The 70,284-nt window shown below is 38.9% G+C and overlaps 2 protein-coding genes and 1 long non-coding RNA gene across 11 annotated transcripts; 1 reads left to right on the forward strand and 2 right to left on the reverse strand.

Annotated features, from left to right (window-relative positions):
* Window positions 1–2,754: 2,754 nt before the first annotated feature.
* rcan3 (regulator of calcineurin 3) lies at window positions 2,755–50,553 on the reverse strand. Of its 6 annotated transcripts, none has more exons than XM_035994535.1 (5): window positions 50,369–50,553; window positions 48,780–49,186; window positions 10,305–10,478; window positions 8,810–8,981; window positions 2,755–5,995 (listed from the first exon to the last, which is right to left on the reverse strand). In XM_035994535.1, exons 2-5 carry the CDS (start codon window positions 48,987–48,989, stop codon window positions 5,841–5,843), a joined length of 711 nt encoding a protein of 236 aa, XP_035850428.1. In that variant the 5' UTR covers window positions 48,990–49,186; window positions 50,369–50,553; the 3' UTR covers window positions 2,755–5,840. The 6 variants fall into 6 exon arrangements, with proteins under 6 accessions (XP_035850428.1, XP_035850430.1, XP_031137516.1 ...); XM_035994537.1 differs by having other exon boundaries at window positions 48,780–48,997; window positions 50,369–50,524; XM_031281656.2 differs by having other exon boundaries at window positions 48,780–49,039; window positions 50,369–50,518.
* Window positions 50,554–51,310: 757 nt separating this feature from the next.
* Window positions 51,311–59,255, reverse strand: nipal3 (NIPA like domain containing 3). Of its 4 annotated transcripts, XR_004895680.1 has the most exons (14): window positions 59,162–59,255; window positions 58,101–58,215; window positions 57,377–57,421; window positions 56,951–57,019; window positions 56,348–56,519; window positions 56,152–56,211; window positions 55,738–55,883; window positions 54,595–54,691; window positions 54,279–54,414; window positions 53,980–54,068; window positions 53,746–53,809; window positions 53,262–53,356; window positions 51,853–52,964; window positions 51,311–51,817 (listed from the first exon to the last, which is right to left on the reverse strand). XR_004895680.1 is itself a non-coding variant. In XM_031281642.1 (12 exons), exons 1-12 carry the CDS (start codon window positions 57,577–57,579, stop codon window positions 52,777–52,779), a joined length of 1,200 nt encoding a protein of 399 aa, XP_031137502.1. In that variant the 5' UTR covers window positions 57,580–57,594; the 3' UTR covers window positions 51,311–52,776. The 4 variants fall into 4 exon arrangements, 1 of the variants encoding a protein (XP_031137502.1); XR_004101922.1 differs by lacking the exons at window positions 58,101–58,215; window positions 59,162–59,255 and adding an exon at window positions 57,541–57,594; XR_004895681.1 differs by lacking the exons at window positions 58,101–58,215; window positions 59,162–59,255 and having other exon boundaries at window positions 57,377–57,622.
* Window positions 58,184–58,737, forward strand: LOC116037705. The gene is made up of 2 exons (XR_004101935.1): window positions 58,184–58,232; window positions 58,530–58,737. It is a non-coding gene; the product is annotated as an uncharacterized LOC116037705 (long non-coding RNA).
* Window positions 59,256–70,284: the final 11,029 nt, after the last annotated feature.

The following is a 70,284-nucleotide window of genomic DNA, read 5'->3' on the forward strand; positions in this document are numbered from 1 at the left end:
AATGGAACAACGACATTTTGAAAATACAATGAGGCATGAGTTTTGCGGGCTTACGTGCAGTTTAGAGTGTCCCAAATGATGAGGGTCTATTTGAGACAGGTTAAGGTTAGGGGTAGGGTTAGAGTTAGCTAGGGGAGCACAGGTGGTTTAGCTAGCAGGTTCATAATTAATTAAGGACATTGTATGGGGAATTTGGGACACTAAACTGCACGTATACTGGTTTGCGTCTGTCTACCAAAAGATACTCAATTATTGTATACATCTTATGGACTGATGAATTAAATTATATTTCCTACCTGTTGAGTCTAGCTACGCTTCAAGATGATTGTTTTCAACAAGACAAGCTAACGTTAGCTGCTCTGTGAAACATTAAATTGCCATTGTAATCCTTTGACAACTTTTCTTAATTACAAACTGATTTTATTTTTAAAACAGATAAGAAAAGGGTAGCCTACTTTTCCTGACAATATAAAACAGCAGGTAAGGCTGCCAGTCTTTAGCCTACTGACTCTTCCTCAGGGAGGTAAAAGTGTTAACACTCACTGTACTTATCACTTCTTTGCATTAGAGGACTTTGATTTAAAAGCTGAGGTAAACTGAGTCAGAATAAAGCCATTACACTGTTGACTCCATTATGTGCACTTTTAAGGAACCACTTCACTAAAAACTCATTGTCATCTCATGACTAATGCATCACTTAAGATTCCTGAGCAACTGAGACTTTCATGCTGTGTAATCCTGGAGAGTACCTTTAAAGGAATCTGGAGGCACTGGCCCCAGCAACATCCACGGGGGCCACCTGATCTGTTCCCCTTAGGTGCACACGCATTTTCACGTTCAACAGAAAGGTTCATTGTGAAGAGGAATTTCCCACTCCCCAGCACCCTGAAGAGAGGGCTTTTGTGTCGTGGAGAGGAAAACACAGGGCGGCACAGAATGCCTTATCTCACAGCTGTTGCTCAGTCCTCTCTACCTGTAAAATACTGACAGCAGGTAGCTGTTTTTAGACCATTAAATATGTCAGCAGTGACATAGGTATCCTTTACAATCTTAGATCCCCTGCATAACTGCTTCTTAATGTTAAATATTAAGGGTTCTGTACAGGTCAGGAAGCACAAATTTCCTTGCTAAAATCATACAGTCATTGGTCTCTATATAACCAACTATGTCCTGACGTAGAAAGATATCTTTTTGTCCAACCTGTAGTTGCAAAACATCTTTTTTGGTAAAATCATTGCTGACACTGTGCCACCGTTTTGGCTTTGTTGTTTTTCTCCCCGTACGTAATAATAAAGTGCAGTTTGTCAGATGGAATGGATGAGAGAAATCTATTGTTACTGGATTCATGAGCAGCCTCTGTCTTCATGGCTGACATGAGAAAACTGCAGCCGGGAAATTCAATAGGCTGCTGAACTGTAGGTCACGGCTGTATGTTGCCACACCTTACCTTTCATGTTATAAATTTCATGTGTTGCTCACTGAAAGAATCATTAACTCAACCTTGCTGTCAGTGTCTTTACAATTGAAAAAAAGGCTCTGACCAAACAGAATAACTGTTGTTAGGTCCTTGGGGAAAATATGAGGTGAAAAGTGCAATAAGTGACAGTCACTGTTGTACCATTCTAACATTAGGATTTAAATACATGTCACAGCAGTGTGTATAGCCTTGTGTTGAAAACACGTCAACACCAAACCAATAGGAATCAGACATTTGGATTCACTGTCATGAATTGTGCAATCTTTTGAAAAGAAACGCAAATAATGATTGGAACAATATAGCATGTGCCTGTGTGTGAATGGAGTTATAAGGGTATCCTTTGATATTTACATGATTGGGCTGATGCATCGGCCCACGCTGTGTCTCTAACATATTATTTATCATCACATTAAAGTCATAGAGCAAAGCATCTGTTTTTTCTGAAAGATCTTTCAACAATGCTAGTCTATACAGCTAAGCTAGCAGCTAGGTAAAGCTGTACTTAGTGCTAACATCAGCATGCTAACATGCTCACAGTGACCATGATAACATAAGGCCTATCCCAATTCCCGGTTTACATCCCCAATTATTCTCTAGCGTGCATTAGCATTTCGTAATTAGCGCTAAACACAAGCTAAACACATGTCGCTAGCATGGTTAAAAACCAAGACGGTTATTAGTTACTTACAGTTTGGGTGATATTTCCATATATAAAGACTATTCTGCTTATCTGGATAAAAAAAATATTAAATTAAAAAATGTCAGTTACTTAAAAAAAGCGAGAAATGACATCTTTTTGCTAATTTTGGTATAAAGGTTTTAGTTTGTATAGTAAGAACATATTTAATAGTGGAAAGTAACATTAATTTACTAGATAGTTAAGAGGTCACTTTTAGCTACCATTTTGAATTGGTAAATATAGGCACAGCTTGCTAAAAAAATATTTAAATAATGTAGCAGACAAAATATTTGATAAGTATTGTTAAACAACCTTCTGAATTTCTTTTCAAGATTTTCATGAATCTACCTCCCAAAAAACGGATGCTTAGCTCTGTGACTTAAATGTAATGACAATATATGAAAGACACAAACTAGGGTTGTGCAAAAAGTGAGTTATTTTCAGATTAATATATCTCATGAAATCTGAACATCATGTGTAAAAAATTTAACAAGTGCTACATTTTATAGCCTACACTGGAAAGTTTCTGTACCTGTATTTGCATCCCAAGTGTGTAGCCCCTAAAGCAAAGAAACCCCTAAAATAAACAACACTAAACTTGGATTTTAAGAATAAGTCTTTATGTATTTCTCTATGTGAAACAAATGGCTATTATACGTATTATACACAAATAGAAGCGGATACTGTAAGAGACAGAGACCATCTCTGAGAAATAAGTACAGAACATGAAAATACACATACCGGTATTATAGAACTGTAAATTATTGCTTGATTTGCTACTTTGTTTTCTGGATTCCTAAAATACAAGACACAATATTCATATTTCAACGGAAACAGTACAACAGTGACAAACGGTATTATTGACCTTTTTTGTAGACGTTCCCCAGAAATAAAAGAAACATTCAAACAGAGTCCATTTTGATAACAACACAATGACAGTTGGTTTTTGAACGAGCATTTTCAGGACTTATTGTTACACATTTTTGTATATTTATTTTCCATTACAACATTGCCAAGAGAAGCCGTAACAAACTGCACACTGGGACTGGCCTCAGCAACAAAAAAAACGTACTTGGCATATGTACATAAATATACATTTTCATTTCAACTGTGACCAAAATGCACCCAGTTTTAAACACCATTACCACAAAGAGTAAAAAAATCTTCACGAGTGTCTTCCTCTTGCTCAGCTGCTTCCTCTTTATCATAATGCACCTCAGTAGTTCCACCAATCTGCTGTCTGCTTAGATAACTGTGACAGCTTTACTGTAGTGCCAATACAACTGCACTCTACCAACATTTCAAAGAACTGTTTAACTTTCTCAGCACATAAGATGAATGTTTCTTGCAGACAAACACAAAAACAAAGACATTGATTTTGCTTTGCAGTGTCATCCTCCTGCCTCATTTAAAACCTACAACTGTACTGCATGTCCACACCTTTACTGTTGTACACTCCCATAGATCTAAAAAGGCCTAAAATTCTCCAAGGTTCACACTAGCAAAAAGGAAGTGGAGTGTTTCACTCACTGCAAAATGCTGGTGAAAAGGCTAACCAGGTGTTCAGCTTGAGATAAAAGAAATAAAAAAACACAAGAAAGAAACAAGAGAAGAAATGCAATGTGCTTCCTACTTTGTCTCAAGGACTATTTTATGTGAAGGAAACAAACAAAACGCTGACAATAAAGTGCTCACATGCAGACAGACTTGTCTTTTGCTTAATTAATATTGTTATATAGCAAAAAAAGTATTTTTAGATTTCATGCTGCCAATTGACAAATAAGGTTTAGACTCACCGCTGACACCCAAAAGCCCTGTTAGGAACATTTGTTCATGTTGCTTCTAAAGCACTGAAATATTTCATTAAAAGAGGCGAAACACTGATATGATATGGGACCGTGGGGAGAATTAACCAAAAAAGAACAAAATTATAAAGTTTACGATTTTTAGTGGAGATTTGTTCGACTTTCCACTGAACTAAATACTGCAAAAAAGTAATGTAGTAGTAGTAGTCAGTAATGTGCCAATATAAAATAAAATAATGCAATAAAACGTGTTGGGAAAATATGATTTCTTTCTGCTCACTTTGACAATATACATCAGTGTCTCTGAGTAAGAAAAATCGTTTTATCTTGTCATGACAATATGAGGTGAGTGAATGCTTTGGTTGATTATCTCATGAGGCTACCTAATTTTCCCTTTTGTCAGCAAAATGCTTTTAGGTAATCTACAAAATCTAAAAGGACTATTTCCACAAATCTACTGCTCAGCTATTTACAGCGAGAAGCAGCGCAGTATTCTGGTGCGCAGCAGGAGACGGTCCAGAGCCTCGCAACCGCTTGGAGATATCAAGAGATACTCAGTGCAAACAAGCAGTAGTAGGTTTCAGAAGAAAAACCTGAAAGTGGGTTTGATCAAACAACATAACCAAGACATTAAAGATGTGAATTACAACAAACAGAATCAGAAGAAAAAAAAATGCACATCCCAAACCCCTTGAAGAAAATGAGGGGGATGAACTGTCTCTGATCCATCAAGTCCGAACAAAAGCGACAAATGCAAATTTGCCATCAAGTTGAAGACTGAACTGTCAATCTTACAAATAAACCCTTCCGCTTTTTTCCCCCCTAAGACGTCACTTTCAACTCTGCGCGGGGATATTCACTTGCGTCAAAAGCATCACACTGTTTCCCTGTCATCACAAACAACAATTAAAAAAACACCACAGCTCCTCATCTACAGAAGTAACTTAGCATGCAAAAAGTGTCGGGATATCAAATACATAGTGAGAATACACATCTAGTAGTTTAGCAAAAAACAACACCTCTCCAAATAAAATAAAAAAGACAAAAAGCAAAAACCAGCAGGGGGGAAAAAGAAAGTCAAACAGCCACCACAACTTTGTTAGTCACATATGGCGCTTCGTGCAGTGTGTGATGTTAAATAGGTTCCTTTTTCTTGATATATCTTGTTAGGATTTGTGTTTCTGTACGTATTTTTTGTAATACAGTATATACATGCAGACAAGAGCGGGTACATCACACACTCATCTTGATGCAAGCTGAAGCGACAAACCAGCAGATATGAAAATGGATGAAAAGGAAGAAAAAAAAATTATATATATACATATATATATATATATATATATATATATATATATATATATATATAATCTGAAAACACTATTGTAAAAAAAAAATGAAGAAATAATGTCTGTTTAACAAAAAAAATATTGTACACACAACTGTGAGACAAAGGGAGAGGTACAAGCCAATAAGCTAACTAACTAGCAAGCCACTGAGAAGGACTAGCAATGAGAGCTGAGTGTGTGTGATAAGTGACAGGTGCCTGCGTTGGGACAGGTATTTCCACCCCTCTTGCTGAAAACAAGGGGGATTGGTGGGGTGGAGACAAGCGTGCCTGCCGCTCCCCACGCTGTCCGCAGAATGTGATGAGTGTGTGTGTGATTCTCATCCATCCCCTTCAAGCCGCCTCATTCCATCGCCACGCTCCCCACAAACACCGTCTTCGAGCAATGTTTGTTGGTTTGTTTTTGCTTGTAGTTGAACTGAAATGAGGGGCATCGACGCTCTCTGTGAGTGCAGAGACGAGAGAGAGAGGGCAGGTGTGTTGTGGGTTTAAGGGGCGGTCAGAGGCCGCACCGGTGTCAGGGGGGAGGCCTCTCTAGTTGAAGACTTTGGGGGGTTCCTCGGGACGTCTGGTCTGGACGATCTGCTGCTTTGGCCGCGCTGCCTCATCCTCCTCCGCCTCGCTCTCGCACACGTGGACGACCACGCTGGGGGTGGACTCTGTTCCTGCGTGGAGCTCGTACTTTTCACCTGAAAGAGAGGGAGGGAGGGAGGGGAAGGTTGGGAGGAGTTACTAAAAAAAAAAGTCGTGGAGGTAGTGGTGCAAAGTAAGTCAGTACATTTATTTAAGTACTGTACTAAAAGGATAAGACTTCTCTTATCGTCAACAAATCCCATGAAAAGACAAAAACCAGCAATGAAGTGATCCTACTAACAAGTAGTATCTGTGTAGACAGATATAACTTATTTCTCTGTGCCATAGATCTCCACTGTTGCACTAAAACAAATGCATTGCAGTTTATTTCGAGCCATTTTATTTTGGTGTACGTACTCACTAGACTAGAGAACCAAATATGTATTATTCCCTGCTGAAAATAGTCCCTATTGTATAATTTACTCCTTGTTTGAATATTGTTTGCTAAAAACTACAGTATCCAGCTGTTTCAGAAAATCATTTAGCCATTTAAAAAAAATAAAACTATACATTTGTTGTCCCTTTTTTTTTTTTTTTTTTTTTTTTTAAGATTTAAAGCTTCAGTAGCAACTGGGCTATAGACAGGGTAGGGAAGTCAAAAAGTATTTAGAAACGGGTTAGAAACATTCTAAATAACAACAGCCTTATCCTGTAAGTTAATTTTGACGCACATTATTATTTCTATTTGATGCTACTCCAATCCACTATATTTCAGAGGGAATTATTGTACTTTTTGATTATCAGTACAGTATACACAGTTAAAACAATTAAATTCAAGACATTGGTAATAATCCTTTAATATAATTCAAATAATCATCTTAGATTCTGCATAATATGTGCATTTACTTTTGATACACACCCCCATGCTGCTGATTATACTATTCAGAATGATTAGTTACTTATTTCACTTGTATGCAGGACTCTGATAGGGAGACCAAAAACACTGTCTGAAAAGGCAGTGAAACAAGCTTAAGCAGCTAGGGTTGAAATAGTATGCTTGTGTAGTTTATTATTTATTTATTGTTACTATTTATTACACATTGAGGATATTTAATTTACAGCACAAGCTAATCTACTGTTTGTCTGTCCATTGTGTTGAAGATCAGCTCAGCACACGGCCTCAAGAGAAAACAAAGAGACTTTCCTTGGAATAGTTCTGCCTTTTGTCCAGATGCCAAACTCAGCGGACTCAGATTGAAAACACAAATGCTTGCTAGATTGTATCACAGTTGCCATGGAGATGAGATCAGACAGCTGGCAGACAGGAGGAAATTGGTCTAGTAGCTTTTTCACTGTGGTGCCAAGCAGAAAGACGGACAGTGAATAGAATCCTGCTGTTACCGCGGGGAGTTGACAGAGGGAGTCAGAGCGCTGTGCTGCAGCCCGGCGCTTATCTGATTTTAGATGCCAGGATGTGAGGCACAGAACAAAAGCCATTTCCTGATTCCTCATGTTGCTATGGTAACAGCAGCATGTGTCAAACATGATCCTCTGGGATAAACAGTGTGTTGTGTGTGTTTGTTAGTATTTGGTAAGTTTAATCATGGTTTTGTCGATGACAAAAAGATAATTGTGTTTAACTGAATACAAACTTCAAAGTAATATCTTCCAGCTAAACGTGCAGTTTTGCTGAGATGGAAGGAAGCTGCCCCACCCACACATTCTTCATGGCTTGAGATCATAATGTCTTGCCTGAAGCCTAAGACATGCAATATTTGGAGGCCCTTTCTAACATACTTTCATGGCTCCCATGTGACATGAGTATGTGGTGTTGTCACTGACCTCTTACGCTCTACTCCAAGACTCCGAAACATTTTATATATCTGTTATTATTGTTATTATTTATTTTGTTTTATTGTATTTGTTCATTTGATATTATTCTTATTTATTCTCTTCTCTTCCTCATATATCAATTGTTATTGCCATATTTGTTCTTATACTCACTGTAACTACATTTGTAAACACTTCTATTCATTCATTCAGTCAGTCTGTTCCAAACTTACTGATTTGCTAAATGACCTGTTAGGTTTAGAGGGAGTGGAAGTTGGTTTGTTCTTGATAATTCTTTTTGGTTGAAAATTAAGAAAAAGAAGAAGGAAAAAAAAAAGTTATGTTTTCCACTTCATCAGCATGAGCACATACACAAACATGGACAGACATTGTGGACGTGACACACCTTTCCATGTGTGTTAGGTGACATTTTATAAAGGTTGCTGCAATCTAAAATCTTGTCGACAAGGCAGACAGAGGCGCCATTATTATTGAGCGGAGAAGGTGACTGGTGAACGAGGCTGCTGGGAAAGATCCAAATGTAAATGTGCTGCCTACACTGCGTACACTTGCTGAAATTGCAATAGGATGGGAACTGCAAAAAGATCTTTTTGTTGTAAAGTGAAGCTGATCTACATTATAATCACAACATCAGTTTGTTGTGTAGTGGTTGTTCATGATTCCCATTATTGAATTTCAAATTACTTTACAGCCTTATTGATTGGAATTGAAAATACACCCTTAACAATTAATTTCAAACAAAGTTAAAAAGCAGGCTTCTCATGTCTAGCCACTAGTAGGGCGGCCTCTGATTGGCCTGACCATTTCCTAACCTCACACGTCACTGGGTGCATGCGCTGTAGTTTGTTTACATACTTTGACCTCAGCAAGATGGCCGCATGGTCGCTTTCCAGAATGCGGGTAGCGATGCCGATCTATAGCTGTTTTTGAATGGCATATAGCAGTGATCCAGAGTGCTTGTTCCCCTTGTAGCATTACACACCATTTCCTTTGTGTTATATCTGTGCTGTATATGTATTGTGTAAGTATGAGCATATTGGACAAGCTTGTTGAACATTAAACATTGACTGAGTACTGACCAGGTCCTAGCTTGGCTACTGCACACAGCAGGTCGTAGTTGATGCCAGGCGTAGCGTCTTCGCTCTGGCTCCAGCCCACAGGTGGCGAGGCAGGCGGTGAGATCAGAAACTGTTTGACGGGTTGGGGAGGGGCAAGGTACGACTTGTCAATGTTCTCGTCGCCATTCTGGACCTATTGGGGAGGAGATGACAATTGATAAAGGCTGTTAGCGCTCTAAAGAGGACATCAAAGTGATACAGAGTGGGTAAAGCTCTCTGGGAAAACATATTTCTTTCTTATGTGTACACCTGTCTCATGGTACACTGGCTAGTGGACATAGCTGCAACCTAACTTCATGCCATACTCCCTGTGGAAAGAGACAGTAGACAAACTGAGGCAAAGTCATAGTTTTTCAACGATGAAAAACTCCACAAAGAAAGGTCAAATTGGAATAACTTGTGAAGTTCCTGCACTCTTTCCGTATATGTAATCCTGATACTTAAAAGCAAGAAAAGCACGTTAGTGTTGCTTGCTTTTAGTCTCAAATTGCAGGCTTCTTCCCATGAGGGGATTTTGGCGTTTTGATAGCAGCCAATTGCCATAATTACAATACCTACATGTGGCATCTGTCTGAGCGGTAAAATCCTTTATCCTCTTACATCAAAGTACTGAGAGGTGCAGCAGGGGTCATGACTGGTAGTGTTTTTAAGATAAAACAGGCATCAATTACAAGTTGACTCATGGTTTCCTAGGAAGCAGGAATTTGATGATTTGCAAGCCAAATGACGTCTAGGCATCTGGGCAAGTTTGTGTTTTAAAATGAGTTTAACGAGACATATAACAGTTGCTTTAACATAGCTTTGGTGACTACTGTACATTTTAATGGGTTGTCTGGACTTGCTACACATTGCAATATATGCATTGAAATGGTTGTATGTAACCAGCTAGATGTCTAAACTTTTGCTTTTCAACCACATTTAGTCCACTTTTAACCAAAACAAGCAGACATCATTTCACCTACAGATTATGAAAAACATGCCACTTATCTTTGTGTAGCTAAGTGTTGTGAAGCTTACTTGTGTAGCTAAGAGCTCAGGTATAAATATTTTATCACAGTACTGAAGATATATTCTCATCTTATTTTCCGTTTGTACTAGAAACACACTTTTCTTTCCCTCTCTTCCCCAAAGGCAACAGACAGACAAACGCACGTCTACGATGAAAGAGAAATCAGCAAATGATGTGTTTGTATATAATGGTGTGACTGGGTTGGTGGGTTGATGAAGCAGTCAGGTGTGGCCCAGAGAAGGGAATAGAAAACAGAGGAAGTGAAAGGATTTTAGAGGAGAGCCAGTGTCACCCTCCTTTTCGGAGTTTTTGTCCCTGTTGCGTGTGCATGTTGCAGTGAATGATGCACTATAGCATGATTTCCAATGTAAATAAGCACTGCTCTTCCTTACATGGTCCATGTCCAATGCCCCATGTCCCTTCCCAGACCCCTTAACTGACACTCACTTGGGCGAAGTAGAGTTTGAGCTTCTTGCCGTTGAACTCGGACTCGTGCAGCTCGATGCGAGCGCGGGCAGCGACCTCTGGGGTGCTAAAGTTGATCCGGACTCTCCGGAAGCTTTTGAACATCTGGAAATTTGTCTGTTCATCGTAGATCCTAAACAATGCCTCGAACCTCTCCTGCAGAGGACAAACAGAAAAAAAGTGATAAAAGATGGATTTAAAGATAATTATGTTGATATTCTGAAGATACTGTAGGAGAAAGAAATCAGGTAAATCTGGTAAAATATCCTTTGGAGCAGCTCAGTCAATATGTTTTTTTTATTAAATAACCCTTCAAACTCCATAATTAAATGTCAAATATTGTTAATACATGTATTTTGTGTAAGTATCCAACAAAAACTGTGTCAGCTCTGCAGTGTTTCCATATTTTTGGTGAAAAGATGAGACAAATTTAGGGTGAGCTAAAATTTGGGCGTTTAAAGTTATTCACTGACACCTCCGTCTGAACGTTAGACGTGACTCTAACTGCTCTGCACCCATTTCATTTGCTTTTGAGTTAATGGGGAAATTAGATTTTCAACTTCCCGTCTGTCTCCTCTTTCCTCACCTTCCCTGTCTCTTTATGTAATTCTCTCCTTTCTCTGATCACTCCCCTCTTCCTCCTTATGCACCACACTCTGTCTTTGACTATACCCATATGATATATTCCCACATCTCCTATGTTTTATTACTCCATCATCTCCATGGACACCCAATTGGCTTCCTCAGCTGTGAACTCAATCAAGCAGCTCAGTAGGAGGGCGGAAGGAAAGAGGCCGCTGGGAGAGCTGATTCCTGAGAAATCAGTAGCGTTGTTCTTTGTCTCCTAGCCGACCATCTCCCACTGACTATGGAACCAAGCCTTCTTTCCACTGAAAAGTTTCATCACTATCACTTTGCACTAAAGGTTTGTGCAAAGACAAATGTACACATACCGATCAAATGATAATACTGTTGCCTTTTCCTATTCCATTTAATTTATTAATGTGCCCATTCGTGCAGTCAGTGGCATCAACATCAATTGGTAAGTTTGGCCTCTATCAAATCAGTCCATGATTGTGTTATTTAGTGCCAGCGCTTGTCTCAATATATTTTTCTATGCTCTTTCAGGCGGTGGGAAACACAAGACTGAAATACTCCCACAACACTTCCCTTGTTCGGCTGACACAGCACCTCTCACCAGGATGGAAAGGGTGTGTGTTAGCTGGAGGGATATAGAGGCTGTGAGATCTGCCTCTGCACATTAATGACAGCATAGTGATGGTGGCAGACACCAAATATCTGTAAACTCAGCATACTGAAATGAGTGTCATAAAATAAATTAAGATATACTTCATTGTCCTGTTATGCTGTTATTCCTGTGTCCTTTGGATGAATCCATAATAAAATCTTGCACATATACATCTGGTGTTATCTTGTTGAAATTATGTGATTCCAAAAAGGTCTTATTCTATTTGATAATGTTAAAAAAAAATTTCATATTCATTACAAAGCTGCTGGAGGGAAGCTGTGGGGCTGCAACTAACAATTATTTTCATGATTAAGTAATCTGTCACTTTTCTTGTTTAATCAATTCATTGTTTTACATCTGAAAACAATGACAATGTCCATCAAAATCCATCCACGTCATCTTTGAGTTGCTGTTTTCTTTTTTATATTTGCTGTAATGTGAGACAAGAACTTTTTTTTGAAAAGCTGTAACCAAATATTTCCTTTGACTTTATAATGAATTGATTTATCGACTAATCGTTTAACACTACAATTATTAATTAAGGTACGGCTATTTTGCAGTCCTTGATTATTGTTTATTTCACTACAGTCAAGTACGTTTAGCAATTGTTAGTGTAAGAATATGCTCCTAAATACAGGGTGTATTCTCTGCAGAGAAACCACATCATCACCCTGTCTGACACACGCAGAGTTGTTAATGACTGTGCAAGCTGTGAACCACAGTTACGCCGCAGTGTGGTGTACACTGTGGTAAAACAATTTGCATTTCAAGAATAAGCATATTAACGCTTTTACTCATAATCCTCCCTCCTTCCCTTCTTGTTTTATTCCCAGTTCTTCCCTTGCTAAACGCCTCGGGGTGGCTGGCTAAACATCCGAGCTGACTTCACCTCTGGGCTCCGTGATGCCATTTTTAGAAAGGTTTCTTGTTCACCATACAAGGTGCATGCTAGGAAAAGAGGTCAAGTCAGGAATGTGTGACTATCTTCTTGACTCCTTTTATGCGTTTTGAGGAGAATTACTGACTAACTTAGCAATTAGAATGCTGCAATCCAAAAAAGCCAGAGAGGGAAGAGTGTGACTCACCACGATACAAGGACAGCCAAGTGTTGAGTGTGCTCATTAAAAATTGATTCTCTTACCCCCACAGACAACACAATCAACTGCAAAATAGTAGTTAACCAAATAGCTTTTTCACTTTATTGTGAATAAAACAGCTGAAGAAACAACATGTCAAAATGTTGTTTTAAAAAGGTTAAAGGGTCCCCCTCTGCAAACCAGATTTCTGTTTTAAGCAGTAGCGTAAAGTAGCGTGCTACAAAACCAAAACAATTAACTAAAAAATGCTATGACGCTCCATAGATTTGAGTGGTTTGTGACACCTTCCACATTACACAAGGTATTTTTTTCTATTGCTAATATCAAAATATTGATTAGCGCAGCTTTAGAAAAGTCTGGCTCCCTGCATGGGAGCATGACAATTTCGTAGTACAATCTTGGCCAAAATTTGTTATGTTTTTTTTTTTTTTTCTAAAATATATTTAAAAAAAAACATTTTTCAAAAAATCAAAAGCTCATATAACAGCACTACAATCAAATGCCGACTTCAATTTCAGAGCATTTAACCAGCGATTGTTTATTTGCAAACTCCTCTGATTTGGGTGTAATTGTAATTAGCTTGAGAATAACAAAGCACAACGTGATATCATGACTTTGCGTAAACATACACGCCACTGTCCTAAAGCCAAGTGGCGTGCTATCTGTACGCATTTTGAGCTATCCGCGTGTATATCTACGCTGTATACAGCAGACGGCAGTCTGCTGTTTCACAGCGTAAACATACACACCACCCGCCACTTTCTAAAGTCACGTGGCGTGTTATCGCGAGGCTACGGTTGGTTTTAACGTCACACGCAGGGGAAAAGAAAAACCGATTGGGATTAGGAAAAGAACAACTAGGTTGGGTTGAGGAAAAGAAAAACGTGGTAAACATCACACGCGGGATGCGAGCCCCACTCTCCTGGGTGAAAGTCCTGCCTGGGTGAAAGTCCTGTGTTCGTGGCTGGGTTGGCTGAGTGGGTAGAACAGGCGCACATGTACTGAGAGGCTTATGCCTCGACGCAGAGGTCCAGGGTTCGAGTCCGACCTGCGACGATTTCCTGCATGTCTTCCCCCTCTCTCACCTAGCTGTCCTACCAATTAAAGGTGGAAAAGCATACCAATTGGCGTGTCATACATATGCCACTTCATGAGATCAGTCTGCAAAGCACTTGTTTGGCCTATCTGCAGAGACCACTTAAGCCCTGATTCCAAGCCGTGAATTTTCCATAAGCCTTAGCCAGCTACTATGACTCATATGTCATCAAACTCCACGTGTGATAGGTAGTTGTTTCCACACACACACACAAACACAGAGCGCTGAGTGGGTACTTCCTTAACCTAAATTGATATTTTGGCATGAGGAGAGATGTGGCAAAGCTCTGAGATCATCATAGCATGTAGTGTTTGTTTTTAAGCCTGCTGAATTAAATGACGCTGACACACCCACGGCTGATTGCGGTGTAACAAGTGAGCGTGCTCATCACCAATTAATGTGGTCGCTATGATCGGACATCCTGAGGGAATAAGAGGTGGAATTGGAGAGTGAATGAGGAAGAGGAGTGGGGTGTTGAGTGACACAGGGCTGAAAAGTGGCCTGCTCATCTGCCTTAGCAATGTTCCCAGCGGTGACCCTCTCCCTTTGTTCTCTTCATGCATGTGTGTGAGAGAGACTTAGGAATAAGCATCTGTGAAGTGAACAATGTGTTCAGGATTCTTCACTGTGTTTCCACAATTAGTTAGCTGGTATTTCTGTAGGTATCCACACACACAGAAGGCATTTCTGCATGGTAAAGTAATGCGACACACACACACACACACACACACACACACACACACACACACACACACACACACACACACACACACACAAACACACACACACACAGCTTGATCCAGCACCTGCTATTACTGTATTTGCAGGGACTGAGAGCTGTAGGACAACAGGTGGGAGAGGAAACAAGAACAGCATGTCCTTGTTCTTTTCATTCTCAACAAGGCAGATAACCACAACTATTGAAGAAGCTTTACGAAAATATGTTTTATCTCACATACAATAACATGGTAACAGAAAACCGGATATACTTTGAGAACAACACAATTAAGAAAACTAACATCACCCTCATGGTTCCTTCTTACATTAAAGTCTATACTCATAGGCTTTGTTTATCTAACAAGAGAAATCTGATGTGCTTAGTGTGGAGATAGTCGAGGGGAGGAGGCGTGAAGTCAAAGCTCTCAAATAGCCGACAACTTGACTTGGCTTGATTCAGACAGCAAGTGCTGTCATTATTGCTGACCGCATGTTTCTCCATGTCACCTTTACATAACACCGAGGGTGTACCTCAACAGGCTAAATTCCCTTCCTTTCCTGTCCTGGATTGTCTCTTTATCTCGGCCCCGGTGTTGCACAACTGAGCAAACCTGGGGGCTAATTTCACCAAATTTACAACACGCAAGCTGCAATTTGCAACATGACATCTTTCACTCTGTAAAAATAATTCCAAACCTATTTATCCTATTTACTTAGAATATTTTGTTATTTATGTAGAACATTTTACCCACCGCACAAAATAAAACACCTCCCTCTCCCCTCCTAAACCCATCCCTCCAACCTATTAAATCAAATAATTATTAATTTCTTACACTGCATTGTAACTTTTATTCTTGTATCCTATTCTATTTTTGCTCATTTTTTTTATTTTCTATCTCTTTTAATTGCTCTTTAATGTTTTATGTAAAGCATTCTGAATTGCCTTGTTGCTGAAATGTGCTATAGAAATAAAGTTGCCTTGCCTTGCACTACAACCTCCAGCCTGTCAGTCTTTGACCAGGGCATAGAGAACACTGCTGTGCCTGTCTGTCTCCGAGGAAGTGCAACGTTAACTGCACCACGACCACATTCGGCTAGCCATTATATCATACTGCAGCGAACGGTGTCTGCGTGAAGTTTTGAAAAGTGTAACCACACACTGTGACTTAAACAAACGTCATTTCGCACTGACCGCACCTCTGCGTGTGTGTTTCAGAGCTAAGCCCCGCTCTCTGTGAAACATGCAGAGAGGACAGATAAGCTTGAGCTTACGCACTCTCGGGTACCGAAATTTGGAACCGTTTGATTTACCGTGAATCGGTCCTCGGTAGTACCGATGTAATTCGGACGGTAACCAAAAAGGTACAGAGTTCAGTACCCAACCCTAGTAAGCAGTGACGCAAATCACTTTTGTTAAAGAAGCCCCTGGAAGTTTTTAAGAAAATGACAAAAGGAAATATTTTGTCTTGTTGCATCAGGAGGGAAATATACTTTTGGCTCTGTGTTTCTACAGAGCTTCATCTAAAAGTACAATTAAGATTTTTTAAAAAGGTGCAAATTTTTTCTCCCATATTATAAAAAAGCGGGAATGTTTCCTGCTGCAAGTTTACAGCAATCACCAAAGTTTATAGTAAACAAAGTCCTCATGATAGCTCACAAAATGCTTCTGGTAGTAGAAATTTTAAGTAAAATGTTTAACCAATTCTGCATTATGTAGCATGAGCCATGACTATACTGTTTGTATATGAAGAGAAGTTAAATCAATCATCTTTTGAGTGCCAACATTCCCTCAGGTGACTGTTGATGAGGAAAAAAATAGATATCAAGAAAGAATACAATGCACAAAAAGGCCAAACAAAGAGACAAAAAGCAACCCAGCACAATCAAAAATCTAATGTGGAGAGATGTAAAGCTTGCAAGTGAACTAAAACCACTCTGTCAGTGGCTGCAGGGCCATCCTTCAGCTGATTGCCTCTTGGGTAATGAGGCAGTTATGTCCCTGATGGTAATGGAAAGGCTGTCATCATGGTGGCAACAGGACATGACTGTAGGCGTCAGTCACATTCAACGGCACGGGGAGGCAGCAAACACAGAACCAGCTAGTGGTCCTGATACAAAATCATCTGAATAAAAGATCAGTCGGCTGAACAATAAACAGCAGTGATTGCCAGAACAGTACAGAAGCAAAAGGGTAGAGGAGGATATACAAAGTATTTACAGTATTTCTACTTCACCCCTCTTCCAGGTAACAAATTGTTCAAGTGGCGGAATTGTGTGTAACCATGTGACAGATGACTGTGACTTAAGTGTTTTCCCATCTTATGTAAAGGAAGGATTACGTTTCTCCAATGTGTAGGGATCACTTACAATTAGCAGAGCTTCAGGTCCATCCTATTCTGTTTGCACCGTAAAGACAATGAAGGATAAACACGCACTAAATCTAACCTCAGTTGCACCAAACACTTACACAAATACCAGATTCTGAATGTATGCTTAGCAAATTGTGCTCAAACTGTGACGTTTCGCAAAAGCTCCAGCATGCTGTCGACTTTCATTGTTATCGTTGTCTCAGTATCGTTGTGCAGTTTAGGGAGTTAAATAAGGCTCACATATTCAGCTGTTTGTTCTCTGTCACTGATGAGATTGAACAAGTCACATCAGCTGAAACACGCCGACATGTCCCATCATTCCTTTGATCAGCCATGCGCCTGAAAAAACAGTACACTAAACACACACATAAAGGCAAGAAAACAAATCACCCCAATTTGGATTTCAAAATAAAAGCTTTGCATTGTTGGAATGGCGTTCAACAACTAAATGGGCAGAGTGGGAAAACAGCATGTAGAGATCTAATACAGACTGTTGTATAATAGTTTTATAAGAAATCTAAAAAGCATTTGATATGTATCAAATACACATACATACACGTACACATAAAGTTGATCTTTTTAAGCAAATTGCCCCAAATTTGACAGGTTTTGGCTTTTTAAATGTAAATATTTGAAAAAATTGTTTTATTTGTCTTTTATGATAGTAAAACTACTTTTGGGTTTTGGACTGTTTGGACAAAACAAGCAGTTTAAAGACATTAGCGTGGGCTCTGGGACTGTTTTCCAACATTCCATAGACCAAATGATTAAGAGATTAATCAAGAAAATAATAAGCAGATTAATCAGCAATATAAATAGTCACAATGCTTAATTTTGATCTTGTGTTTCATTTAAACTAGTACAGTATTTAAATCACCTTGGCACTCGGATACCAAAATCCATGACTAATCTACAACCTAGTCCAATTCTATGTTGAATTACACCATTTGGCATTTTGGATAAAAATGAAAAGATTAACTGAGCCTAATTAGGGCGTAAAGAAGACTTATTCTGTGTGTTTTTTTCTCTCTTTGGCGAATCAATCATCTTTCTCTACGACATGTGCGTGGCTTTAGCACAGTCTAATCCAGACCCTCGTGCTTGAATGGGATTTGGGTGAAAACCTACTAACTAGGCCACGGAGCCTCGTGGTGAGTCAGGGACAGTGTTACACTAAAAATAGATCATATTGGAATAATTAAGAAAAGTGTGTGGACTGTCCTTTTTTGTAATTACTGTCCTCCCTACAGGGCCAAACTGGAACCAGTCTAATGAGGTTGAACAAGAGAGGCAGATTCTGGAGATAACAGACGCAGCTGGATAATTAATCTCTTACCTGCATGCATGTCTGTTCCAGCACATTTTTGCTTATCACATTCCTTATTTTTTCCATTACTGCTCCATAAAACAAAGCCAACTTTCCATTGCACTTATGTCTGTGTGCAGTTGCAACTATCACTTGTGACATAAAAATGTATTATGTTTAAAACACAGCAGACCTTTTGGCTGCCAAACATTACTATGAACATTGTCGAAAGTAAAGTAAAACAAATACTCCATATATAAAGATGTTTCCATTACGTTTTTTCAGGGTTTAAGTCTTGTTCTACAACGCAGAACCACATAACTCAATAAACCTGTTAACCACTGTGACCAAGCAAATTATGACATCTATTATCTACTCCCCAAATATTCTTTCTGGAGCATTATCTGTAGGTACCTTTTATCATAGCTGGTTGTCATTTGTTAATTTAGTTTTCCTGCAATCAGTTTACTGCTAACTCAGCTAGCCATTAAGCTAGCTGTCTTAGACTAATATGCGGCTAACGCAACATTCTATAATCAATTGGTTGAGGTTAGGCATTGACCTCAAGTGGTTAAGGTTAGGATAGCCAATTGGTCAGGGGATAGGACTTGGAGCTTAGTGTAAGTTCATTCAGGAATACTTCTATGCTTCACATTTACATTATTTCTCTCTCTCTCTCTTGTGCTCTCTCCCAACCTAAACAGCTGACTCAGCGCCCAGAGGTTCTTCCATCATCAGAGGCCCCGGTCCAAACCACATCCATCCTGATCTTCAGGCTCCTCCTTCATCACTTCATCACCACCACCAGTGTCTTGACTCCATCGGGGGGGATATTCCTGTATATCCATGGCCTCTATACCCCTATAAATTTAACATTGCAATGGAGTGTAATCACCAACCTATCAACCTATTAAGCACCATGTTAATTAAACTTATTTCACTCTGAAATTAAGTCTCTCCTGATTGAATTGCTTCCTGTAAAAACATTAAAGGGCTGTTCCTTCAACCTTTATTGTAAGTGTTAGGATTGCTGCATAGCTGTGGACTGTTGTCTTAAAAGTCAATTTAACACCAGAAATAGCCAAGTGGCTACTATAAACCTATTTGCTTCTGCATATAAAGTGCCTGACATTTCATTGCTCCAGATGATCTCCAGAGTTATTAAAAGAGTTTGGAACAACCTGAGATGAAACAACCTTCTTAATTAATCTGTAATATAAATATGCTTTTGGTATGTATACATAGTCTGCTCAGCGATATCACACCAATGTTGGCTCTACACATGGGAGTTTGTGGACAGTGGTTTAGCACAAGACTGTAACCTACAGTTAGCTTGCTGACTTACTTACTTATTTAGAATGAGGTAGACCCCCATTTCCACCTGGTATTAAAATCTGATCTGAGTGATCCGATCACAAGTGGACCATGAGTGCAGCCAGGACGCATTGAGGATGCACTGAGATTTTAGCAGTGTATGTGTTTGTGTCCTGGGACACATTAAGGACCCCCTACCCCTGAACTATGAACCTATGTACTCATTCAAAGTATTTCTCATGTCACAGAAGCCACTGAGAGTACATTGTGTGTTTTGGATGGTATTATACTGTCAGGGATGTGTCTGTGTTTTTGTTCCGGTGCCGCCTGCTCTAATACTGTATCCCTGGCTCTGTGCCCCGCTGTTGCCTGGAAAAGGCAGCTGCTGGTACACAACAACCTTATTTTTAGTTTCATAAACCGTCTCAAATTCACAAATATGTAGACTATTACTACAGACATTCCTGCTCTTAAGTCTCAACTTCTCCTTTTGCTATTTAGAAGCCTGCGAGCCTGAGTGGTCAAAGCTGCGGCTGTATAACGGTTTAATTTCCTATAAATTCTAATAATAAAAGTCCCCCTTTATTTTTTTTTATTTTGGTCTTTATCAGCAGTAACTTAACAGAACTCCTATAAGCGAACATGAAACTTAAAATAGATTTCTCTCCTGTCTGACAGACTGTAGGCAGCGCTTTTTCATTAGCCATCGCACCTTTCGTATGTATGATTTATGTGAGAGTAGCAGCTGAAATGTATACACATACACACAACCAGCCTACCGAAATGTGCAAGCGGAAATGATGTACATGTTTATTTGCATATGGAGTGGGGAAATGAGATCCGATCACAAGTGGTTACTCAAGACGCAGATGGAGACACATTCAGAGATGTATAGTAACGAAGTAGAACTACTTCACTACTGTACTTAAGTACTAAAAGGCTGTATCTGTACTCTACTGTAGTATTCTCTTTTTCTCCTACTTCTACTTTTACTTCAGTACATATTTTCGATGAGTTTAATACTTTTACTCTGATACATTTTTTATGTGCTGCATCGTTACTCGTTACTGTTGTGAATTCCTCACGCTACGCAGACTGTGTAGGTTACAGTGTGTGTAGTTATGGCTACATTAGTTACGTAAGAAATCCCCGAGATCGTGTCGTGTTTCTTTTCATTACGGCGGTTGCCTGTTCAGAAGTGAGAGATGATGTAAGTTTGTACTCTTTCTATTTAGTTATTGTTGCAGCAGATTAAGCTATTCCTGAGTTGATTCAGTCTGCAATGAGTACTCAATGTTAACCTTTTTACCCTGTTAAGCTGCTATTATCTGTATTTTGCTAGCTTGCTAACTTTCCACTGTTCATCACACATGTTACTAGCTAGTGTGTGATACGTTTTTGGGGGGCTTTAATCCTTACTGTGCTGGAGAGGATGTTCATTTTACTTGCACAGTGTGATAATTGAACATTTTATTTTAGTATTTGTTAATAAGTGATTAATAACCCATTGTTATATCAGATAATAGTAGTTATAACAGCTGTGACATTAATGTACCTTTTTTGGGTTTATTTCAGAAACTTCCTTCATATATCCAGCAATGTACAGCTTGTGACTGCCTGTAATGCACTTACTACCAAGTAAAAAGTTGAACTCCACCTGGTGACACGTGCTCTCTGATAGGAGCCCTGGAGCAGCTAATACATATTATCCAGCATTCACAGGGTTAAAATCCCAACAGTTACAATTATAAAATTGTTACGAATCATTCCTTGTACTGCTGCTACAGCCAAAGGAATTGTGCGTGTCCTTTAGGCTAAACATTTGAAATAATATAAACAATATGATATTCAAACTTTTGACTGCTTTCTACATAACACAATATTTGTACTTTTACTTTCAGTACTTGAGTAGTACATTTTAAAATAAACTACTTGCAATACTTAAGTACAAAAAATGTTGAATACTTCCGCTTAAGTGTGGTGCTTAAAGAGCACTTCAACTTCTACTCAAGTCACTTTTTTGATAGAGCACTTCTATTTTTACTCAAGTATGGGTCTCTAGTACTTTATACATCTCTGGACACATTCTTCTGCCAGGTGTAAACACACATACTTAGAGCTGTCCACCTGTGATCGGATCACTCAGATCGGATTTTAATACCAGGTGAAAATGCGGCCGTAATGTATATCAGTGGATAAACTCTGAGATTGTGTGTGTGGGGACCCAACACTCATGACACACAGGCAAATGCAGCTTCTGTCAAAGCAGCCATTAATATTAGCATAGCAGCAAATCATAAATATTACAAAACAACAACAAAAACAACTCATGATTAATATCTTAAGATGTATTATGAGGGCTGCATAAGTGTTGTTACAGTGGGATCAATAGCTCGAGCAGGGAGCGGTATCGCAGGGGCCGACGCTGCTGCGCTACACTGCTGCTTCCTCTGGGACAGTGTGTCCACAGCAGAGAGATTGAAATCAGTTTACAGCATGAGGACACATTAATCCTATTACCACCAATCTGGTCGTTATGGTTTTTATTGAGGCAGGAGCTTTTCCTAGTCAGCAGCACGTATGCCTCGGTTACACACACACACACACACACACACACACACACACACACACACACACACACACACACACACACACAATTAACATGTGTGTCCACATAGTCTGCCACGCAGATTCACACAGTTTTAGAGGCGACGGTAATCCAAAGTGTTACACAACATTACATAAGGTTTCTAAGAGATGTTGCAGCTTCTACCTTAGGCCACCACAGCATACGGACAGATGAGCTCTTTCTCTCTACTCACCACCTTCTCGTCCTACTGCTCTGTTGCATTTTGCCCTCTTTCCTATCTGTCTGTTGCCAATCGGTGCATCACAGCACCCAGCTGATGATCAACCATTACTGAAGCAAAGCTTCAGTAAGCATGGCTGCACAGCTGGCAAAGTGCAATGCAGGTCAGATTTCAGTATCGAACGTGATGGAAAGTGAAGGACAATTTTGAGGTTCTTGTACTTTACTGGAGTATTTCCATTTTCTGTTATTTTAATACTTCTCCTCCACTGCATTTCAGAAGGAAATATTGTTCATTTTATGATAGGGCTGGGCAATATATCAAGATCGTGATATGAGACTAGACTTTGGATATCATAATAATATGAAATAAGTGTTGTCTTTTCCTGGTTTTACAGGCTGCATTACAGTAAAATGATGTAATTAATTCAACTTACCAGACCGTTCTAGCTGTTCTATTATTTGCCTTTACCCACTTAGTCATTATATCCACATTATTGCTAATTATTTATTAAATATCTCATCGTGTCAATATTTTGTGTAAGCACCAATAGTCGACCCTACAATATTGTCACAATATCGATATTGAGGTATTTGGTAAAACATATTGTCATATTTGGTTTTCTCCACATCACCCAGACCTATTTTGCGGCACTATATTTATTTTCAAAGCTTTAGTTTCTAGCCACATTATCTATTTAATAAATCGGGAAGCCTCTGTGTGTGTGTGTGTGTGTGTGTGTGTGGTCTGTCTTTGAAATAACTCATGAATTGTTCATCCAATCTACTTCACACTTGGTTTCCTGGGTACCTAATGAACTTGGGGTTTGGATTTTGGAGCATTTGGATCAGTTTGGACAATATTGGAAATTAAAAAACTGTGAATAAAACTAAACGGCCGAACAATAAAAGGTTGAGGAAAAAATGTACGTCCAAAAAAAAAAGGGGTAGGGGGGGGAGGTTTACCGGCTTTGACTGCGGTACACTTTTTGCTGCTTCCAACTTTACATGATTGCTGGATATACCAAGAAAACTTTTCTTCACTTTCCTGGAGCATGACTGGATAGCTGACAGGAACATCGCAACTGTTGTGTTGAAAAAAGGTTGGGGAAAAAAAGGCGCTACCATAACGCTGGCTCTTAATTCACTTAAGAGCATTTCGCTAAGAGGAAACTCAATAAAAAGCCATTTTGCAGACACTTAATATCAAACAAAAGCCAGGCACTATATCATATTAAGTTGCTGTGAGCTGTAAATTCACCACTTCTAAACAGAGGCAGAACATAATCGGAGTTTCCTCCGCAGCGCTGTGCAGATGGGTCTGGCTATGCGAGACTATCTCGGAGCTGATAGACTGATCAGACTCATCCTGGGTCCGTTAATTTAGTGTGCTGCTAACTAATAACATTACTGTTGGAAAAATACCCCCGCAATAAATCCATACTTCAAAGTTAACCGTCAAGCCACTAAGCCTGTTTGGAAACATTTAACAAACATCTCTGTTAAATTCGTTAATGATAATAATGACGAGACTAGATAACACCGCTGTCAAAATGCTGACTGTATCAGCATGCAATATCATTGATGAAAAAAGACAACTGTAAAATGTAGTTGAACAAGTACAATTTTGAATGCTGGACTGTATTGCTGTGGCATTGCTACTTTTAGAAAGTAAAAGATCTGAATACTCGGGTTAAATCTAGGTAGAAACAAACTACTTCAGAAACAAAAAATTTTTTTTTTATTACTGTTGTTCTGTCTAAGCAGTAACACAAAACGTAATGATATTCAATTTACAATTATATAAAACTGAGAAAATATCTGAAAATGATCATGTTTTTTAGAAGTTGAAACCAGTCATATCTGCTTGATAAATTACTAAAATAAATAAATAATCATCAAAATTGTAGTCGATTAATTTTCTGTGAATTGACTTAATGCTTCAGCGCTTTTATGCTCCTAAAAAAGAAAAACTTTCCTTGAAACAACATTAATAAAGTTTGCCTTTAGCCTGCAGTATGCTGTAGACACAATGGTCTGAAGCCCAACTGTATTCTTCTAAGGCACTACTATTTTAAGCACTAAAACTACCTTGTCTTTCCAGAGCTGTATGTGTTGGACTGGAAATTGTATTGGAAATTCTGACAGGAAAATTATGTTCTACTCGTAATTTCAATAACAAAGGCCAATCATTGTATGACGCTGTTTCCCCATCTTCTATCTTGGGGAGTAAATTGTGGGCCTCTACAATCCATTGTGAGGGCTTTTTCTTTGCTTCTAAGCTCATCAATTCATAGCCGTGTCGTCTTGGACACATTGTAACCGGACACCCCACCCAGGAGACTGTCCTTTGTTCTACGTCACACTAACGGACGCAGAGCTAACCTTTAGCTGACACCTGAGCCCCGGCACTTCTCTAAGGTTTCAGGTCAATGTGAGCTGCCCATCTCCACCTGCCGAGTGCCCAGACTGGGGGAGCAGGCACACCTGAGCCCACCGCTCTGGCCCAGGATCGATCAACCTTGCCAAGACGCAGATCTGGTTTCCTAACAGCATAGAACATGATATATTCACCGTCAACATCCATCCTGTCTGTCCTGCCTCTGCTCCTCTGCCTCTTGCCTTCACCTCAACAACTGGTCAAAATTGCATCACTGCAGTGTTTTGAAATGCTGGGCCTGGATCATCTTAAAATTCAGAACTGATTCATGTTTAATTAGTAAGGAGTGAGAGGTCTTTCGGTGTCCTTTCTCTAAATAATAAAACACTGCAGAAAAAATTGGTTACTAACCAAATAGTCTCGCATTGCCAGACCTTCCTCCACAGCGCAGCGGAGGAGGGTCTGGCTAGTCCAACATTCCAGACGGACAGACGGAGCAGGAAGGAACTTGTTTGGATGGAACATGTGTACGTTCAAAGGTTGTTTTAGTCGTGCAACAGAAAACTCTGATTGGACAGATAGTCTAGCTAGCTGTCTGGATAGAACCATAGTCCTCATAAATCCACCGGAGTTTAAAATTCCAACACAAAGGAAGCGGAAGGTACCGGACATCTGGCGGAATTTCTGGCGGCAACAGAGCAATCCTGGAAGTGGAACGTCGTGGATATAGACTTCTAACCAAATGGCCAACGATTATTAATTGCAGATCAAGTCAGTCAATTGAGACAGGTAAAACATCTGTCAAGGCCTTGCCTAGGATGATACTTCAACTTGATTCTAATGTAGATAATATGAGCAAAGTCTGCTCTGGAGTTGAAACGATTTGACGATTATTGGATTAGTCCTTCTTCAGAAAAGAAATTGGCAAATTTTGTTAACTGATTAATCTAAAGCAAAAACGCCAAATATAATCTTTGTGATAATTTTCTGCTTTTCTTTGTCTTATGTGATTATAAACTGAATATCCTTTGGTTTTAGATGTTTGGTCGGATAAACAATTTGAAGACTTCACCACGGCCTTTAGGAAAATTGTGAAGGGCATTTTCCACAGTATTTGAAAACCAAATGATTAATCGAGAAAATAATCTGCAGATCAATAAAAAATGATATCCATTCATTTAACCTTTACCCTCAACAAAGCCATTAATTCAGTCTACACAGAAATAGTGTGAAATATTCCACATTTAATAAATTAAATTATATTATATATATTATAAAATTACACAATGATACATTGTTCTGTCACTTCATTTGTTGTTAAGTAGTCTGGCTTACTGGATATACATTGCTGGGATAAAGCCTGACTCCCTCCCCTTCTGCTATCTTCGCTATCTATTTTGCAAGGGCACCGTCGCTGGCAATGGAAGACTAGTTGCTTAGAGGCTCAAAATAACCGTCACAAATTAAAGGGAGTGACAGCACATTATGTAAGGGTGTGTATCAAAAAAGACATTGGGAAAAAATGAAAATATCACAGACGTGAGCTAAATCACTACAACTACAAATAGCAGATTAGTTATCAAATCTCTCCTCCTTCCTCATAACAAGCATAACTTTTGGTACGATAAAGCCTGAGAACGGAAATATAACAAAGGGACAGATAATAGACAGACAGGCAGACAGACAGACAGACAGACAGACAGGAGGACAAATGGAAAGTGACCCAGGTGGATGGAAACTTCTCCAGGCGTCCTCGGCGAGGAGTTGTGCGTGTTTGCTGACAGAGGTGTTTATAGGTCTGCGCGTCCGCTGACTCACTGTTGTGGTTGGAGTATGTGACTGTGTCAGTGTTACTACAGTCGTCTGTGTGTGGGAGAGCAGGCTTAAGTTGAAAACAGCTGTCCTTTGTGGCTTGCAATGCAGTCTCTGTAGTGTTTGATATAACATGTTTCTCTATAATAGTGTGTGAATGGGTCCTAATGTCAAAATCCTGTGTTCTCCCAATGCTTTCTAACTAAAACCCATTTAATTCAGTGACAGACTGCAGCCAGAGAGGCACTTATCAAGAGAAAGAGCAGGTTGACGGGCTGAGTAATTATTCATACATGTATAAAAAGAGCAAATAAATGGGCGAAGTGAATAAATAAATAAATTACATGTAAACGCCAGCATCAAATCAAGCATGCAAGGTAAGTGTAAAGGCTTGCGTCACGCTCTGTGTTCTGTACACTCACTGCCCGCCAACGTGCTATGACCTTCACTATGTGTCCTGTGCTATCATCTGCTGTTGCTGCTACATTTTCCAGGTAATGATAGTGTTGTGACGAACATACACATACTACAGTGTCTGCCCACAGCTCTGGCCTTGGTGCACCTCACTGCAACAATAGTCCTTTTGTTTTCTCCAAAATGGATACAAAGCACTTTGGTATGAAAGCCTACTGTACCACCAGCTCTGCCTTTATTGCAACAACAACCTGCTTTGTCCACAGCCTCTGTGTTTGGCTCATTAATGATGTAACCAGCTGGGATGGAGCCAAGGCAAGACATATCAACCGTGTCAAAACAATGGCTCCAAAACACCACAGCCAGTCACACAGCATCTCCTCTAATTAAAAACCCACCATTCACTTATTTTCTTCACGTCGCCCATTCAAGCGCCACTGCCATTGCCTAATCGTTCCGTGAAGTGTCTATAAATAGCAGCAATCCACATACAGTATTAGTTCACCTCAAGTGCTTTGCAAAAAAACAGGAGCCTTGAGATTATTGTTTTTCATTTTCAGATTTGGAGATATTAATAAAAACAGGGGCCTCAGACAGGCTCAGATCTTGTTGGATGATAATAAAAACAAGAGCAGGCTGACAGGGAGGTGAGCTCAATCAGAGGCTGTTTCCCACGTGCCCTGCTTTATTAATCTGCCCTCTTCCCCCGGTGCTCTCCATCACTCTCTGTGTGCCAGAAACCAGGATTACTGGTGTTCTTTGTGCCATTGGAAAGTCAGCCCTATGTCTGCTCATTTATTTGTACACAGAGCCCCTTTTCTTTGGGTGAGTCTGGGAGAGGTGGGCTGAAGAGCTGCTTGACAGGAAGCTTTATGGGTTCTGATCAGACTGTCCTGCCCGTGGCTGTGTCAAGCCTCTCTGGGGAGGTTGGCTGATCTCAGAGCGCTGTACAGTAAATTAGAAAGTAAATCACAAAGAAATAAATGATGTGTGATCCGAGTCTCCCCTTGCAACACGATAGCACAAGTCCTGTGTTGCAAGGGAAGAGACATTCAAAATATGTCATGATGATCAGGAGTATCATCAGTTGTATACAGAAGAAATCCTGCACAAGCAACACCTCATACACAGGTTTCACACACAGCTGTTTTTTTTCACCCAGAGTCCCTGGGAAATCTTAAAGATTATGACTGCTATCCCATAATTACAGGACAACTGCAGGGTGACACATTTGTGTCTCTCGCCGTGGCTGGTCTGCAGTAGTTAGAAAGTGTAATGAGAGTTGGAACCAAACACAGCAGCTGCCTGGCCTCGCTGGGGCAAGGCAGACCACAGGGGTGGGTCACAGGCTGAAACGCATTTTTACTATGTTTTTTGTTATGTGCATATATGCAGAATATTTGCCAGTAACGTCAAATTACAATTATATGCCATTTCTTTGTGCAATTAATGACAGACACAAGACATATTTCACAAATACACACACATCCCCCTGGGCAGCTATAAGGTTTGCAATGCACATGGAGTTGCAAAAAGTGATAAAATATGGCTGACCAAGGTGCTATGGGGATGAGGGTGGGGTGACTGGGTGCTTAAAACCTGCAACTGCTGCTATTGGATGCAAGAAATAGCTGAATTCAGCTTTCGCCACACCAGAGCACTAAAGGAGCACCTATATACTGGCTGCCTGTGATGAACTATATCTGTGTCTCTCTGAATACATGTCCGAGCTGCACTGTAGCTTGCTTTTGTTCTTGCTCCCTTCCTGCATCTCTTTTTCTGTCTCTTTGGTGATACGTCAAATCACACGAGCAGCCAGCAGGTGAGGCAATATATTCTGACATGGAATTTCCAAAGGGTTTAGTGGGTGAGCCATGCTTTGGCAGACCATCTGTGTGGCCTTTTAAGACCCAAACCTGGCATGTTGCAGTACCAAAGGTGGGGTCCCTAGGCTTACTTTGAACACATTTAAGTGCAACTGCTTTCCTTCTCATTGACTGACAGGCTACCTGAACCTGCCCTTAAGACAAGTCAATAAAATATGATTGTAGGGAGTGTTCAGGTTATTCAATACTGAGTTTAAAGTGACCTAAATGGACTTTGAGTTAATTCCATTTATAGGAAAAAAGTTGCATTATGTACACTGCATATTAACCAATCACAACCCTCAGGCTATCGTGGTTGGATTATTTATAATATTTTAGGATTAATGTGTTATATATTGTGTATAATATTTCTTTCAATGTTCTTATTGGATTGTTATGTTTTCGGTATCCCAGCTAACCTGTGTACCTGCAATGCTAATGGCATGAGGAGGAGCAGAAATAAGGGGGGGGGGGGGTCTGTCCGCCACTGCGTCTAACTGCCTCATTTCTTTTCCTGCATGTGCCTTGCATGGACAATTCAATCTATCCCACCCTCCCATTCAACTTGCGCATCATGCCTCACGCTCCAAAACTTGCACAACGATACAACAATTGGTGCAACGCGGATTTTTTTATTTGCGTAAAAGATCCGTGTCCCTTGTCTACCCATTTCTGCAATTCATCAAGCGTCAATCAACTGTGCCGCGCGCGCGGCGCGAGTCTTGGCGAGCTGCGGCTCCCATTGATAAAAATCCTCGTCTGAGAGACAGGGCTGCATTTAACGTCACCAAGATATGCATGCGCTTCAATAGGGTAGTATGCAGTCGGTCTTGAGCAAACTGCTGCACAAACACACCACAAAGGCACAACCGTGATGATTAGTTGCAACGGGCGTTTTTTTTTTTTATGAAAACCGTACCTGCATTTTGTCTGATGTAAACACCTCGGTGTCTACTTCGCAGGCGATGATGGTCACCATCTCCAGTTTCATATTTATCGATGGCATTCCCTTTTGTGGTTGGGGAAAAAAACCGAGACGGAGTAAAAGTCTTTCTCCTTCCTCTCTAGCAGCAGGTCGAAATAATCTTTTCGGGTTCTTCCTCCAGAAACTTGAGGTTAAGTCCAGAGGACTGTGGTGGTCGGTTTTATCAGCTGAAAGAGTTGCTGCTGGACTCCTCACTGCACTGACGCGCTGCCGAGTGATGCTGCAGCAGCCGCACAAACACTCTCTCTCTCTCTCTCTCTCTCTCTCTCTCCTGCCCTCCCCTCTGGCTCCACATTGACGTCATTACCATCTCACGTTCGTCGTGTTTTACGCCACTACAACGCTTGACGAACCGTGCAGGGGGCACTGCAGAATTCACAGTCCGGTTTATTCCGCCTTTTCTTGTATTTTCGTCTATTTTTTATGTTCAACGAGCTGCTGGAGAAAAATATGTGTCATAACCGTTTTGAAAAATTCACCTGACTAGCCCTCTGCATTTCAACAGAGAGCCTGTTATATTCCTCGAATGATGCTGTGGATATAATACAAGGAACATCCAGGCTATACAATACAGTCGTTCAAGTCTTATATAAAAGCAAATATGTGTCAAGAGAAGTGTGGAGGCAATTTTGTGGACCTTGTTTGTAGTGATACGTGGACCAAATAATACACACAATAATGCAAAGGTATACAACATGTAGGCTGACAGTTTCAAGAATCATCATCACGGTATATCCAACAGTCATATCAAAAACTGAACATTACAAGGTCATGTCTATGTAAGGCTGCAGCCAAAGATTATTCAAGTCATCTGTCAATTATTTTTTCAACTACTCAGTTCATTTTTCAGACTATTAAATATCAGAAAACTGAAAAATCCAAATCACAAAGAGTCCAAGGTGACTTAAATACACGTAATGTCGTACTTACAGTCCAAAATGACAAAAATATTTAGTTTACAAAGATATAAAACAACGGAAGCAAATCTTCAAGTTTGAGAAACTGAAAATGTTTCATGTTTGTACTGAATAAATAACAAACAATTGATTGATTAACAAAGTAGTTGGTGATTCATTTTCTGTTGATTGAATAATTGACTAATTGTAATAGCATGTTTATTGTTCAAGCTTTTCTCTAATCTTTGCTTTTTTTGTGAAACACTGATGTTTTAGTTACAGACACACTAGGCAGATGTTAAAAAAAAAAGAACTAGTAGCAACAAAGGCTGACTGTGGCGTGACCTTACATCCCCTCACCTCGCCTGTGTCTTGGTCAAAAAGTTTGAACACAACGCAAAGACTGGAGTCAATGGCAACTATCACATACGATGTTCGCCTGCGTGAGAGGAAATAACTCTACACGCCAGCAGGCGGCGGTAGTCTATTTGTCATTCAAAAAGGGAAACTGAATTAGGGATGCCGATGCCAGTATCGGGTATTGGTCCGATGCCGTGCACATGTACTCGTACTTGTAGTCATAAAATTACTCTGAGCAATGCCAGCCGTTTAGAGATTTTTGGCTGTAAAAAAATATCTAGGCTCTTGCCCAATGCATGACTGCACTTGACGACAAGCCATTGTCAGCCGTTAATAATACTGCGTTTCGACGTCTTCTCAGTGTACTGGTGCCGAGAGATTCCCAGCCGTCACCACATCAAAGAAACCGTGTTTCCAAAGCTGCTTGGTGAAAAAGCACATCAGCAGCCTGTTGCCCGTAAACTTCACCACTGATATTTGGAGTAGCGGTGTTAGCCCAATGTCTCGCATCAGCTTAACGGGCATAAACATGAAGAAAGCGATATTTTAAATCTGCTATGCTGTCTGCATGTGGTTTCTACACAGCGCTGTTTTGTAAAGAGCGATTGTTTTCACAAACAGGTAAAATGAAAGATCTCGGTGTGTAGTCTAACTGTTTTAACTGTTATAGTTTGCCACAAGTCTTTAAATTTGGACAACATCTTGTAAACTTAGCTGCTGGCGTAAACAAACCATCCTCTCCGCTGGATCAGTAAACCCACATGGGTACTTAATATGCACGTGATATCATCTGACTTTGAGTTCTTCATTCTTTCTAAACTTCACTCAGTATTTTGATATTAGTAATTATATGATTTATTTTATGTCCAGGCCCAGTCACTGAGCTTTGAATAGAAAAAGGCATGGTATTCTGAAAATACTGCTTTGTTCTAATGGACAACAATATCAGAGAAGGCCAAAATCATCTGTGTGTCTGAAAACACCCTCGGACCCCAGAGGGATTATTAAGTACTCGTATCAGTACTCGGTATCGGCAAGTACCCAAATGTAAGTACTTGTACTTGACCCAAAAAAAAGTGGTAGTGTGCCCAACTACCAACGGCCAACTGTCTCGGTGGTGTGTCACCACCTTTAAGCACATGCGCCTTGTGATGGGGGATTGCAAGTAGACGTTGCTTTGTATTAGGGGTCACAAGCAAAAAAAGGTTGGAAACCACTGTACACCCTGTACAGGTCTTCTTGTAATTGTGTCCATCACTCATGTACCAGCAACATTACAAGCAGCACGCAAGATTCACAGCTATAGTTTACTGATACTATCCTTGTAATCAAAGTATAATAATACAAAAGCTGTTTTACTACATATACCATAAAATACAGTTTTGAATAAATCATGGGCTCAAATTACTGGCTCACTGACAGACATCCACAGCACTGTGCATCAAAAAATACAACGCTTAGTGAAGGCATCTGTGGTTTTTTACTCTTCCTGTCAAGGCCTAACCATTCCCGTCAACTGTATGCTCTGGAGTTAGTGCTGCCTTCAGTTGACATGGTATGTGGCTTCATGGGCCTAAGAATACCAGACAAACAACATGGTTATATGGCAGTCATGCTGTGTTCAGTGCCAAAGCTGTTGTCTCCCTACATGCTGTTAAGAACATTTATAGACATCTATTTTGGACATTAGTGTCTTCAGGGAAGATGCCTTGTAGATCCTGGAAAGAGTCAGATATGAAAACTTTGTGAGCTGTAATGTACTTTTAGTGCTGACCTGTTGATTGGAGATTAACTGTACCATGGCTCTTTTGTAATTTCCCCACTTGGGATCGATAAAAAGTATAAAATTAAAGAAATGTAATTAAAATGTATCAGTTACAATAAAGCAGCCGATGAAGACAGCTATACCACTGCTGCCAGAGCTCCTTTTTCTCTTAATTATGATGATACAGTGCAAGTTTCCACTTCAGCTGAAGACCAATCATTAAGTAAATCCCACAGACATTATGCCATTGCATAATAAACCATGCCTTTTTTTCCATCACTCAGACCATCTTTCTCCCTTCCTCCGTTTCATAATAATAATTTCCCGGCCGGCCGAGACAGCTAAGTCCCCTATAAGCCATTAATATTAAGGCTGTAGGCGGTGAGGGCTATTTATGTCTGTGTGTGTCAGGCATTGTCTACTCTGTGCAGACAGAGAACATGAGTGAGATATATGTGAGGATGACTGTGACATTCCTACAGGCAGGCAGCATCAGTCAGTCACCCAGTCTGGAACAATCCGCCTCTAAATGCCAAAAAACGCCACATATCAGACACTGTAACGTGTTAGCCTGGGCCTGAACTGCATCGTCAGCTGCTTGGAGTGAATCTGTTTTATTCTTTACAGTCACGGTAATAAGATTCCTTGATTCCATGTAACCAGGGGGACTGCAGTTGTCATGGGATATGTGGAAAGATTGGGGCGATGCTTAGCGAATACAAAATATGTGTATAAAAAAAACAGGATTTAGTTACCGAAAAATATGTCCATAGATTTTGGTAACAAATTAATGTATTGCTGGTAAATTTACTGTCAGTTATAACACCTGAACACCACCTGCTGTGAGTGACAGTGCATGAAAAACTAGTAGTAATGGAGAAATGGCTGAAATAGTTACAGTAGCTAAAACCTATGGATAAATTATTATAACATGCAGCTTCTGCCATTCCATGTGCTTGTAGTACAAATGCAAATGAACAATATAAATTGTGATGATGAATGATTGTCCTTGAACTCATCTAATAGGGCTGTGGAGGTATGTCTGAATAAAAAAAAACTTGCTGTATAGTACTTGCCACTGACATACAGTACAGGGCACTAGATGTATATTTAAATGTATTCAGTCATCAAAGCACTTCTCTGATCGCTCTTGTCACTGCTGATAAGCAGGATGGATCGCTGTGAATGATGGAGCACTTTTCTCCCTGTCTGGCCTCATTCTGCGGCTCTCCTCCTCCTCCTCATTCTGAATTCTCATTCTCTTCCCCTCATTCACAATTCGCTCTGCTAGATCTCACAGTCAGCACGCCCCTAACAAGACTCAAGACATGTCGGAAAATACAACACATTTTCTATCCATTTCAAATAAGAAAAGCAACTGCTCATTTCTTACAAAACGTAGATGAACATCACCTTTCAAATGCTGCCACCTTGTAAGACCGGTTACTAACAGTATCAGTAGGTGTTTTACTTTAATATCAACAATTATTGGCATACTATTCCTTCAAGGATAATCCAGATGTTTCAGCTATACACTAGCAAAATTTGTAGGGATGGAGTGCAAGCCACGATCAAGTTGCCTATTCCTATTGATTTAAAGTTTGTTACATCATGCACATAAAACTACAAAGGAGATGGTTAGGTTAAAGAAATGGAAATCTTCGCTCTTTAACCTTGTTTCTTCATGTGTATGTGAAAAAATAAATGAATAGACTGTACATGCAGCATACACAGTTAGTTGAATAGTAAAACTCCATGTACTGCAGTCTCTAATGTGCATGATGCACTTTATAAGAGATGAGAAGAGGAGGAGGCAGCAGCAGAGATGCTCAAAGGGTGAGAAGCTGTGTCTCAGACTCACTGACGAAAAGAATTTGTATTCTGAAGTGGAGCTCTGCAGACGAGCAGCAGAGAGGAAATCAGGACAGTTGATCATGGTGGGCTTAAATACGCATGCTCATAATACACACAAGTATGTTAATGGACGAACCAAACAATGCAACACAAACACAAGGACAGATAAGAAATTACATCATCTGTCAATTCAAACTGAACACGCGTGCACGCGTACACACACACACACACACACACACACACACATAAAATAAATGCACAAAAATATGACAACAGTTCTCACAGACAGATCAGTGAAATGAGATATTTGTGTGTGTGTGTGTGTGTGTGTGTGTGTGTGTGATTGTGTGTGTATGTGTGTGTGTATGTGTGTGTGTGTGTGTGTGTGTGTGTGTGTGTGTGTGCGTGTGATGTGACAGCAGAAGAATGGACGGAACAACAGTATAAAAACAAACTCTGGAGCTTGGCCACTGCAGGCATGCAGATAGGGTGCGGGTGCACTATCCCTATAATCTTCAACCTCTTGTTACACCGGGCAACCTCTCTTGGCCCAGTCAAACCAACCCCTGGTGCCAGCGCCAATGCAGCTGTTGTAATCTAGGCCAAGCTATTTTTAAAGCAAGCAGCCAAGTACAGGCACAGGGAGCCAGGGGGAGACAGAGGGATATGAGGATAAAAGAGTGTCTACAGGGCAGAGAGACAGATCTACAGAGTGTAGGTAAGAAAGAGCAGGAGAGAACAGAGAAGCCCAGGGAGGTAGGATGGCATAGAGGGAATAAAAGTAGTGAGAGGGTAAGTGAAAATAGAAAGAGATACATAAAGAGAGAGGTTCTGTCAGATGCAAAGGACAGCATTAATAACTGAGGAGCAGACACCAGCCATCAAATGCAAATGATAAATAGTAGCCTCGATCAACACTCCTTCAAAGCACGAAATGTGTTTTATCTGGTGGTTTGAATTCTGCAGACGAGCTGACAGGATGAAATGTGAGGGAGGGAGTGTGGCTGCTGCAGCGTTAAGTGATTTGGAAGATTTTTTTTTGACAGACAAGTTTTACACGACTTCTGGCAATCAAACTTTAAGTAATAGTGCTTGACGACTCCCAGAGGCCAACTCTGACTGTAACTCTTTTCTCCTAATTAGCAAAAATGAGCCTGTCATCATGGGAAATGTGTATATGCAACCATACAAGTAGGATGTTGAATATTCCTGAATGACTTGCAGACTGTGATTGTGACTACGTGATCAAGGTTTTTGCCAAAGTTAGAACAATTTTCATATTTCAGTTGAGAAATTGTGTCCGTCTGTGCTCTTTTCACTGGTTTAAAGTGGTTAGAGCTCAGGTGGAAAAAGGTTATGTCATGTACTTTTGAGCACCAAACAGGATTTATCAACATTTTGAAAGAAAATCTGATGACAGCTGTTGGTTGTTAGCTTATGTTGCCAGTCCACCGTCTGACCAAATCTGACCAAACTACACCCCCACAGTCCTAATAAAGGAGATTAGCGGTTTAGCTTTTTAGTGTTTAACTCTTAATAAATAATACCTAATCTTTTTTCTCCAAACTTTGAATATGAATAAATACTTATTATTTTATTCAAGATGGTAAGATTATAGAGAGATACTTTAAGGTTTGAAAGTTTTCAGGGACTTTAACTATGGGTTTACATACTGAAATCCTGACGACTGCGGTAATTAGTTGCCATGTGAATTAGAGCATGTTGAACTTTCGTACTCTAACGGGAACAAGGAGGTGCTCTGTATGGGCATCGTAGAAATTCTGATATAAGTATTCAAAGTAATTTCAACTTTTTTTTTTAATGAAAATAATCTCATACAAATATAAATATATTTGTTTTGGAATAGGGATGCACCGATCAATAACAAAACTCAATGTATTGGCAGATATAAGGGGATAATGCAACATAGTAGAGGTGTTTATACACCAACATTCCTATCAGTTTGATACTGATCCACTGTTATGGCTAAAACAATTAGTCAATGAATCGATTAGTTGATAGACAATCAATTAAAGGAAAAATACCAAACATTTTCGTGTTCCAGCTTCTCAAATGTGAAGATTAGTTACACCTTATCTCTATTTTAATGACATTATAAATTAAATATCTGTTGGTCAGGCAAAACGACATCTATTTGAAGCCGTGAGCTCAGCTCAGCTGAACTAAATCATCCGACTCCAAGTTTAAAAAAGGTTCACTTTAAACAAAAATAATTAACCCTGGAGCTATTTCCAAAAAGACCTACAGTACTGATATATGAGTAGGTATGATGGCCATTCCATAATTATTTGTTGAATAGTGTTTAAATATAATGTATTTTAGGGTATGATGGGAAATGTGCTGTATAACATGAATATCAATTCAATAACACGAATATGTAAATGAGTAAATAAATAAAATAACAACAGCCGCTTTATGTGCAGAATGCATTTTACAAACAGAATCACAAACCCTGTCCAAACATGGGAGCTGACAGCATAGTATGTTTCTGGTTCACAGCCCACATCTGCTGGGCCACCAGCAGCTGTTCAGTGTTTTAACCCAGTCCAGCAGCTTAGGAGCTGGAGAGATGAGCTGCCGTATAGCTGTGTGAGAGGGACAGAGACAGAGGAGGGAGATGGACGAGGAAGCACAGAGCGACACGTGCCGATGGTTCCACTGATTGCTTTGCTTCAAAAATTAGGTCAAATCTTTGGATTGGTTAGGCGGACTCTCTTACCCGCATGCAGGCATTGCCGCTGCTACCAGACACAACAACAAAAAAAAGGGAGGGGGGACGACGGCAAAAACATGCAGGGAATGGCCCGAGGTGGTCTCAGAACTTCAGAACACAACACAGTGCTCTGAGAAGTGGGTGCCATTTTCTGAGGCAGGCAAACAAATAGTGAGAAAGAAACGATAGACCTGCCACCAGAGCAGACGCTCAAACTGTACAAATCACAGAGACAGGCTGCCACACAGGCCCCCAGACACCATTAACTTGGGTATAGGCTGTCAATAAGCAAACATAATGGAGACAGTGATAGGCAGAGAAAGCTAGATGCACACGGAGACAAATCTAAATGCACTTGTGGGAGATATGAACAAATGAAAAATCTAAAGAAAAACAGGAACAAACAAGAACCAAAGTAAACCACATTGAACCTTTTTCCCAGCAAAGTAACAACAGTGAAAAACAAGTGCCGAGAAAAAAAACAGACTGTCAATAGTCCTTTTCTGTAAATGACAACCGGCAGAAATTGATTTGGATGCTTGTCTCCCCACCTCTCTCTCCGCATAAATAAATCCAAGAAGCAGCATCGCAGGGGAGCAGGCTTTGCAGAGTCAGGAGCCACACAATATTAAAACAACAACAAAGTTCTGTAAAACAGAAAGGTAAAAGACAAGAAATAAGGGCAGTTATCGAGCTAAACTGGAGCTACTGTAGTATAGAAGTATAATGCCTCTAGTCACAAGGAACTACTTTTTTTTGACTCTGTAAAGAAAAAAACCCCTTCCATTTTAAAAACATATCTTTAAAGAACAAATATAATATGGACAGACAGACAGACAATCAAAAAATGGACTGGTTGTCATATATCCTCACAGTCGGATCAACTTCCTGTTGCTTGTGGGTTTATTTCAGCTCCTTCATTTTACACATTCATAACTAAAAGCAATCATCTGCAGATTATTTTATTTTATTTCATGGACTGTATGATTGCAGTTACGCCTCAATTGATGGGAGTCAATTTATACTTCAGTGGAATAAGAGATCATGCTCTGTTGTATCGTGAACTGCTATTCTTGAAAGCGCCCACGGAATATTTCTTTTTTTAGACTGATTGAACCAGAAAATAATCTTAAATTTAAATAGACTCACAGGAGCACGACTAAGAACAAATAACACAGCAGCTAACATAACATGCTAAATCTTATAGTTTCATAATCAGCCCCTGTGCAGTAAGAGGGGGGGGGGGTTAAGATGAGTCTGTGAGCCTTCTCTTTTATCAAAGCAACTGTGCAAAAAAACAATAGGGATCACATATCAAAGAGGAAAAAAACTATTTCCCTGAAGCTCTAACGCTGAAGGTGTGGGAGTGGTACTGTATGAGCATCAATATAAGAAAAAACTTAAATTTAATCATGATGAGGATATAAAGATCTTTAAATAGATGTAGATATGTCTGAAGTTAAGAAAGTACAATATGACGTTAATAAACTTATGTAACTGGATTTGATTAGCTGTGTAAAGGGATGTTTCATAATCACATTGTGTCCAAGAGATGTTCAGTGCATTATTATTACTGTATGTCTCCCGAGTACAAACACAAGAAACCGAGGGATCAGCCTCTTTGTAGAATATACGAAAGAGCAACTAAGAAAGCTTAAAACATTTGTTAACATTTCAGAAAATAGCTTAAAATGCTTATTACAAGTTCCGAGAGACAAGTTATATATTGTCAGTTGAATGATCAACTAATTGTTTCTGCACTATGAGAAAAGAGCACCTCTCTCTTTCTTTTGAATTTGACATCAGCTCACGTACCTGTATGTGATAGAACAGAACCAGATACAAACAAATAGTGTATAATTCCTTTTAAATTAGCTGAATCTATTCTAATAGTGTTCACTAATGTTACTAGATATTTTTATTTATTTTTTGTTAGATATTCCTGATACATGGAATTATAAGTCGGAGGCTGACGTGAACAGTTTTTTTTACACTCTGCTGCTCATAATTACAGTTTTTAAAACATATTATTTGAACGGGGCATTACACCACTAAAAAAAGACACAGCCACGGAGGTGTTACTAATAACATTAACGATGGCTCCGTTCTATTCAAGGGCTGTCAATTTTGATTTGATTTGATTTATTTAATTGTATCAAGAATGCCTTGACATGAAAAAAGACATCAAATACAATCGAGGATAAAAACACAATAAAGTCCAGGACTTATTTCCATTGTGGTCCTCAACACATAACATCAGGACAAGACAAGACACTTACAGAGTGTGTGATAATCAATGACATAACATAAAAACATTTTTCTTAAATAAATAAAAATGGTAACTGGCCCCTTCAAACCAGGAAGTACATGCAAATTCAAAATGATTTAAAATTAAGGCGTTGGCTAAAATGATCATTGTTGTCCTATCTAAAAATGTAGAGTTTCTGGCTAAAAACGTTGTGAACCCACTTTACTCAGAACCTTGTTGGCCATATTCCTGTTCAAGTTGTTTTCTAGGATGCAACCCAGGTATTTTACTGACGCTTTTGCACTGACCACGACATTATTCAAAATGACCCTAAATTCTGAGCATCTTTTCAATCTGTATTTTGAGCCGAACAAGATGGCCTCTGTCTTACCAAAATGTAGGGACAGCATATTGTCAATCAGCCAGTTGTTTACAGAAGATAGCTCAGAGCTCAGGGTACTCTCTAGAGTGGATTGTTGTTTATGAGACATTAAAAGTGCAGAGTCATCAGCGTACAGAAATAGTTCACATGAACAGGAGTCTGCCATATCATTGATGTATGTTAAAAACAAGGATGGTCCAAAAATGCTTCCTTGTGGAACGCTGCACTAGGGTCAGACAGCACTCCCCCTAAGACCACCAATTGTTCCCTCCCTGATAGGTAAGACCTAAACCGCCTACAGGTGGAGCTGTCTGCCCCCAAGGCCTCAAGTTTGGCAATCAGTCTGTCATGATTCACCGTATCAAATTCCTTTTGAAGATCCAATAACACCATTCCGCAGAGATTTCCATTTTCTATTTCCCTGTGTATGATGTCGGACAGAGTAGGCATGATTCAGTAGAATGCAACTTCCTGAATACGGATTGGAATTTAAATGTGAAGTTGTTTTTATTCATGTATTCATTAAATTGCTCATTGACCAACTTTTCAAAAATTGTTTGAGACTGTGCACAAAGTAGAGACTGGTCTGTAGTTACCAAGATCGTGGCTGTTTCCCTTTTTAAAAAGGGGAACTACCTTGGCCCTCTTGAGGTCACTGGGGAAAACACCAGATTCAACAGACAGGTTAAAAATATGGGAGATGTAAGGGGCTATTTGGGCAGCAGCATCTCGTAAAAACAGTGGGGATAACCCATCTAACCCAGGGCCCTTAGAGCAGTCTAGCTGTAAGAGCTTTTTTTCCATCTCCCCTACCTCAACCTTCCGAAAGGAAAATGAGCTTGGCAGTACTCCAAGTTTATTACAGAATGATTTCGCCCTATCAATGCTAAATAACCCAGAAGAAGGTTGAAGATTTGAGACCAGCTGTTCTGCTATAGAAGTGAAGTAAGTATTAAAATGATTAGCAACCTCTTTCTTATTGAAATTCAGGACACCCTTAATTTTTAGTCCTGTGCTTCTTGGTTTCTTAGTATTTGTCTTAGTGGCCCCCAATTCCTTTAAGGTCTTCCACAACTTTTTTGAGTTATCTTTATTATTTGATATATCAATGTTATAGTGGGTTGATTTTGCATCCTGAGTTTTCCTGAGTTCTTATTTTCCTGAGTTCTTACTTATTACTACTACTTATTTCTTGCTTGTTTATATAAAATAAAATCATCATGATTTTTAATTCTATGAAAAGTTTTAAGTGCTTTTTCCCTGGTTTTAATAGCATCATGTATAAATTTGTCAAACCATGCACTAGAACATTGTTTAACTCTGATCTGTCTAAGAGGGGTCACCTTGTTGATGATTTTTCAAAATGTGTCTTTAAAATGTGACCATGCTATGTTAACACACACATATGTTTACCACAGGGGACCAATCCACCTCCTCAAACAGCATCTTGAAAGTTTCCTGAGAGTAATGTTTAAATGATCTGGATAGTACAGTCTTGTGAGAGTAAAAGTTTTTTTTACCAGTTTTTCTTGTGCAAAAAATTATATTATGATCACTTATGCCGTAAGTAATAGTACCACTTTGAGATATTTTAGTTTTGTCTGAAACTAAGATCAGCTCAATAATACTCTCACAAGTCTTGCTTATCCTCGTGGACTGTTATACCAGCTGTTCAAGACCAAAAGAGTAACACAGGTCCTCCAGCATTTTGCCGGAAGGATGAGCACAGCCATTTAAGATGGGCAAAATGGCATGCTGCCAGGCTGTTTTGCATACCGAATTGAAATGAAGTGGAAAAACCAGGCCTGACTCGCACTAGACGGCACTTGGCGCTGATTGGGTTTAAAGCCCACCCAATTATAAAGGTGTAATTCTTTCCGCCTAACTATAAAACAGGAGAGTGAGGAAGCTGTCAAATAAGCACAATCTGTACAAACACATACCATCCCGAGAAGAGACCTAATCAGCCAGAATAATTCAATTCACCTGTGTGGGTTCACCGTGGGTGTGCAGGGCCTTTAAGATTTACTTTGCACTTCCTAATTCTGCACAAGCACAAGACAATGTGTGCACCAAGACAATGTGTGCAACCTGTGCAGACAATGGTCAACAATGTTGTGTAAACACAGAAATGACCACGACAGATCATACAGATATTTTGTCACACAATCATGTCACAGTATTAGCTTGGCTCAGGTTTCACTGGAAAACCTAGCAGCTGACTTCAACTTCAAGAAAATGTAAGGAGAAAACAGAGAAAAGGGGGAAAACTGTCATTGCAAAAAAAAAAAACAATGTCATCTTGTCAAATGTGCGAAATACTTTGCCACCCTGAGTGCCACAACAGCTCAATTCAACCAAACTGTGCTTTCCATTGTTGTCTGCCCGACTTAAATTGCTTTCTTCTGTTTGATGAATAAAGACAAAACGAGCACACCAGGTCCGTGAGACATCCCGGGTCAGTGTACCAGAATAATATCCGTGCCGCAGCAGGACCAGGGGCCAGCAACACTCACTCACTCTGCACTGCATCATGTCTGACCTTCAGCCTGCCAAGCACCCGCTGCCTCACGTTCACCCCCCCCAGGACCGACACCCAAAAATAGACTGCAGTCTGACACATGCAAACATATCACTACCAAGCGCATGCATGCTAGCTGTATGTACGTGTATTGTGTGTGCACATAAAAACAGGCTGACACTCACTTTACATCTCACTTTTCACATCCTCTATCACACTATATTTAGTCCCTGATGTGTTTCAATGCTCCACTCTGCTCTGGGGTTGTCTTACTTTATCGTCCGATACATATGAGTCACACTGTCAAACACATTACGCTGAAGTGGGACAGCTGTGTCCACCGAGGCAGTTTTAACTTTTCATATACTTACAGCACTCTATGACTGCTAATGCAATGCTAACAGGTTGGAAAGTGTTTAGGGCTTCTGCAGTAAATATGATGGACATGTTATCTAGTGGCTACTGCTATAGTTTTGGTTTAATGTGCTTCTACATACTGTACGTCTCTCAGATTTCTGCCTACAGCCCAATACAATGGAGATGAATGGAAAGTTCAAGCTTCAAGCTTTGAAAAATGTGAAAAACAATGTACTTGTTACTCAGTATAATCCATAGAAAACACTGTAGACTGTTTTATTTAGGGATTCGAAATAAAATTATGATAGTTATTACAAATCAGATAAATATAAAAAATAATAAATGGTGGATGGACCAAAGATTTAATCACTACAGTAATAAGAAAAATGAGTAAAATACATAACAGTGAAACATTAAACTTAAAAAAAATGTTTTCTGAAACTGAAAGACACTGAAAAGCTCAGGAGAGGTGAAAGGAACTGCAGGGTTTGTCACTGCGAGTAACCTATACATTACTCTTACAGTTTTTTACAATCACTTTGCTACTAATTTCAGAACCTTGATGTAACACTAGACACAAAACTCAAAACGGTCATCACTTGTAACACAGGCTATCCAATGTTCAAAACACTGCATTGTGCATTCATGTCTTTAAAGAAATATCGCACTTGCACAATCATTGGTTCAAAAAACAAATTTATTGTGAAATACCATTGAAACGTTACTTTAGATCACCCACGCACAAGCTACCGATAGTTTCACTGTGTTATTGTTCGTACAATCATTAAATATTGTAGTACAAAATATGTGATACATGTTTCATTATGGTACTACATATAAATATATCCCTGTAAAAGTACTGCAGTAGTAGAGAGAATACTACAGACCAATGTGGTACGAGTATATAATATATATATATATATATATATATATATATATATATATATTTACTGTATTTAACCTTTATTTACAGTATCCAGGTAAGTCACAGTTCCACATTCATATCTGGAAGCTGCCCAGTACAACCCCAGTCTGATCGGCTGGCCACTGAGCAATATATATATATATATATAAAGTACTTTATATATAAAGTATATATAAATTATATATCTCAATCATCAATAACGAGTTGGCAGAATTGGACAAGCAATTCCAAAAGCCTGCATGCATACGGTGTGGTACTGTCAATACAGTAAATAGTCTTAAAGGTGGTAAATGGGAGCATAGAAACAGTGTCTGATACAGTAAACAGTAGTACATTACAGTAAAGAATGATGATGAAATATTACATCCACAGATCATGTAGTCTAATTGGTTCATGCACCACACTAATTGGTGACAATGAATCTCGTTATCTTGAAACTTTCATGATCTAAACATGGAATATTGTTTGTCTGTTTCCATACAACTATGCATTAAGAGTAATACAACAGTTACTTATCATTTTGAGTAGTTTTATCGATTGATAGTTAGATCATTGTAATGGAATAAACAGACAATCATCTGAAATGTAATGTGTGAATTGCCTTTTGAAATAGTAGTACTTTGATGTTAAGTTGTGTCATATTGAACAGGTGATCTTTGTTAAATGAACAAATGATCTTTGGTTTATGTGTATTGTATCCAAGCAATTTAAAAAAGTGTTAGAGTTTTGAAAAAGGTGTATAGAGTTTTGAAACATGACGTCAAGTTTCTGGAATTAGTGCCAAAGTGATTGTAAAAAACTGTAATCATTTGACTCATTGTTAATGTAAAAATTTGAGTTAGTGCAACTTAAAGCTTCCATACTTAAACAATACAGGGCGGCAACTTAGAACCATTTTGTTAGGTTGTCTATTGCCTGTACGATAAAAACATTTTGCTTGGGGTTGTATTGAGCATGCAGCTAGGGCTTGCTTGATTGCACTGGTTATGGATTGAGGGGCGCTCAGTCTGACAGCAGCAGTGGCAGCGATGAAAGCTTTGCTCTGTGCTGATTAGGCCTTGTATACACTGGGCACTATGAGGGACGACTTATAATGGCTAATCTGACCTTTCTCTCGACAAGCACAAAAACCACTAATGCCTCGTTACTTTGCCCACGTACACCTCTGTCTCTTAACTCCCTATACTCCCCTATAGATAATGAATCATGTCGGAATTAGAAGTCACACCGGCTGCAGCTGTGTTCACTCTATGCAATGCTGTTAATCCCATTCATATGCTGAATGTAGTTGATCAGGTCCCTCAGGCCACACTGAGAACCAGTCTAAGGAAGCTCATTGGGGCTATTAACGACTCAAGCTTTTTCTAAGTCAAATTTGAAATGACTCAGTACAGATTTAGTGCAATTTGATTTGGGTCGGTGAAGTTTTTCTTTTTGGTTTCGTTAACGTCAACATTCTAATAGTTCTTGGTGGGGAATAGAACAATACAGTCCTGGACTTATTTCCATCATTGTCCGAGGTTTAAGAAATATTAGAAAATAGGAACTTAAAAAAATAGAAAATTGAATCGCATGTACAAACAAGTGCATTTTTTTTCAGAAAGGAAAATAAAATGATATAGGATATAATGACTGTGAAGTTTTTCAAAACAATGCCATATGTTTGTTTCCTTAGCTTAATAAAGGTATTGTCCAAGCAACAGAATAGACTTGCTGATGTGCTCTTCAATAATCTTTCTCAAGCTAGTTTTTATGGTGGACAAGGAGATAGGAAAAAAGCATTTATTAATCTAAAATTCTACAATATGTATCGAAAAAAAAGTCAGCAAAATCTTTATGATGCTCAGGGTGTGTCCACACCTTTGACCTATTGGAGAGATTTAGCATAACATAAAAAGTGTTCCTCTAACCTATACATGGATTTCTCGGCAACGTCATAACTGCTTGCGCACGCAACCGGGGGGCAGAAAGAAGACGTGTTTCTTATATACAGTCTATGGTTTCGTGTAGCATAGACTGTAGGTAGCTAGTAGTAGTAGCAGCATAGCGTAAGTCAAAATGCCAAGGAGTTGTTGCGTGGTTAATTGTACAAACAGAGCCAGTGATGGGTGCCTGATGTTTAACATACCTAGGGGGAAGCATGCTTTTGCCAAAAACAGGCGGAGGTTATGGCTAAGAAGAAGGGCAGATTGGGGTCATATGCAAGAGTCAGGCTCCCATTGTATCAATCAGAAAAGTTGCAGCTTGTTCAGTTGTTCAGCTAAGTGATATCTACCTATCAGGGCTGTAGTACTCGAGTCCCGACCATAGCCTGTTAAAGGTCCGGACTCGAGACAAGTTTAGACTGTTAGCTAAAGAAGCTACGGCGATGTTTTGCTAACGTTAGCGCAACAGCGTTAGCCTAGCCTGCTAGGTAAATATTACGACTGCCTTCGGAGTTTCTTATATCTGCGTCCACGTTGTCAACATAAGACCTGTGGCATTAGTGCTCCTTTTGTACCATCATTTTATTGAATTAAATATTAAGCTTCGCTCCTACGAGATGGGTGGGTTTTTATTACGTTACACACAACGTTAACTGGCTATAGTTAGCCTGTACGTATGCTAGCGGACATTAGCTAACGTTGCCGAGACAGCGCCAGTAGAGTTTCGGCGAGCTAACCACGACAGCGTTGTCGCCCTCTCGCCCACAATCAACCTCTGCTGCTAAAAACAGTCAACCTGCAGTGATGTTTTGAAATGGAGACACACATATCGTACCTTTTCCGGAAAACCTGGCCATTATTTTAAGGCATAAACCAACCATAGGGGTACACTCAGGGGTAACCCTGCTGCTAACATTGGCTATTACATTAGCCTAAAATGATAATTATAGCCATACATATCACAGTGACACTGCAAAATTAAAGACAGGAAAACAGATCCAACTAAAATCACGTTTTATTGAGTCAGCAGTTATATACAAACAATAAGGAAAGCTTAAGGTTGTTGCAGTAGCGGACCAGCTCACCAATCTGGCTTTCTGCCCCTGGTATGCGCACGCACCCTGTAATGTTTGTAAACAGGAAACCCATGTATACTCAAATGTTGCATTTGTCTGTAATAATGACACAGCAAATGAAAAAGAATACCTATTTGATATCTTAATTGAGTGACCGATGATTTAAGCTCTATGCGAGATCATTCAAATCATTAACTGTGGTGGCACAGCCCTGTTTTAATCATAAAAAGGAATTAATGAATAATAAACCCAATCATTTTAGTGGAGAGGTGGGCTGATCTGACCAGACCTGAGCTGAACTATCCATTCTACATAAAAGCTGGACAGGGAAACAAAATACTGCAGATAAAAGAGAAAAGTGTGCCACTAGGTTTTACTGTCTTTTCACTAATGCAGAAGAAAGAAAAAGGCTTTTAAAGCTTGCTAAGAGCTTCTTAAGGGGCACATGTGTGTGTGTGTGTGTGTTTCTTTCTCTCCATCCCTCCCTCCCTCTCTCCCTCCCTCTCTAAAAGAGCACAGTGTGATTACAGAAACAGCCCATCCTCCATGCAGGCCTTTGAGAACAGAAGGTAATGTCGGTGTTGGGAGGGAGCAAAGAGCCCAAAGACACAAAAATGTAGGTTGCCATGTCCCTGTTTTTCAACTGAGGATGTAGACACCGGTTTTAAAGATCTCAAGTGTTTAGCAGTAAGAAAAATATCCAAAAACAACCTCATAAAGTCCCCCGTTTGTGCTTTGAAAATATCACAAGCAACCTGTTTTCTATTTCATACCTCATCCCTTCCTGTCCTCATTTTGAAAGTTTAAATACATGTCGAAAGTTTTTTTTTTTTTGTGATTTAACTGAATCATGTGGAGAACAATCTATTGACATGCTCTGACTGAAGCGCGCGTGGGTGGCATTTCCACTTAAAAGCCGGAGTGTGAATCGTAATGAAGTGAGGAGGCAAAACGAAAACGAAAGGGAGGGGAGGGGGAAGACTCCATCGCTAGGAGCAATGGGTGTACAAACAGCAAACTCACAAAGCGAGGAGTGATTCATTTAAAGGGATTTTGTGTATGAGCCAGATTTAGCCTCTCAGCTTTGCATTCATATACAGAGAGGATAAATAAAGAACACTCAGGAGAGAGACAGAAGGGGAATATTAAAAGAATTGGGGAAGGAGAAGAAAGTTAACAAATGTACAGAAGGAGGGGAGAAAAATGTTGTGAAGAAGATAGCTTTTAGAGACATATAGTAGAGAGAGAGAGAGAGAGAGAGAGAGAGAGAGAGAGAGAGAGAGATGGATGGATAGACTTGACAGAGAATAAAAGACTTGAAGACTTAAAGAGAGTGAGGCATGCCAGTTGGATGGATGGAAGGATGGTAGGACAGCATAATTGGATTAGAGGGGCAGAAAAAGTATTTGCTTTGTATCCTCCTCCAGCAAACAGGATCCAGTGATCCCAAGTTTTCCTGCATTGAGTAGTCTGATAAAGCTGTGACAGCAAGACTACACACATCCTAGAGAGGCCTTAACAAAATATACTGTATACAGCTATGTGTGTGCATGGGTACAAATGTAACATGTCTGAATGTGGGCTCTTGTACGAGGTCTGTTGCCACATCTATAAGTGGGCATGAATAACACTTAGCATGAGGTAACAATCAAATGATATGCACAGCCACATGGATTAAGGTTGAGTATGGCTCAGAATTCATATTGTAAACCACTGCTCTGCATTAATGTTTATTGGCAAATAAATAACGGCATCAGGTGTGTATGTGTGCATGTGTGTATGTGCTTGCGGTTGAGCAATCAGCAGCGCAGCTTGAGAGCGTGACAGAAGCGAAAGCTGTGGATGAGATCATGCATGTGTTGCTGGGCTTTGAATCTTGGACGCGCTGACACATTCAGCACAATGATTCAAACAATACACAAACTGACTGACACACACACACACACACACACACACACACACACAGAATTTGACCTAGAAAGTAAGTTTGCTCCATCTCACCCTGTGTACGTCCTCTTCAAACACGGCTTCATGGACGCTGCATGCAAAGAGCGCCGTGGGGAGGTCGCTCAGATCCATCATCTCCTCCGCTAAGCCGTCCTGATCGCTGTCCCCAAACACCATGTCCTCTTCCTCCTCCTCCTCCTCTTCAGGATCGCTGCTGTAGGCCTCTGAGCCGTTGCTCCACGCCTTGGAGCTCTCTCGCAGCATGTTGAAGCCTTTTAGGAAGGCAGCTGACAGACAGGTGGGGACCACAGAGGCTGGGAAGTGGGGAGAGGGGAGGTTAAGTGATTGGAAGCTGGTAGATAAAGGTGAATAAACTGGCTGGATGTTTGTGGAAAAGCACACAGAGAATGAGGTGGTGAAGAGTACAGGGTTGCACTTAAGTGTCCGTGATGATACACAGGCTGTGGAATAAATAAAAGAGAGAAATGTAGAGGGAAGAAGGAAGATGAAGGACAGATGACAGTTAAAGATGGAGAGAAGAGAGAAAGATGAACAGGAGGAAATAGGAGACAACAAAGAGGAAATATGAGACAACAGAGAGGAAATAAGCAGTAAGAATTAATAATAGAATAAGTTTAATGTTAAACTCTACTTGTAGGTTAGTATTCCTGATTAAAATATTCTGTCTATTCATGGTTCAATTATATCTGGGCATTTGCTGGTGACTATGAGAAAGTCTACAAGTTGCTCCAAGTCCATAATAAAAAATAAATAAAAACAAATAGTGAATTATCAATTTCCCAGTGGCCAATGTGATGAATATAAATCGCTGGTTTTGGCCAGCCAACAATGCAAAATCCAAAGATATTCAGTTCACTATCATAGAAGACTACCGAAATCAGTTCATATTCACGTTCACAATCGAAAGGTTGGAAGCAGTGACTTTTTTATATTTGCTTATTGAATGACTTGATTAATGTTCTGTCTGCTAATCGATTCATCGTCATCCTTTTACAAATAAAAAAAGGAAGCACCACGTGGGAAAACATGATTATACACACACTGATTATAAAAAAGAAAAGGGTTATGATGTAGTCAATGACCCTAATGTGACACTTCCAATATTGTACTGGGGATAGAGTGCCATCTAGTGGGACATTTAACCGACTGAAGGTTATCTTTCATATTTAAATTACAATAGCATTTGAAAATCAACCTGATTTCAAATAAATTAGGAGGACACGGTATGCATACAGACCAAAATCTGTATCCAACTGTCATTTAATATCTGTAGAACGACGTGCAAATAGAGCACGCGAAGGCAATGACATCAATAACATCACATGTCCACAGTATAAATGGCCGTAGATGATGGTGACATCAACATTTGCATCGCGTGCACTCCAAGGAACCCCATAACACGTAAAGGGGCTCGAGCGATGCATCAATCACAAAAATAACAGATTCCCTCGTGAAAACACTTTGTTTCTAATGCCAAATGCTGTTTTAAGCTATGATAAAGAGGGAGTTCAAACGAAAGTTAGCACATAGTCGTGGTTGCAAGCTAACGGGTGAAGTACTTACTGTTCTAATTTTCTTTTGGAACCGGTTGAAATGCGAATTTCGTGTCCGTTATTACTCACCTCACTACTGTCAGTGAAAGCGGCCGAAAGTACCCATTACAAGTGGACTAAAAGCAGTATTTTCAGGCGACTTTGTCAAACAGATTGAAGCTGCTCTGGTGCTTTTTAGACTGCTGTCAGACGCGTCAGTGTTTATTACTAGATTATTACTTTCTGATGCAGCCTACTACAGTGTCAGGACCAGCAGGTGAGACCAATGAAATGCCGGCGGAGACTCGCAGCGACCAATGAGGCTGCAGCAAGGGGAGGATGCTTCGCTTTGAGAGTGGTGACTGCTGTTAGCTGGCTTTACTTTGACAACTCGCCAAATCAGCCAGTCTGTATGTCAGTCAATCAACTGTCTCATCCACTGCGTAAAGAAAATTTAGGTAAGTCACATCTCTCGACATTTCATGTTGCTAGATAAATAAAGGTTCAGTTCTCTGATCCACCTGTTGCACACACAAAATAAGATAGTACTGTTGAAAGTTGAATGTAAGTTCCTTAGTTTTTAAAGCTTTGTGTGTGTGTACAATATATTTTTTTTAAATTCAGTTTTCAAGCAACATGAGGCAACAGCGTGTCATAAAGAAGCCAGGTAGGTCAGTAGGATTTTCACACACCAAATTGCATACTGGATTATAGGATTATAATGACTCCACAAACACTGCTAAATGAATTAAAGTGTTGTTTTACGGCCACAGAATAAATAATCATAGCTTCCATAGACTTCTAAGAGTGTAGTGCTGTGCAGTTTCTAAGGTAGATCACTCTACAAGGGAGGCTTTCCTTCTGGAAGAATGATCCACTATCCTATGGCACAGTTTATGACTGTGCTCTGATACTGCAGTATCAGAGTACATTGTTAGGACATTTATTGTTTGCACTTTTCACCAAAGAAATAAGCATTTAGGACAGAAAAAGTCAGACCCCATCTGGTGAGAAACATCAGTGAAAAACAGGTTTAGATGGCAGTTTTAATAACAAGACAGGCTTCAGTTGGTTTACACAGTGATGTAATGATGAGTTTGTACACACACGCAACAAACCTCAGTTGATATCACCAAAATAACTATGTACTGAGTACTGTGGCAAGGATCTCTGCTTTATTAACACTGTAGAAATGTATTGCTACATATGTAGAGGTGGAGTGTATCCAATTTATGCAGCCATCCATTCATTATGAAGTATTAAACAATAAAATGCACATTTTCTTATTGCTGGATTATCTTTTAGCTTGTAAAATTTTAATGGGAAGGTTACATTTGAAAAATGTACCACAACAAAATGGTCATTTTGCAACATTAACTGCATTCTTAGTTTTAGTTCTTGATTTGTCATCAGAAACTTCAAGGCATCAGGTTAAAGGGGCAACAAAATTTGTTTAGCCAAAAACTAAATGTAGACATTTGCTTTTCTACAATAGATTAACTATTTATACTTATAGTGCACATTTAAATATTTGTGCAGCTTATCATTTATTTCAAGATGATAGCATGATTCACTTCTCTTCTATTTAAGTCATCCAAAGTGATATCACCTTTTTTTTCTTTTTTAATAAAAGGTTTCAGATTTTTTGTTTCAATACACACTGACAGATTACACTTGCCTTTTTATAACTGCTACAGTGGTGCTTTACTCACCTACCTGAGTTATGCACCACCTTACAGTAATGTATCCAGTATACCGCTACTGTTTAAGGCACACTAAAAGCTACCTTTAAAATTAATAAATACATTACAATAAATTAGAACATCTGCACCCATTGTTTGGTCACATCAGGATAAGTAGTAATACAATGAAATTCCAAAAACGAGAGGCAAAATGGTGGAGTTAAAACCGCTCATATACAGTAAGAGAGAGCTAGAGGCAGATATATAAAGACAAAATGTTCATTGGCAAGTCTGCAGCTACGTTATATAACTTTGACGAGATTTGAGGAGTAACTTCACAATCCTCAATGGAAGAACAGATCCCTATATGTTCCCATTAATGAGCGACAAATTGCTTAATGGTCATGGAAGCGAGTCCTTACATCTCAAAGCTAACACAGAGTGATGGCAGTAAGCTTCAAGGCACAACACCATCTCTGCTGTCATATTAAGCACATGTTTGTGATTCCACCACAACATCCAGCAGCTTCAGGTCTCTTCCGTTCATTTTTGGAACAAATACAGCTGTAATCTTGTCACAAAAAAAAAGGAACGCTTCTCAAGATCACGTTTTGGTTTTGAGATTTCAGAAAGGAAAGCATGTGGATAGGAGTGTAAAGGCAGAGTCAAACACCCAGTGGACTCCTCCTACTGGGCTTAGGTTTGGTCTTGTGTATATGTTAAAAGAACTGAACATACCCATTTTGGCCTTTCAAGGTCCTTGAATGTTGTTGATAGTTGAATGAAGGAGAAAAAAAACAATAAAAATATTTGGTTTTAATCTTTCTTTAGGTCAGGCAGGCCATAAGATGTATCGGTGCATCCTGAGCCGACTGGTGGTTGTTCCAGGTTGACTGGTAGAGTAGCAGGAGCCACTCCGTCGTTGTTGACCAGAGCTCCATAGGAGAAAGCACTGTTGGAGTCAGGCTGAACAACCAGGCCCTTGTCATGAATAGTTGGGATACCTGATAATGGAAAGGACAGGTAGGATAAGGTTCTGTAAAGTAAGGAACTGTGGGTTAAAGTGACAACGCAAAATTGTATATTTGTAATGGCCCTTATATTAAGTGTTTAAAAGTAGACCGGGAAGGTTTAAAAATTTTAAATTGTAACAAAAGTGTTCAAAACTTTAAAGAGGAATTAGCGTAAACTGCCATTGTTACAGATATGTTGAGTCTTGTCTGTTGTAGCCACACTTTTTTTTTTACATAAGACGTGTAAAAATCTTTAAAATTCAGTATTTATGTAAAGTTTATACAAACCATTAACCATATCCATAGTGACATATGGCTCAAAGGTCTTGGGCCTTTTCCTGCTTTTGGTGATGAGATAGACCCCAAGGAAACAGAATGCAGATCTGTACAAATCACAAAATATTTGTACAATATTTCAATGTATGCCTTCACATATTCACATCAAATGTCTGTTTTCTAGGTTTATTAGTGTTTGGCTATTAGCATTAAAAAATAATGTCACATGCCTTTAATCACAGCAGACATTTGGACTTGTAGTAGGAAATGCACAGGTGTTACCAATAACATTAAATATGGCTCTGTTCTATTCTCGTGTCCCAGTAAGCCATGATGGTGCGACAGTGAGTCAGAATGCACAATACCAGGACCCCGAAACTAAAGCAGCTAAATGCAATTCAGCCAGAATTGATGTTACTATTCACACCTGTGCTTTTCCTACTGTGACAAGTCCAAATGTCTTTGTCAGAAAGGCCTATGATGGACGATCACTCACCCCAACAAAAACATGCAGATGTGAAGGACGTCTTCATTTTTAAACTCTAAGTAAAACACAGCGCCTGAAATACAGAAAAAAACAAACATTTGATGACTCTAAAGGAGCAAAGCAGAGGGTTTTACTCTTTTTCTATTGTTCCAGGCAGTGATTTGCATACACCGATCAATACAGGTCCGATTGAAAACTACCTGTCAAAACAGAAAATCAGCAGCAAAGAGTCGCGTGACTCACCAGCTACCACGGCAAAGACGGTGGAGAGGATGTAGTTGACACTGGCAATCAGAGAGGAGTCATACAGCTTACAAGCTTGGGAGAGAAATCTAAAAAGGCAATAACACAACAACAAAAAACAGTGACCGTTTAAAGAAAGCCTATTGGAAGACCAGGACTTAATTTAGTTCACCCTAAAAACTTAAATAGCAAGCCAATGTTAGTCTTTAACAGCATAACCTATTGACCACTACAGCCAGCTGCAGCCACCATGCTAAAACTTTAAGGCAATACTTCACTTTGATGTTCCTGTCACTCACCTGGCCTGGAAGACCACTGAAGCCACCATGCACACAAACATGACGCTGAAGATCGGGTAGTCAAGCTGCATGTTGCCCTCAATGGTAAGAATCAACATGCCTGACACCGCCTTCACTGTGATGACTGTGACCGAGCCTGTGCAGCAAAGTTAAAAAAACACAACAGCACAGTTAAATACAGAACAAACCACAGAGACAGAACAGCTTAGGTGCATTTTAAACATTAAAAACGTGACAACGTATTCTAATAAAGTATGGTAATAGCTTGACTTTATAGATTGTTTGAAACTGACTGGCTTTAATGCCGGAGACTCACCCAGTAACGCAACCAGCGTCAGAATAATAACGAGGTAGTTAGCACTGCGCTGTTTGTAGAAATATAAAAGCAGGCAGAATGTGATGATCTCCAGGAGCTGTCAATAAGGGTAATAGCAACAATAAACACTAAATTAATATCAAATAAATAAAACAGGAAGCACTGCAGTCGTTGCCAGAGACAAACATGTATGCTGAATTTGAACACAGATCGAGAAGGTTGGGAAATTTGCTGTGTTCAATTTAAGTTTGTGGAACATGATTTGCACAGTACCTAAAGGGGAAGGCCAATGTATGGTTTTGGTTAAGACTGACAGAGGATTTGATGGTCATTACTGCAGCGTGTAGTGTTGTAAAGGAAATACCCCATTAAGTATCTCTCAGACAGTGTTGACGATGGTCTACTTGTAATCTTCCTCTTTGCTAACGCAGTTATCCAGTGTGTGTGTGTGTGTGTGTCATATTTATTTAAGGTTTTAGATAAAAATAAATAAATAATGATGCAATGTTTGTGACAATACAAAGAGTGACTATCCTCTTCATACCTCTGTAAGATGTCTTTAAATGTTATGGTAGATGACACATAGCGGTAGCTGGAATTTCCCCTAATATGACTCACTTGTGCAAGTGCCTTTGCCTGTATTTCCCGGTGTGACAATTACGAGCACTAATAGTGCGAGGTAAAGAGACACATACGCTAAACAGAGGAAGGATTAACTTTTAAAAGAAGAACAGTGGTCACAAATAGACCTTCACCAACACTGACTGAACCACACAGCGTATTTTCTTTTCAACACAACAAACCTCAGCCTAAAAGATGACCACTGAGTAGATATAAAACCTTCGACAGTCTCCTCAATAAAATAGAACATGAGTCACCAAACCTGTACTGCTGGGCTGTTGTGTTGCTTTTAGATGTGTTATGGAAGAGTATAAATGAGGGGTGCAATAGGTGTGTAGAAATTGCATTTTGTAGGCCCACAGGTGTAAAAGAACATTTCTAACAATACTGTTACTGTGTAAGGAAATGTTGCAGTTAGACTTTTTTGTTTTTGTTAAGGATATACAATTTGTCTATATTCAACAGCTGTGTATTGATGAGCCTTGTGCTTCTGAACTACTTCAGTAAATGAAAATATCTTACCAGATACAAGAGAACAGGCCATCCTACAAAGTGCTTCACAACGTTCTCTGCTTTGAGTTTTTCATGAGAGTTTGGTCCAAATGCTACAAAGAGGTATGTTCCTCCTATGGTTAGAATACAGCCCAGGAAGGACAGTCCATAGCGCTCTGAATAACATACAGTATAACAATTACATGCATTCCATTCCAGTAGGAAACGTGACATTTAGTACATGATATAGTAGAGAGACTATTAAACATTACAACTCAACAAAGAGTACTAATATAAGGTCTTACATATACTGAAGCAGCTGAGCAGGCAGTATGTAGTGTGTCAAGTTCGGCATGAGGCTGATTAAAAATTTGCATACAATGGCACATATTCCATGCTATTTGCATATCAGTGTCTTCAGTTACACATGTATGCTGAACTTACTCGCAAAGTCCTTTGGCTTCGATTTCTCGCGCAGAAAAATAAGACCCAAAATTGAGCTAGCTGAAAACAAAAAAAAAAGCAAGACGTTAATACAAATTTTCCTTTTAGTTTGTTTTATGTATACATTTGAGAGAACCAATATCCATGTCAGTGAACTCATTTTCTAATACTAGGATATTAGGGAACAAATACTCACTAAGGACAGACACAGCGTTTAGAGGTGCTACGAGAGCGAGGGGGGCAAAGGCATAGGAAACAAAGTTGGCTCCCTCCCCAAGACATGTCAGAACAAAACCACACCACCAGGTTTTAGTGCGGTAGAAGACACGCAGGTCTTTGGTTCCTGCTAAAGTCACATGGCTGTATTTCTGCAGTGAAAGGGATGCAGGTAATAGACAGTTAGTTGGGTAAACACAAAGTCTACTGCAGTATATGTAGCTTAATACAAAGCAAACATAGAGGGTAGGGTTAAATTAAACAAAAACACATTTTTTTGCAGTAGAGATGTTGTAAATTAGACGTACAGACAGAATAGGCAATAGGGACAAAATCAATGATAGTGATAACTGTATATTCATCCATATAAGTTTCTATTGAAGGCTGATAATACTGTACGACAGCCTAGCTCTAAAAGGGTTATTATTACAAGGTGACCCTGATGCTATGTTGACACAGAGCACTGGTATAAGAGGACATAATACACAGAAATTTGAGACACAAAACTATTCCATATGGGAGACATAATATCCATACTTTTAAACAAATACTTTATTATCAAGGAAGTTTTTGAGGACTGTACCTGAATACTTAAGGCGATGCTGACAAGCACATTTCCAAAAAGAGCAAGTAAAGTCCCAATTAGATTATCCTACAGAAGAAAGACAGAAACATGTATTAAATTGTTAGATAAATGATTCAAAGTATTAAACTTTAAACTAAACTTAGTTGTAACTTAAAACGACTATTTCACTATAGTTATAGTACTATAGTATAGTACAGTATTTACAGCCTGTCCATCGGCATCTAACTTAGCCTCCAGTACTAGTATGGTATCTTTAAAGAGTTGCTATAATATGACATTTTAGACGTGAAAAGACACAGAATGCAGGTACATAAAACACCCATACAAGTGTTTAACACTTGCTAAGGAAAGAAAAAGTAAAACTAAAGTATTAACAGAGGCTTAAAAAGTAAACGTTAGCTACCCGTATGTTAAGTGTCTCACCGTGTAGGAGCCTCCGTCGGCTCTGCTGATATCCATCTTGTTCGCCTTCAGAGGCAATTTATTAATTATCTGCAGTAACCAGACATTCAAATACTAGATATTTCATGTTGCCGCTGTGACATTGTGTGTTTATCACTCATTTCTTTGTGTTTATCTGGCATTACGCTGAGGAAGACACCATCTTTAGAGACGAGGGGCCGCATCTCACTTCCGGATTTGATTGCACCTGTTTCTGGCTACGCCTTGACGCACGACAGTTACGCTTGAATGACGTCACCTTGGACAGTGACGAGTTTTTAAATTGATAATTAAGATAACATAGCGGATTGTTCATGTGTGTCATGCCATTTTTATAGTACTAAAAGAAGACTTCCAAACGTATTCCTCTATTTTTAATACGTTTCCCAAAGTTTACTGTAGTCTACCCGGTAGCCTGCAGTACCACTTGAGGACAGTAGGCTGTGCCATTGAGCTGGAATTGTTCCAAGAGTATTACCGCACAGAGGCGATAGATGTAGCGTACTATTTAACTCGTATGACATTAAATTATCATTAGAGCACTGCCCGGGCGTCATTAGCCAGACACTTAGGAGACAGAATCTAATTATTATCAAGTACAACCAGACTACATGTTCCTGAATTTGGTAACATATAGGGTATTTATTTCTTCAAAAAAATCTTTATCTGAATGTATGAATGAAAAAAATAATATTGACTATCTCACCATAGCATCATATTATAATCCACCATGACTAACACTGATGGTATGTTTTCTCTTCTCTTTGTGTCATTGCAGCAGTGAAGGAGGGACGTCAGCAACAGTGTTTCTATAACAGGAGCTGTGGAAAAAACAAAGGTAGGTCAACTTGCTCAACGTGCTACTTAGAGTGCAGAGTTGTTTTTTTTCTTCATATTTTTAAAGCAGATGAACAATGGTTTAGGTTTTTGATGTATCACTGCTTTATAATAGGCAAGATTTAACTTAAACTGGCTGAAGCTGGCATTAAAAAAAGTGTGTTACATGCGTATTGCTGTATTTCAGTCTCAGATGTTAACTTGATAATGCGAACTTGATATGAGGCAAAATTAGCTCCTGAATTTTAACACAAACTCTGAAATAACATTCACTCTTCACATTTCATTTGCTAACCAGCAGAGGGAGTTAAACACCACAGCTGGGAGGGTACCATCAGCTTGTCCCATTGTGCTCAAATCAAAGCCCAAATTCTAATTCTCCGTTGTCATTTGATGTTTGTTTGGCATTTAAATTCCACTCTTTGCCTGCAATGATCTGACACTGTGAATACCTGAATGCTTCACATGAAAGTGCTATGAGAAATAAATTATGTATTTTTGGCAAACTGTCCTGTTTTGCATGTTCTTCAAAATAATTGCTGTTAGTTCTTGCTTGTATATTATACAGTATACAAATATGTAATTCATAAATGCCTTAGGGAGTTGGTTTAATTATATAAAAGCATATGTTTGTAGATTAAGGCAAGGCATGGGAAGTTTATTTGTATAGCATCTTTAAAAACAAGGCAATCCAAAGTGCTTTCCAAAAGACATTAAATACATTAAAACAATACATACAAGAATAAAAAAGACATGTAAATAGGATTTTAAGAGTTAAATAAAGATAAGATACAAATAAACTAAAATAGAATAAGGTACAATACAAATGACAGTGCAGCTAATAGTGCAGTGCAAGATATGAATAAACAAATTAAAATGTATTTCATAAAAGACAGTGGCAAACCAAAAAGTCTTAAACTCTGGTCTTACGTTTGTTCAAGGTACGTGGTGCATAAAAACTGAATGCTGCTTTTCCATGTCTAGTGACAGGGCCGTGAACAGGTGCTTCTTCCTCAGGGTGTTAACAGGTATGTGGAGGTATGCACGTGAATGTCTTTGTCCACTGCATTAACTTATATGAAGTACAGTCATGCTATTCAACACATTTATTGTTGCTTTGACACAAAATGCATACATTTAACACAAATTTAAAATGCTTGAACTTCTTTTACACACAAGCTCAACCAAGACCAAAACAATGGATCTTTACTGCCAAATTTACAAATGCTTTCACACTGTATGTCAGAACAGATAACAGCATGTTCTAAACCTAACTTATTGGCTAAAGTCAAAGTGAACAGCTGTTCATATTGTAAATTGAAACACAAATATATCCCCATGCATTTCATTCCATTGCTACTGAGAAACAGCTGATTGAAGTTATGCAAATAGATCAATCACAGCTCATTCCCGTCTAGGAAACACACTCAGTTGCTAAGGTTCATTCAATCGCATGACCACATGGTAGTACATACAGTTTTTTTCCAATTGCTAAAACACAATTTTGCAAACTAGGTTGGTTTTATCAAAATACTTAACACAATTCACAAAACCACACACCCAAACTGCAACCTCATATATCCTACAAAATGAAGTACTGCAACCAAAACTACATATAGCATTATCAAAATTAAACTGTTGCACCAAGTGGCACACACTTCATTCATATTAACAATTTTTTGTCTAACCAGCTACACACTGTTGGGCATAATGAAAAGCACTCTCATCTTTAGTATGTTTGCCATAATACTAAAATAGTTCAAATTGTAGAAAATTCTTCAGATTGTTCACATGCACAGCAATATTTGCAGATACACACATATGCTGTTGAACATTTATTTTTTTATTTTTCACCCAACAAGTCAGTGCAGCATATGCAGATATATTTACATTGGACTGAATAAAAATATGCTCAGAAAAAACAGTAAACTGAAAAAGAAAAATGCAGAAAAAATGTGCAGAAATGTTGGAAAAAGAAAAAGGTGCTCACCTGTGGTCTTTTCATAGTGCTTACTTCCTGATTGAAGTGGTAACAATTAACCATTGAGGTTAGGGTGGGACATATATTGGCCAATTAGCTTGTGTAGTGTCATTTTGAATGGCAGTGTTTTGAAATGGCAAATATGTGACTTTATGTCAGATTGTTGATCTTATGCAGAGAACCGTGTTCAGTGCATTAAAAAAGTGCCATTTTGACTTGCAAAATGTGTGTAAAGCAGAAAATGTGTTTAGACTTTTGGAGACTTGAGAAGAGTTTTGCTCTCTGTGTGTCAGTTTAAATAATTGTGCTATTCATGTCATTTTACAGTAGTGTGTTAGCAATTGGAAAAAAACTGTAAAAGAGGACCTATTTTTACTAATTTAAACAATATAGATGAACACAAAGAAAGTAAGAAAAATGCCTGCACGAGGGAGAGGAAGATGAGTACCAGGACAATTCTGTCTCTGTCTTCTTTTTTTCATAAACTGTACATTCTATAAAGCTAATCTAAGATGGGTCATTCATTTTTTGTATTGATTTTCTGCAACAAAAGAAACAAAATGCATGCATTTACTAAAACAAAAATGTAGAGAGGCTTCAAGAGAAACTGCAGTGCAAAACATAATCTATGATCAATACAATATAATATTGTCTATTGTATAAGAGCAGACCTAACACATAAAATAATGCAGTTTCTGTAATTCCATCTGATGTTAATGTTTTGTATGACATTGTGCTATGATTGACTAAATGTTCCTGTTGGGAGAGAACATGTGTTAGTGTCCTGGAAGAATTATTTGATTTTGAGACATGTTTACATTGTTTTGGTAGACATAGTGTATTGTGTTAGTGGATTATTGTATTTTGAAAATTAGTGTTGGCGTTTAGTTTACAATGTGGGATTTTTAGCATGAAATTAACTGTTTTGCCAAATGTGTGTTGTAGGCGTGTTGGTGTGTTAAGAGTTTAGGAAATTTAGGACATTTTTATGAAATTGTCATAGCAAAAAGAAACTGGAAGCTGAGGCAAAGCAAATGAAATTTAACGAAAAATCTAAATACAAGATGTTGAATGTGGAAAAAAAAACATAACAACAGAACTAAGACATCATCAACAACGCATCATCAGCATACTGATGCCTTCTAATTCTAATGTCACTTTCGTATCATTGTTATTGTTTATTTCCAATAAAAACTTGTTTATGATGGATTCAATGTAATGCAATCCAACGATTCATTACTTTAAATTACAATTACAAACATCAAAAGCCCTTTTGAAATCCTCTTTTATGTTTTTTTCTAATACAATTAACAGACAAACCTAATCAGAGAAACATCAATTTGCAACATTTAATTTGCTTTTATGTCATTAAATATGCAAATGCTCCACAAGTCATCTATTTTGAGTAATTATCATACCCTATTACCCTCACACTGCTACTATTAGTTACAATTATGAGTTTTTATCACACCGCATGATACTAACAGTTGAATGTTGGTAGATTTTTAATCATAAGTTGCAGGAGTCTTGTTATTGTCTTGAGTTCCTGCTGGGTCTGAAGTCTTGGCAAGTAAAGGTGTGTCCCTTCTTTAGTGCATAATGTCATCCTGCATAGTGGCTAGACCTGTTCACTGCCACCGTGTGTGTGTGTGTGTGTGTGTGTGTGTGTGTGTGTGTGTGTGTGCGTGTGCGTGTGCGTGTGTCCTGTAAGACAGTTTTGACGGCCCTGAGGAGGATGAATGAATGGATTAACTAGGCTGGTGTGTGGATGGATGTGTAGATAAAAGAGTGGAAGGAGCAAACACAGCAATCAAAATATGCCCTCTTGTATGCCTCTACGGTAGATGATATGACATGATAAAGTGTGTGAACTTTACGGTGGCTCGTTCAATGTACAAGAAAATGTGATAAAGTGTCCTCCAAGTTGCACTAATGTGTGCACTTCCAGTGGAGAAAATGTGATGGAATGCACTAATGTGTGCACTTCCAGTGGAGAAAATGATTCATGCATTACATGCTAGAAAACATTCTGTGTGCTGGTCCCCTTTTTTTCCGCCCCTCTCCCGATAGCCTTAGTCCACAACTTTCTTCAAATGTCGTGTCCATCATGTACAATTTTACAATTATATAGAAATGACTAATTGGCTTTCAGAATAGTAACTGATTATTCCATACCTTCCTCACCAAGGAAACAACCGTATAGGTCGATTGTACTAGCAGCTTATATGTACGTTTCGTAGCGACCACTCGTGGCTGGAGTAATTATTGCGCGAGAAAAGTGAGGTGACAAAGTATAAGAGCGCCAAAATCCACGTAAGGAGGCAGGTTGAGGTTTTCGATGGGTCAAACAAACACAGGACTTTCACTCAGTAGACCGGGTTTTGTGTCCCATGTGATACCAAAGGTCAAAGGTCACTTTTTAAAATAGGCTAACTGACTTTTATGTACCTAATTCCGTTATAGCAGTTTTACGTGACTCATTTTAAGCTAATCCCTGATGTTTTCCTAAACCTAACTAAGTATTCTTGTTGCCTACATTTAACTAGTTTAGTTTCACAATGTTAACTACGTGTTTAAAATTGTGACTGTTACCTTAATTAGAACAGTCACGTGATTAACTGCCACTACAGTCTCGTGTTACGGTCTCGTGTTATGGTCTCGTGCTACAGTCACGTGTTACGGTCATGTGCAGTTTTACGGTGTTGGAGGGCTTGTTGCACTATTCTTTTGTCAATCAACTGAATGATTAATCAACTAATTGTTTCACCCTGCTAACATTTTTTTCTTATTATTATCAATTAATCCACCTATTATTATCTTGACTAATCAATTAATCATTTACTCTACAAAATGTCAGCTAATGTCCATCACAGTTTCCCATAGCCCATGATGAAATCTTTACGTTTTGTTTTACGTTAAAGTGACTATATGTAACTTTTTAATGTTTCTAAAGCTCTGTCATTTTTCATACAATGGTCTTAAATGACCTGTAACCGCAAACGAGACTAACAGTGAAAAGAACGCTATTTTTATATAGTTTTTAGTAAGGCCTATGCCCAGGTCCGATTTTTCCCGCGTAGCCACAGAATGATTTGTTCGGCGCTACAGTAACACATTCTGATGGGTCACAGATTTCTTTGAAACACTGAAAGTGTGTTAGTATCCAGCCTTTTGAGCTAGGTTAAAGGAAGCAGGAGATTTCTTTTGATAGGCCTAATTGTATTTTAATGTTATTTTAGAAGTGATATGATGTAGTAATGGCTGATACTGGGGCAGGACCATCACAGGAAAGAAGGAAATTAAACGAAGAACAACTAAAAGCTAAAAGGGAAAGTGACAGATGATGGGCGATAACGCGAATCACACTCAGTGGATGTTTTATTCCTTTTAGTCCGTGTGTGTTGGCCTACTAGGTACTTTGCCCTTGTCCCCTTGTAACGTTACTTGTGTAAAGCGTCCGTGGGTTTCATGAAATGCGCTATATTAATCTAAGTTATTATTACCTGGTTGCTACAACAAACTCTTAATGCTTTAGCTCATGACACAGTGACAGCGATACCCGGTTTAGCTCACGATACATCCAGAGTAAGTTACCGTATACAACACTTGAAATGCAACGATGCATCTGTAACTTATTCTCTTATTGTAAATTTAAATTATCATCGCGACTGCATGACCTCCCAGTAACACTAACTCAGTAATCTACAGTGGGCAATACAGCACCGTAAAGAAAAGAGCTTAATGACAGCAGGTGTGGTAAAAACACTACCACTTTTGTTCTAAGCGGCCGCTAGAATCAACACAAACTGAAAGTTACATATAGCCATTTTAAGTAACATAACTGACATATTAATAATTAAACATAATTAACAAATTGAGAACTTGTAGAACTTTTACACTTCTGGCACCAAGTTGCCAAGTGCTTCTGTATTCTCTAATTTACAAGAGACAAGGAGCTTATTCAGCTAATGCTTCCTATAATTTACATTTCTCACCTTCAACTCCTTTTGTTGACCCACCAAAAGGAAAATTATTCTCGACACCCTACTGTAAAAGAAGATATATTTTATAACTACTTTATGTTTAATATCAACAATCTATCAATCTATCTTGGTTTCTGTCTCCAGTTACTTGTGATGTGTGGGCGCCGTCCACCATCTCTAGAGGAATGCATGAACGTTAGCGACAAGCATGGCAGTGTGTGTTTTATAACTGCCAGGCCTGTTTTAAAAACCAAACAGACCAGCACCTATTTGTAATAACTAAAGAATGCATGCATGTTAGTTAGGAACAGGGAATGAAAGGGGATGTATTCATTACAATACCGCACCATGCAACAGGAAGTCATTTCTCTGTGAGGATTTACTCCAACTTGTGGAATGTTAACACGTTATAAAGTACAGTGGAAGAGCAGGCTTTTCCTAAGTCCTCTGCAAGTCCGAGCTAGTCAGGAACATATCTAGTAATGACTCCTAAGTGACAATGACACCATAATAAATAAAGGCTGGACTAAATATGTGAGTATAATTGAGCACAGCTTGTGACTGTTGGTGTAATACTTATTGCGTTGCAAATTAACTTACTATTGTGATATTTTGGCATCCCTCCAGAACTCTGGTTTCGATGACATTGTGCGCTATTACCCATCAGCCAAGTAGGATGAAGAAACGTGTGACAAAAGACATATTTTAGTCACAATAATAACACGGATATCATGGACAGGTGACAATAGATATCCAACAATGAGAAAAGGTTCATTCCTGCTCGCTTTGATGAGTATTTTGAGTTTCTATTGGGCCAAATGCTGGAAAGCAAATTGGATTAATGTAAAATTTCTCCAGAGGACTCACACTTTCTATGCCAAACTGTTCATGTTGGTGCCACAGTAATTCCTGAAACACATTTTCTAATGTCAGATTTTATTTACGTGTTAAAAGATGTTCATACTACTAAACGATTATCCTCTTTCACACCTTTTTATACATGATCATAGAACTATCTATTCCCAGCACTGTTAAACTACAGTGTCCCTTTTAGCTAACTAAATCACACCAAACCGTTTCAATTGTACAGACCCATTGTACAGAATCACTTAACATTCATGAAGAAAGCATGCGTCAAAACATGTGACTATTGAGATGAAAATCAAAACTGTTTCCATCTTACTTCCTGATGGCCCTGTGCATGCCTGGTTTTGTCATTTGTTGTTCTGAGTCATACCTTGCTATTATGTATGAGAGGAGGATTACAGTGTGCTAATGTCTGTAATTAGGGATTTCTTTCGCATGCACACAGATGAAAGGTCACAAAGGCTGTTCTGCCTTGACTCCATTAAAGAGCATGTTAGATGGAGTGCAATTCATGAATAATTATGATAGAGTATACTGTAGATCATATATTGTCTTTAGATCAGAGGTTCTCAATTTCTTTAGAGCCAAGAATATACCGGTGACCCCCTTATTCATCTAATTCCTTTGGAATAATTTGACGAAGCCTATTTTTTTACACTTCTATAGTCTCAGATATGATGAGAAGTGAAATATATTGGAAAGATATTAGACATGTATTAAACATGTTTGCAGATTGTAGGAGTTATAGATGTTTTAGATTAGAATGTAATCTTTGAGCTATTATAGATATAAAAAATAAAATATTCATTAAAAAAAATGTTTTTCTTTTTTAAAAACATTATTACTATTAACATAGTTATTGTGAATTAATCTTCAAACTTTTCACGGACCCCCTGGAAAAGTGCCACAGACCCATCTTTGAGAATCCCTGCTTTAGATTGTGGTCACATTATTCAGCCATTCATATTATGTGGCTGTCAGATGCTATAATAAAGCCCTATTTCAAAATGGAAAGAATGGAATTGTTTTATGAATAGTAAATGACATCATTGATTAACACACACACACACACACACACACACACACACACACACACACACACAAAACAGAAAAAGGTCATTATAGCCCCACAATAAATTTATCAGCATTTTAGAAATGAATTCTTAACATGTTACCAGTTTTTGACAGCACTTGGTATTTCCTTGACATCTTCTCTTATTCCATACTTTTCATAACTATTTTTATATTACATGTATAATTGTAATCATTTTTCTCCATAGTAGTATTTGTTATTTCTGTCTATCGTGGTTGTCCTTATCCCTCTTAACAGTAAAGCCCTCTGAAGCAAATTTCTGAATCGTGATTTTGGGCTATATAAATAAAATTGACTGACACGGTATACTTTTTGCTTACAGTAATAATCACATCATCAATTACACCATCTTGTAATAAATACAATAAAACAAAAGTATAAGTTGTATAACTAATTTGTAATTTGCATTTAAAAATTTGAGTTAATTAATGAGTGAATTAACACATGTATTAAGTATTTCCGACAAAGTAAGAATTGACAACATATTTGTGTGATGACACATCCTTGACTCAGAGTTTCAGTAGTAGATTCATGATGTATTATGGCAATGCAATTGTGCTTTTTTATTTCTGATGGCCCTGTAGTCACATATCATTGAGTAACATCTAAACTGACATTTTCCCCGCCTGTGTTTTGTATTCACAACACATAATGATCACAAATGGAAAATTACAGTACTATTATTATAGTTTTTATTGCAGTTAAACAGTGTGACTTTTCATGAAATTGATCCAAACCCAATACCAAGCTTTGGCACATTGACATATAGACAATGTTGTGAGAACCCACGTTCAACAGTGCTCATGGTTTGCAGCTTTTTTCTTTTCTCACCCGCAGTTATGAGAAGAGTAATACAACACTTTGTCTCAACTGTTGACCCCGACGCACTGTATAGGTTACACATCTCAGAGTGTTGCAGTGAATTACTGTGTGTGTGCGCGCGTGGGTGTGTAAAAGATGAGGTGATAATTTCTTTTATTTCCTCTTTGATTCTCAACTGTACACTTCTTTGTATTATTATGAGAAATGAGTTTAATTGTATGGAGCTCACTGAGTGTACATGATTTAGTTCTCTGATTTAATGCAATTCTAATTTTAGTTTTAGGCTGTTTTTCTGGCATATTTGTCATTATTAGACAGTTAACAGTAGATAAATAACATTAGAATTCTGCTTGTGCGTTATTGCATCAGTTATAATAATCCAATAATATGATAATATAACACCCTGCATACTTTAACCTTACTTTTCCTTTAGTACGATTTTAAATGCAGGGTGTTCACTTGTAACAGAGTATTTTCACACATCCATTGCAACTTTTACTTAAGTAAAGGAACTAAATACCTCTTCCACCATTCCACCAGGACGGCCCAGTGGTGCACCGTGTGTAACGTATGTTTCTGTAACTCGTCTTTGTGTATTTACTAACGAGCGAGTACTATACAACTGCATGAAATGTGCTCTGACTTGGAGTGAGGCTATGCAGGTTGCAGGATTTTTTTTGATTGTGTGTGTGTGTGTGTGTGTGTGTGCGTGCGTGCGTGCGTGTGTGCATATGTGTTTGTATGTGTGTGTGTGTGTGTGTGTGTGTGTGTGTAGGATTGCTCATGAAGATTGACCTTACAGATGCTGCCTGCATGCTTCCTGAAAGCATTGCAGTGTGACATGAGACACCGGCGACTGCACACAACTTGATCCTTATATCTAAAAAAACCTGCCTTTTTTGGGAGTGAGGGTTTGTCTGTGTGTGTGTGTGTGTGTGTGTGTGTGTGTGTGTGTGTGTGTGTGTGTGTGTGTGTGTGTGTGTGTTTGTTTGTGTCAAAGAGAGAGAGAGTTCTCGTCTGTCTGAAACCTGAGGAGAGGAGAGCAGAGTGAACAAAAGCCTGTGTTTAATTTTCTTTTTTTCTGTCTGTTGTCTTTGGTTGTTCCTTCATATTTTCAGCGCCCTGCAATCACGGCATCTTGTTAGCTTTGGATTCAGGTTAAACTAGTTGCAGGAGTTGACAACCCCGCTTTTTGTCTCCTTCTCCTTCTCCTCCTCCTCCTCCTCCTTCTCCTCCTCCTCCCATCTTCTCCAGTCTTCCATTTACACATCTGCCTTGATTTGCGTTTTGTTTTTACGGGGTGACAAACTGCATTTGTCTTGATGGCACGACTTTCTCTCCTGGCCTCCTCTATTCATTCGGTCCTTCCCTTTCTCCTTCCTACCCTCCTCTCATCCCCTCCTTTGCAACGGCAGGTGAATTCTCTTTCAGAAGAGACTAAAGTCATAGACTAAAGTCATACAATAGCAGGTGCGAACTGAAATACCCTAGTGTAATTAAAACAGTATTTCATTAAAGCTGTTTATCCCTGCACACCCATTCCCATTTACATGTTGTTGATGACTGAACTTTAAGTTAAAAACTTTCACTGATGACTTAAAAAGCCATTGCTTTAGACTGAAAGAAATGTAGCCTTTTTGAGTCTGGTAATTAATTCAGTGTTCGGGAACTCAATGTGCACACAACTATACCTTTCTACATCTAAACTTAAAATTTTTCACTTTCCATTAAATATTCTACCTATTTTGCTTTTTGACGGGACTTAACCCTTGTGTTGACTTCGGGTCACATTGACCCGTTTTCAATTTTTGTTTTATATCAGGCAATATGGGACGTAGAAATAAGTGCTGAAAATGTGTAGAAGAAAAATTTAACAATTTAAAACATTGGAAAAAGCAAAAACAAACTGTGAAAAAAAGGTGTCAAAAACGTCGAAAAAAAGGTTCAAGGTTGACGGGAGGACAACACAAGGGTTAAGGTATTCAGAGAATGTTGTTTATGTGGCAATTTCATATTCCAATATTGTCTCAAATGTTAAAATAAAAACATTTCAGTCTGTGTAAACATAGTCAGAAGTCGGTATAATAACTTCTGTTTACTTGTGCTAAGTTGTTTTGACAGATCTCAATTTTTGACAGTATTTCACCTTTATTCAGTCATTCTGTTGTTGGCATCACTCATATAAACATTAATTTCCTTGACATTTTCCAAGAAAGTATATATCCAGTTTGCAGCAATAATTGCTCTACAATTTAAAGGCATAAATAATATGCAAATGTTCCATTAATATGAAATGCTGCTCTGTATCCGATTAAATATAGTCTATATCCACGACGTTCCACTTCCGGCATTGCTCTGTTGCCGCCGGAAATTCTGCCAGATGTCCCTCTTTTCTGACGGATTTCCATTACCTTCCGCTTTCTTTGAGTCAGAATTCTAAACTCCGGTGATTAATGAAGACTATGACAAACAGAAATTCCGTCACGGAACGGAAATTTCAAAAGGAGAAAATACTGGCATTAGCATTGTTGTCAGAAAAGATAGTATTTCAACTTAGCATGTTTCCTTAATATCTGATGACACATTTGGGTAATTTTTGGATTTATTACAGTAAATATATTACATATTGGACCTTTTAAATCTTTAGCAGAAATAGCTATTTGAGTTAGGGCTTTATATTGAAAAAAAGAAAAAGAAGAAAAAGAAAAAAATCTATTTTAGACTCAAAGATGTGAACTTTTGACTTAAGAATGAGCTTCCTGTAATAAGCCCCTATGAGATTAAATAACAGAGAAGCGGGTAGCTTATTGCAGTGAAAAATGTATCTCTATGGCAACAGACTTGTGGACCAAGTCTAGAGGTCACCAGTGCGTCAATCTTCCTTGTTCCCTGTTCTGCGATGGGGCGCACCCTGCTGCAGCCCTTGAGCAGGGCACGGTGTGATTGTTCCAGAGGATTGAGGAGAAAAAAGAGTGCGTGGTTCCTCTAAAACTCTGACAAGCCGAGACATGTAGACTGAAACTGGCCGTGAGACGAAGAAAGGAAAAGGGAGGGAGAGATAGAGAAATAGATTATGGGGAAGTATCACAGGTGAACATAGAATTTCTTTCTTCCCTCTAGGACTTGCTGAGTGAAAGTCAATGTAAAAATGTATTAAGTTCTTTATTTTATTACTTGTTCTCTTTTTGGAGATAATGAAATACGTAGACAAACACTTATAAGCAATGTAGATGAAAAGTTGATATTAAGAACCACTTATTTAGTTTGTCTTGCAAATTACAGCGTTAACAGATTGCACAATAAGTGG

This window comes from Sander lucioperca, chromosome 18 (genome assembly GCF_008315115.2).
Source record: "Sander lucioperca isolate FBNREF2018 chromosome 18, SLUC_FBN_1.2, whole genome shotgun sequence".
Classification (NCBI taxonomy): Eukaryota; Metazoa; Chordata; class Actinopteri; order Perciformes; family Percidae; genus Sander; species Sander lucioperca.

What these genes read in the sequence shown, in the direction of transcription:
- nipal3 (XM_031281642.1), bottom strand. Translation starts at nt 57,579, where the DNA reads ATGCGGCCCCTCGTCTCTAAAGATGGTGTCTTCCTCAGC. An exon ending in GGCCTGTTCTCTTGTATCTG is followed by an intron (nt 54,692 to 55,737) that starts GTAAGATATTTT and finishes CCTTATTGACAG; the next exon opens with CTCCTGGAGATCATCACATT. An exon ending in GACGCTGGTTGCGTTACTGG is followed by an intron (nt 54,415 to 54,594) that starts GTGAGTCTCCGG and finishes TTTGCTGCACAG; the next exon opens with GCTCGGTCACAGTCATCACA.
- rcan3 (XM_035994535.1), bottom strand. Translation starts at nt 48,989, where the DNA reads ATGCTGCGAGAGAGCTCCAAGGCGTGGAGCAACGGCTCAGAGGCCTAC. An exon ending in TCAAACTCTACTTCGCCCAA is followed by an intron (nt 8,982 to 10,304) that starts GTGAGTGTCAGT and finishes CCTCCCCAATAG; the next exon opens with GTCCAGAATGGCGACGAGAA. An exon ending in AGTAGCCAAGCTAGGACCTG is followed by an intron (nt 5,996 to 8,809) that starts GTCAGTACTCAG and finishes CCTCTCTTTCAG; the next exon opens with GTGAAAAGTACGAGCTCCAC.